This window comes from Pleuronectes platessa, chromosome 8 (assembly GCF_947347685.1).
Source record: "Pleuronectes platessa chromosome 8, fPlePla1.1, whole genome shotgun sequence".
In the NCBI taxonomy this organism is placed as follows: Eukaryota; Metazoa; Chordata; class Actinopteri; order Pleuronectiformes; family Pleuronectidae; genus Pleuronectes; species Pleuronectes platessa.
In genome coordinates this window covers 24,966,713-25,027,660 of record NC_070633.1, presented here as the reverse complement: position 1 = coordinate 25,027,660, position 60,948 = coordinate 24,966,713, and the positions used below count along the sequence as shown (strand labels likewise).

Here is a 60,948-nt window from a genome sequence, read left to right as displayed (position 1 = left end):
GTCCAATTCTGATCATCACCCATCAGAACCATGGAACCTCTGGACCTCTATCAGCTGATCTCCGCTGGCGTGCAGCCTCATAGGGAGCGAGTAAATCCTTGATATAAACAGGAGCCCGGCTGTGTAAAGCTGTAAAATGCTGGCTCCACTCTTTGTGCCACACCTGGAAGCACAATGTGTTTATCTCGACACACCTTGACACTCTCCCCCTCCAGTGCTCATCAGTTTTCTGGCCACGCCTGGATGATCATCTAGATCTTGGAGAGCTGTGCGACTGCAGATGCACTTTTTATATTTTCGGCTGACAAACTGCAGGCTGCGTGCGGCTCGCTCCACCGGGTCCAAGGTTGAGTTTAGTCTCTTTAGTGTCTCACAGCAAAAAAAAATCCCTTTCCCGTATTTTTACAGAGCTGAGAGTGTGTCCTCTCTTGTACTTGGTGGAAACAGATGTCAGTGTTATTGCAGCAAAATGAAACAAGAAAAGGTTATTTTCTTGGCGGTTGCTGGTGTCACATGGTGGCATATCAACAACTAAAAGTTTTTGTAGTTCAGACTGGGGCTCACAGGAAAGTTGAGGAAACAGCAACACGTGTTCAGTGCAAAGGAAGAAAGGTCAAACTTATATCTTTAAAATATATCAAACAGTGTAAAGTTGTAGCTCATGTGAATATAGAATATAGAAAAATACAAGATTGGGAAAAAAAGCTGACATGTATTGATCAGCAACTGTAAATAGAGATGAAGACTGAAGCCAAAATAATCTGGATTAGGGAGCTGCCATCTTGCGCTGGTGATATCATTTGGAGCCAGAGTCTCTCGTCCAATCACGAGTCAGCCTCAGTTGTCTAATTATAATGTTTCACCTCATTTCTAAAGCATCAAATAACAAATCAAAACCAAACTTCTCAGAACAAAAAGCACTTGAACAAATATCAGTGTGACACTGCAGTCAGCCAACAGGGGGCAGATTGTAGTCATTTCATTGCTTATAGGGAAAGTGAATACTTTAATATAATATGGTAAGTCTATGGTATGTGGTGAATGTATGTATACACCAATTCACAAACAAACACATGCAGAACTCTATTCCAGGGGCATTTGGGGGTTCAGTATGTTGCTCAAAGACACTTTGGAATGCAGACAGGTGGAGCCGGGATCAAACTACCGGCCTCGTGGTCAATGGACAACCCTTCTGAAGACACAGTGGGGATTCCCCTCAGCACACTTCACTAAAATCGACAACTCCGCACGACACTTTTTTGTCTTTTTATGACTATGAATCTGCTCTGATCTGATTTGAAGCAGCCTCCTCTACCGAACACACAGAATGTGGAGCATCTGAGCCCCATCAGGAGAAATGGGCTTATTCTCCTTTAATCTTTAATATGTCTCTTTGTGTGGAGCGAGCGAAACTCGGCAGACACACAGCAGGACACATTATTTTCCTTTTATCCCAGGATCCGGCAGGAGAGAGGGGGCACAATCACCTCACTTGGATTGAATTACATCACAATTCCATGGATGAGACCCACCTTCAAGTGTTCCACTTCCTCTGGGGCCAATGTGAGAGAGAGCGGCTTCAGATTTCAATAGACATTATTGCTGAGCGCTGCCTTTTTTTTTTTGAAGGAGGAGGAGGAGGAAGAGGGCACGGCTATACACTTGGCTGGAGAACATATAGTCAATCTATTTTTATCTGGGCCCACAGAAGGGTTTTCTGGATGGCAAAACTGCAGAGCAAACAAGTTGCTGCAATTACACAGGCAGACCATGCAGAAAATCTTGTGACAGTAATGAAAATTATAAATCCTTTGAATTCTATTATTTATTTATTCTTCTCGGCAATATGGGATTCTTGAAACAAACATCTGGCAGTTAAACTCTACATGGACAGAGTTTAGGAGACGTAAGACTTTCAGGAACTTTAACGCACCATGGCATTCTCAATGAAAGTCAAATATATCTATCTATCTATCTATCTATCTATCTATCTATCTATCTATCCATCTATCTATCTATCTGTCTATCTATCTATCTATCTATCTATTTATCTATCTATCTATCTATCTATCTATCTATCTATCTATCTATCTATCTATCTATCTATCCATCTATCTATCTATCTGTCTATCTATCTATCTATCTATCTATTTATCTATCTATCTATCTATCTATCTATCTATCTATCTATCTATCTATCTATCTATCTATCTATCTATCTATCTATCTATCTATCTATCTATCTATCTATCTATCTCTCAGTCTTAAGTATAGTGCTTTAGCGCCCTCAACTGGACAAATAACAGAACTACCTGTATCCACTTATTTCCTGCAGATTGTTGGCACTTGATGTTCTTAAAGATACTGGGTCATCAAACTTTAGCACCAACACTAACTAAATTACACTTTCGTATCATTTTGGACACTCACAAGAATAAAAAGGGAAAAAGAAGGAGAAGATTGACATGTAGCGGTTGATCTTTAACTTCTGTGACACAACATGCAAAAGTACATTGAAGGAAGAATTATGTACTATGATATTTGAAGTAGTACGTGAGAGGATATGATATTGAATAAAAACATCACCCTTGTTGAATTGGATCATCTTTTAGAATAAAGAGAAATCTGTTTTTGAGAATTGTGTTTGTTTCCTTTTTATAAATCACTGTTTCATATCCAATGAAACCACATTAACAGCAGCCATTGTTAGGAACTTGATTTGGTAAATAAGATTTAACACCTGGCATTGACAAATATTCAACATTTATCAAGAGCAACCGATCAAGAACTATTTATCATAAAGACATTTACCTGCATTAAAACAATTATAGAACAATCGTATATAGTCATCTTCAGGAAAATAGTATTTGAGCAAAGCGGTAATTTGATGGCTCTCGTTTAAAACTAAGATATGCTTTAGGAAAAGGCTGCATGATGATCAAAATCTAAAATCAAAACATGTCTTTAGAGGATATCATAGTTTGAATGAAACCTTTTCTCACAAAGATTATAGCAGCTTTTACATATCATTTGAGAATTGTAAGTTAAGCTTTGTCACAATGGAAATATAGAAGCTATTGAATAAGGGATTAAGGAAACTCTCTCTCATCTTATATAGGTTGGTCTCAACTGTCCCACTAAAACATAACTTTCAGAAGGCGAGGGCTATGACTATATATATGTTTCTTTATGGCTTTATAATGTCAGGTTTAATTGTAAATGTCCATGATAAGTGAAGTAGAAACTAGTAAATGATCAAAGGAATGAAAAAATGCATAGTTCTGTAGGAGTACATATACAGAGGGCACCTAAAATACAAATATAATATTAAAAACATTGCAATTTTCTTGTTTTCTGATATAACTTACGTGCCCACTGCTTTTAAAAACCTTTCAGAGTTCAAAACCGCCCATGCATTACATAAGTAAACTAAAGGGACACAAAGGAGAGAACCTAATTAGATTATTTCAGGAAAACGCTTGGGAGTGGGGCTGAGAAAAACTGTGGGAGTGTTTCCAGCTGAATGAAGACGTGTAGAGGCTGATGGGGTGAGGAGAGGTGGGACGCCCACTGTAATTCACAGTCCACTTGTATCACCACCGATTTAATCCACTCCAGAAACAGACGTCAGTGTCTCACAGACAATAGGAACATATCTCAGGGTGACATCACGAGGGAGAGGCGGAAGAACAACTGAGTCATTATCAACAAATTAATGCTGATGGGCCCCAAAGTGGAAAATCTGTTACAATCTCTTAGAACAGACAAATAGTGGCTGCGCATAGTGAAAGAAGAGGTGAAACAGAGGCGAGCGGGGATCTCAAGTCGGGATTCAGCTCCTGAGGACACACGGGGAATGCAAAGGAGCTGGGTCAGGGCCTTGAGGTGGAGCTGTTGATTATGTTATATGGGACCAGGCAGGCTGGAGGTTCAGCTGGGGGTTTCGTTTGGTGCCTGCCCATGTGGGGGTGGAGGGGAATGAGGCAGCAGAGACACAGATTGTGAGCGAGCTCATTGGGACAAATGAGAACAACTCCATTATCGGGAAACATAACAGCTGTGTGGCAGAAAGAATGGAGGAAATTAAGAGAAGGGATGAAACTTCTCCACCATGCGAAGGAGTGAAATATTATTATTATTATTTTGGAGGGGGAAGGAGGCAGATATCTCAGCAGACTGAGCATGAAGACGGACCATATGGAAGTTGCAGAAAACAACAACAAAAGCTGTATGGGGCTGTAGGCTATCACAGGGAGCATTATTGTTATTATTATAAAGGCCAAGGATTTTTAAATGAGAAATTGAAGTAATCTATTACACCCTTAAATAATCCCTCAAAACTGCAATCTAACCACAACCTGTAGGAGGCAGCAATGTAACATGTCGCTGTAATTTGAACACACTTAACTTTATGTCCCTATTATTAAAGGTATGATGACATTTAAAAGATCCCTTGAACCCAATAATTACATTATAAGTGGCCAAAGACGTGTTTGCAGTTAACCGCCCGGTCACACAACATTCACTTACAATCTAAATTCAAATTCCAAAAAACTTTATTTGTCCCCGGATGACAATTCTGAAAAGAGCTAGTACGTGATTAAAACCATGGCTTCTAGATATTCTTCTTTTTTAATGTTTTCACAGAACAATACTAAAACTACAAATTGTAAAATAAAACCTGCAAATTAACATATCACAATTTGCAGTCTCTTCAATACACCACACATTTGGAGAAATTGCTTAATCTGCTCTTTAAACACTGACACATTTTTACTATTATGCTACAAACTGTTTTATTTCTGATCAATGTTGAAAAAAAAAGTATTTTACGTGTTCCAATTTTAATTAACTTTTCTTGCTTTGTTGTCTTTGTAAACTCTTTGTTTTAAAAGTGCTACAAAATAAAGTGTATTATCTTTATTATTATTTTCCCCTGTTAATTTGTATTCTTTGTAGTTTTAAAACTTTGTTGAATTCTTTGAGACAAATTGTGATTTGTGAATATTATACAAATGAAATCTGATTCATTCTTTTATTTTGGGAACAAACCCGGAAATACACCGACCTGAACCGCACCGCGCATGCGCCACATTCAATTTCTTGGCGGGGAGTGTGGATCACAACACGCGCATTTATCTCGGGTTAAGTTTCCCTTCATTTCTAACTCGGGTTAAGTTTCTTAAACAGGAACCGGGAAGATGGTGGAAGGTCCCGGCTGCACTTTGAACGGAGAGAAGATCCGCTCCAAGGTCAAGAGAGGACAGAAAGTGAGAGAGTTCAGAGGAAGCCTGACGAAGACAGCAGCGGTGAGTTGTGTTGTGTTGAGTTGTGTTTGTTTACAACATGTCCTCCCTGACCAGTGGAGCTGTGAGTTGAGTTTGTGTGTTTGTTTCTCCACAGAGAAACAGCGGGGGACATGTCTTCCTCGGTTTCGTCGGCTGTGTGTTCTCCGGGGTTCAGACTCTGGGGAAGGAGCTGTTCATGCACTTTGGTCCGAGGGCGTTGAGGTAAACAAACACACACACTGTGAATTAAAGACTAAATCATCCTTCATTTATTTTATTTATTGGTCCCACAACAGATCTTCAGCAAAGAGCAAAGTCAAAAAAACATTTCAGTAAAGTTAAAAAATAAGAAAACATGCAATACTTAAAAAGTACATACAATATAAATGGCCCCAAATAATATATATAATCTAATAATTCAGTTTCTAAGAAGTCGTTCCCTCATGGATGTTATGTACTGTATATTATTATTTATATTATATTATATCTTATTCCCTCGATAAACGTTTCCTCTTGTGAGAGTAAGTAATGCTCCCCACAGCGCCCTCCTCCGGGCCTCCACTGCTCCTACACGTGGAGGGACGTTTACACAACACAACACAGCTCAGGTTTATTATATTATTCAATTCAATTTTATTTGTATAGCACCAAACTATCATATATATTATCTCAAGGCACTTTACATAGAAGGTCAAGACCTTAAAAAAATATATGTATAGAGAAACCAAACAGTTCCCACGATGAGCTGGCTACTGTGGAGAGAAAACACTCCCTCAATAGCTGGAAGAAGAAACCTGGAGGAGCAGACTGGATGTGGGCGGCCATCTGCCTCGCCCGGCCGAGCACAGGAACTTAGGGAGGAGAGGAAGAAGAAAGATAGAGAGAGAGAGAGATAGAGAGAGAGAGAGACCAGGAACAGTTGTGCAGCATCAGGTTTCAGCTCTGACTAGTTGTTATTAATGAGAAATCAGCAACTGTTTATATAACAATAATAGTTTTTGTCTGAATCCCGCAGCTCTGGGGTCAGAAATACCTGCAGAGAGAATATAATACATATAAAGTGAAGTACAATAACCAAGCGACACATTTCTGAATACAACAAAGGAATAACAAAGCATAGACCAGCATAAGATGAATAAGATGAGAATGCTATGATGTGTGTGTGTATGGATCGTTTTTTACTTGCAGCAAATTTCGTTGTATTATTTTGTTCGGTGACAATAAAGCCTTGATTCTTATAGACTGAGGGGAACAGCTTTTTGAAATAAGGCTCTGAAAACACCTTGGTCAGTAGTTTTCTATAAAATCAAAGCTCTTTTCACTGCACTGTATTCACAGATTAATACCAGTTATTATTGTAATGGGCGGTGTTGCTTTAGTTTTCAGTGTTCGGCCTGAATTCAGTAATTTATTCCTTCATTTGTAACATTGTCTGAAATGATCTTTCACAGCAAGAGATATTAAATAGAAAGGCACCATTATATGAACGGTTTTGGTATTTTACAGTGTTACAGTGGTTCTATAATCATCATGGTCAAATTCCAGTGGCTTGTATGTGAGTACTGAAGTATGTCTGTAGACACACTGCTGAGATGGAGTCTCCCACCGCCGGGGCCACCTCTTTGTCCTTCAGTTGACAAGTCTTATATGGATTGAGACCCGCTATCCTCAGAGTAAATTTGTCTTTTTCTTTTCCACCTCTCTTTCATGCTCACCTCCTTTAGAGTCCACTTCGGTATGAATGGATCAATGCGTATAAACCCCGCTGAGAGGAAGGAGAGGACGGGCTCTGCACCAGTGCTGGAAATACACCTGACTAACGACGTTGTGTGCTTCTTTGACAGCACTGTGGAAATAAGGTAATGGGGACACCAGCTTGCCGGGATAGATTGAGGTGACAGAAGTTCACCTTGGGGTATGAGTCTCATACGGGGAGACGCACACGGGGAGTATGTCCTACATTAGGCTGTGTCTGAACACGGCGGCTGTTGCATGACAAACGCAGCCGGCGTGGCTCAACATTTGTCCTGTTCATCGACTCCACGCTCCCGGTGCAGCCAGACACACATTTAATTCTACTGTCTGGAAATTTCACCTACGCTGCTCCGTCTCATAACAAACAAACTGAGGCAGAGTATATACGAAAGAAACCATTTTAGAAATGTGTAGCCTCCACAGTGCACCCGTGACCCGGTGGCACGCTTTGCAGTAACAGCGGCCATATATTCTCCCGAGTTGCTCCTGCACTTTGAAATTGTGTGCTCGCAGGTTGACGGAGGACTGCGAGCAAAGGGTGAGAACTATGGAGAGTCTGGATGTGTGCTCCTCCAAGTTCAGCTTCTCCCAATCCGAGAAGGCGTTGAGGAGCCAGAGCAGCAGGAGGCTCTGCGACGTTCTCATGGACCAGGCCGTCATGCCGGGCGTCGGGAACATCATTAAAAACGAAGCCCTGTTTGACTCGGGCCTCCACCCGGGCGTGAAGGTATGGAAAACATGATAGATTGTGTTCATCTGAGGAACAGGAAGAAAAAAAGAAGTTAAATCCGTTGTGTTGTTCGTGGAGCGCATCGCAATGAGGAGGGGTGAAATGGGGAAAAGACAAAAATATGCTTGGTGGCGTAGACGTGCTTATTCATCGGTGCAATGGAAATGGAAATGTTCTGTCTATGAAGGAATGTTGGGAGTCAAATATGTTTACAGTCTTTTTTATTTACATAAAACGGTTTGAGGTTTTGAGGGGTTGCTGGGGGGGGGGGGGGGGGGGGGGGCATTGGGAGAGAGGGGGGATCATAGACCCTGGACAGATCCCATTAGATGGTCCTTCCTGCACATTCCCAGCTCTGCTTGTTTCTGGATACAAACCTCCTCTGTGGTCGTAATAAGAAGCAACTCATCTCTATCTCATCTCTCTTGAGTTGTGAACGATCCACTGCCTTCTCTTTGCTCTTGAGGAATATTTTTATCAAGGAAACTAGAGTAAAAATCTGACTTACAGATTCACCTCACCGCTGGAAGTAAGACCCCCTTTGCAGGATGAGCACTGCTACCGCTTCCGGGGGCTCTGTTCCCTTTAGAAAACATCAGATTGGGGACATGAATAAAGCACCGGAGACCGAGACATTAATTCAGGACTTTTGACCCCTTCTTCTTCTTCTGGGACCATTGAATCTTTATGAACTTCCATTATCCAGCACACTAGGGTCCTGACAGAGCTATAAGTGGTTTTTCCTCTCTAGTCAAATCCTCGCTCTCCGATATGTAATTTTCCTCCGTTGCATCACTTTCGATCCAGGTTTTCATGTCCGGTTGTCTTATTGGTTATATGCTTGTATTATTGATTTGTGCGTTTTCGTCTCTCTGTTGAAACGAGGCTGCAGACAAATGAGATCTCCTTCCCTCTCTGGTTGTGAGCTGTAACTGAGTTCTGCTTCCTCCTCAGGTGCAGCAGCTGGCGGACGAACAGATCCACCACTTGGTGAAAATGACTCGTGATTTTACTCTCCTGTTTTATAAGGTCAGACACATTTTATTTATTTATTATAGATCTGTTTGTGTACAATATGTATCATATTTACATTTTGGTTCATAACTTCAAAAATAGATTCAATTTCAATGTTTTGCTGAGGATGAGGAGCAGGAGTCAAAAAACAAATGTTCCTTCTTCTTCAATGCATAACAGACGAATAAGGAGAGTGGAATGTTCCTCTTGTTATCTTTTGACCTCATCTTTCTATTCGCTCTCTTCTGCCCTTTCTTGTCTCCTATCAGTGTCGCAAATCCGGCTCTGCCCTCAACAAACATTACAAAGTCTACAAGCGTCCCCAGTGCGGCCAGTGCTTCCACGTTATCACCGTCTGTCGTCTTGGAGACAACGGGAGGATGACTTACTTCTGCGAGCGCTGTCAGAAGGGAAATCCCAGCGGGGTGGACATCAGGTAGAGATTCTCACAGACCATCGGCAATTTGACTGCAGAGGTATTGTCTTGAGCTCTAGTAAAGATGCTTTCAATGAAGGCTGGCGTACACTGCCTCAGCAGCTTCAATGCATCTTTTCTATCACATGTTTGTCGAGCAAATTGTTTTCTCGCCGCCTTTTTATCCAGGGTTTTATGAACAATACAATATACTGGTTTTCTTTTTTCCTTTTGTAGAAATGTGATAAAACCTGGAATCGTCTTGTAACAGTAGAGTTTCTTTATCATGTTTTCTTGCCTAAAAGGCGACACCACTACAGTACAGTAAAAACAAGGTGTCGTTTTTCAAACGTCTTTGGAGAAAGTTCTAAAGCCTTTTTAGATAAAAGGTTCAATTTTAGAGGGGCCATGCTTGCAGGCAGATGGGCTTGGCAGGGAGTGAGAAGTGTGATGGCGCCGGTGGGCGGGGGGGTATTAATGCACATGTAAGGCTATGTTTGCCAGACAGGGCACAGGCTCAACACCTCCTGGGTTGTGTTTGAGCAAAGCTTTGCAAGGGGTTAGAGCCCAAAGCCCTTACAACACATTACTCAGCTGATAAATGCAATCTGTGAGGGACGTTTCCTGAAAGCCACCGCTCCTTCCTCCTGCTCTATGACTGTTGGCAGAGCAGATTTGACTTCTTGTCAAACATAGTCGAGCCTCATGTCGGAGCACTAACATGTATGCCGGGAGCAAACATTGCCTTCTCACATATCTTCATCCTCTGCTTAAACTGCAAATGTTAGCCCAGTGCAAGTTTCCTCTTTGCCTGTAACACAGTTTGACTTGCGTGAACCACTAAGAGTATGGGGCCACCCAGTTTGTCCTACGATGGATACATGTATAATTCATGTTGCACTTCCACTACCGAGGACAACTTGCTTTTTGTATAAGTAATCAAAGAAATGTATGTTCACGTGCGACTCTGTGGGTACTCGCCCAAAGACAAGAAACAAAAAGCCAGCAAAACATTTTCCTTCTCTTTTAAAACCATTAACAGGAATATTTTTATTCCATTAAAAAAAAGCTGTGCGACCTATGACCTTTGCAAAAATAACACATAATGAATAAAGCGTGACTGTTGGTTGTCGGTTGGAGGATATTTAAATGTAAATTTCACAGAATAAATGAAGCAGAAAACATTTTACGATTTAAAAAAATTATATATATATTTGTACATATAATTTCCACTGAGATAACACTGATACAACTGTCCTCGAACTCAACCTTCACAGTGCTTATGATGCTCGTCTTTTGTTAAAGCTGCTTCAAAGGGTTGTTGAATAAAGTTCACAGCCGTTTTTTTTTATGCTTTTACTCTGAAGCTTTTCATCTTCTCTCACAGATCAAAAACCATATCAGAAAAATAACAGTAAATGGACTGAATTTATATCGAGCTCATCTGGTGGCATCGACCACTCAGAGTGCCTCACAGTGCATGTTGCCTTCACCCATTCACACAGGGCTTTCTCTATCATACATCATTCACACACTGCCAGGCGGGCAATTAAGAGTTCAGAGTCAAAGGACCCTTCAGCATGCATGTGGGTATCAAACCACTGACCTTCTGGTTAGTGGACGACCCGTTCTACCTCCTGAGTCACAGCTGTAGAATGAATATCGAGTTATTCATTTTGTCTGTACTGTTCTCAGTCAGTGGAGTGATTTCAGCTTCAGTGCACGTCTCCTTCATTAGTAAGCCTGTGTTTTAGTCCCAAAGATTTATTTTTTGTCGCCCCTGCTTTTCTTTATCTAGCAAGCTCCCAGTCAGAAACAGCCTGATTGAATGGGCGTACAATCAGAGAGCCGGCGATAATGTGGCGAAGAAGGAGGAGGAAGACTGGGCCTGTCAGCTCTGCACGCTCATCAACCAGCCGGCAGCGAAAGCCTGTGACGCCTGCCTCACTCCGAGACCCGAGGGTGAGTAAAACATTGTGAATTGGAATTTAATGGGGCGACAATGTCCTTGTAAGCACGAGATAAAATACTAGTAGCTCCGGTTTTGCGGGTTCGAGTCGAATGATCCCACGTGTCCGCCCGCCATCGAGGCTCAAGTGCTTCTGGAGCGAGTCACCGAGCTGCTGCAGTGACTCTGCAGACGAGCAAACTGAAATCTCCATGTGTGGTTGAGTCTGTGTACAAATAACGGTCATGTCTGTCAACTGGCCGTTTGACTAAGACTATCTGGTGTGTGAAAAAATTTCTTCTGAAATCCGTCTGTTGCATCTGCCAAACCTCAGTCCAATGGTATTTTAAATATTTTGTGTTTTTTTGGGGGGGGGAATCGTGCTGCCACTCTTCAAATATATATTTTTTTATTCACATCACAGCTGACTGAACAAGCGAATAGCTGCAGCATGAGTATCACTGACTCCAGACTACAGTTTCCCCATGGTTCATTTGGTTATGCTGAGCTTTTCAGGCACGGGTAAATTGCCGACTATCGTATGTCAGCCTTTCCTCTTTTGGCTCGGATTCCTGCAGTTGCATCAGATGTTCTCATTCTCCTGCCGCCGCACTTTGGACAGAACGGAAAACCTCCAGTTCCCAGCATCTGGCTGCATTTATAGTGCTTATAAAAAGTATTTTACATTTGAAATAAATTTAAATCACTGGTAGGGATCTAAAAATAGGTATTCCTCCATTGATTGGTGTTAAAAAGCCACAAAATCTTATTTGAGCCTGTGCTGTAAAACATTTAATCTTCAAAGGGGGATGAAAACCTGGATGGAAACTAGATCTACAAATGAAAAGACACATGTGCAAAGTCCAAGACAATGTTCGCAGATGAACTGTTCCTTTTTTTTAAATGTACAAATGAATAATAACAACTTATTTCCAGAGGGAAGGTTGTGTTTTGCTTTTCGGTAATACTCTGATTAGCATTTCTCCAAGTTATAAATCAGTTGACCACAACGCTGCACCACTAAAAACAGTTGGGGGCTAAGTACCTTGCTCAAGGGTAAATTAATGGCAGTAGTCCAGGGAATGCAGTTTACCACAACAGCAAACATTTACTTGGCTTCAAAGTTTTATAAATGTTACATTAGCATGTGGATATTATCAGCACAGCGGATTGTGAGACTTTCTGTGATTCCACACTAGCAGCAGCAGCCAGTGCACCGTGATCAGCTGCAGCTTGAGAAGATGAAATGATTTCTCACTGTGGCTTCGTCTTCACAGTTCACAAAGACCACATCGGCACCGAGGCCACCCCCTTCGCCACCGACCTGATTAAGTACCCCTGCAATGCCTTCAAGAAACCACAGGAGGAGCTCAAAATCAACTGGAGGTCCGGGCTCGGGACTTCCACCCTTGTTTTCTCCGACTTGAGCGAGAAGCCAAAGCCCGTAAACTCCCCGCTCTCCCCTGCCGCCAGTCATTCGAATTCCTTGGCGGCCGAGCGAGGTTTAAATAAATACAGAGTCTGCCAAGGGACAACAAGCCCCAATTATGCCTCTGGTGGCTGGCAGAAGCAAAATGCAGAGCTCTCCAATGGGGAGGCGCTGGCCTCCTACAGTCAGCCATCCAAGAAAATGAGAATTGATCACAGTCCCTTTCCCAGTAACAATGCTCAAAATGGAACCCCCCACTCCGGGTGAGTGAGTCCCTCGCTTGGCTATTCGTGAATAAGTTTATAATAAGAGAAGTTTTTTGCAGCTTCAGTAAGATAAGTAGGATAAAAAACTGTCTGAATTTTTAATGCAGCATTGTTAAAAATGAAACACAGATTGATGAGTAGCTGTAGAGTTTCCATGCAAATACAATTATTAGCCACACGTAGCATCACACGCTTGAGGAGTGGTTGTTTGCTCTCTAATGAGCGTTGACGTGACAGGTGTTCCCCGTGTGTTATTTTTGAATTTATTTCATGCTAATAAGAGCGCTTCTTCACTTCTGTCAGTTCGCGCAAAGCAGGACCAGCCAGCAGCGGCTCCTCGGTTTCCTCCAGTCCCAGTGTCCCCTGTTGTGCATCCCATGGTCGTCCAGCTGTCCTCCGAGTGGTCCACAAGGACGGGGAGAATAAGGGACGGCAGTTCTACGGCTGCTCGCTTCCCAGGGAGACCAAGTGCAACTTCTTTGAGGTGAAACTGGAAAGCAAGAACTCAGCTCTATAAAACATAGTGAAGCCTGGAAAATATAAAAAATAAAGCGTCTTCAGTTTTAGCCAAAACACAAAAAAGTGGCATTTATTTGCATAGCATTTAAACTGACTATAATAACACTTTACAACTTACTAATGAGAAGCGTGTTTTTCTGTGTTGCAGTGGGCAGACCAGCACTTCCCTTCTTGTCACCATGGCAAACGCTGCTTAATGAGAACTGTTCTGAAACTAGGACCCAACAACGGTCGGAATTTCTACACCTGCAGCTTTCAAAAGGGTAAACAGTGTGAGTTCTTCCAGTGGGCAGAGAGCGGACCGGGGCTAGCCATCCTCCCTGGCTGCTAATGTGTTCTACTAGCAGGTTATATAAACGATGTGCTGACCCCACATATAAGGTCATATAAATAAATGGAAATATAAGTGGGACATGATAGTTCATCGTGAAATTGGTGGAATATGCAGATGTTTGTCCTGAAATGTACATTGAGCAGAGAATACCTATCAAATGAATGATCTTCAGCCCAGAAGTGTTTGCATTTAAATTCTCTCTTTTAAAGACATAAATAACAAAGTTGTTACGAAGAAACTGAGATAAATCAATTGTGCGTTTGTTTCCTTTTTTTATTTATTTCCTTTTTGAATAAAACCAACATCATCAGTTTTACAATTCAGCGTGAAGTCTGTCAATTAATTTTAAATACAAAAGAGAGGCATGAGAATAAGAGCTGTTCAGAAGCAGTCCACGGATTTGAGAAGCGGAGCGTCTGACTCGGAGTTTGACACCATGAAGTGAAACTGAGAGAATCCAGGGCTTTTGTTGCAGGCTGCACCTGAAGGAGATCAGAGAGGAAACCAGAGATGTCACAGAAGAAGAACAACTTTCATCCCTTCTAAAGGATTTACTCCTTTAACTTTCGCGTCAGCTGCTTCCAGCTGTCAATGCAGATGTTTGTGAAGATTCTCACTCCAAGTCTGATTGTACAACAAAGTAGAAATGGAGGGAAGCTCGCAGATGTTTCTGGTTCGCTCTGTTCCGACTTGGTGGAGACACCCACGTGTTTAACCTCTTCAGGCTCGTTCTAAAGGTCGTCGGCTGTCTCTTGGTTCGCCGGTGCTTCTGGCTGAGATATAATGAGACACTGAAAACATCTGCCTACAAGGATGTTGTAATAAAAGTCTTCGGAATCACCTGAGGCCGAGTGTGAACTTTGTCTTTTTTTTTTTTTTTTAAGGATTCACGCGAGGCCAAATGTGAGCGGCTGTTAAATCCTTCACACTTACCCCCTCGCTCGACTGCAGCCGCTGTGGTTACAGCCTCCTTGGATGTTTTCAATGTCATTACCCTCATGTCTCATTATTCATACCTATGTTTACAGCGTGTGCGTGATCAGGTGGCAGAAAGACAATGTGGAGAGAACGGTAAATGGAGAGAATCCTGGACTAAGTGTCATTTTTATATGAGAAAGAAAAGGTTCTCTAATGATTCTTCTGATGGAGGGAAGAGAAACTGCATGTGGCCTTAGCCGCTGTGATTATTTTTAAACTTAGTCTGTGTTGTCATGAGAACAAAGCAGTCACAGGGAAAGGGGGGGGGGGGGGGGGGGGTGCTGGGGAGTGTGAGTGGATGACACACTGTCAGGAGAAGGTTTAATATAAGTTTTGAAGCAACTGCCTGCTTCAAAACTTTGCACAAAAATGATAAGGATTACAATTTCCCTCAAATCTTCGTCTCTATTTAAGAAACTGTGAGATCTTTTTAATGATCAGTATCCATAAAGTGGTAGATAAAAGCACAACGTATTAATGTGTATGATTTTCTACATTTTGTTTGTCTTTTTAAGCCTTTTAAATACATTTTTGAATATGGGTGAAGACTATTTTCACAGACGTTAAATGTATTTTTGAATCTTTTTAATGAATTATCATGAAATAGTCACATGCTGTTTGTAACTGGTTAGAATCAGAGGATATTTTCAATCAAACGATATAAAAAGACGTTTGTGTGCGTGTGCGTGTCAGGTGTTTGCATCAGCTCCATTTGGCAGCGAGCGGCACAGTCTGTGTGTGTGAACCCAAACACTCACCATAATGGCCTGTTGTGTTAGCGCAGATGATGGCTCCAAAGAACTCTGAGTAATGCCTCTTGATTCTGGTGATGGCCATCTTGCAGGCTGCTGAGGGATCTGCCCCGGTCCTCATCAGCTCCACGGCCAAGTAACTGTTGGCAGGATCACACACACGGTGCACATGAGGCAAATTTAAAGAGCGCTGTCGAGGCCACCGACCACGGAGAGGACGACGTCGGGGATGATACTGATCTTTTTTTTTTTAATGGTTACATTCCCAGCCTCCCTTCATATGAATGAGACATTTGTGAAACATCTTTTCAGGGGTTCACGAGTACAAAATAAGGAAATGTGGAGAACCAGATTTTCTGTGCTGCACAGACACTACAGGTGCTGTTTACTCCCTTATCTTGAGGGTGCATTTTATAACGAGAGAGACATCTGTTCTTTGCAAAAGCGTATCAGAAGCTTGTTCCTCTCTGAATACTGACGATGGTTGAACACCACGCTGTGTCTTTCTTCCACACGTTCGCAAATGAGCGCGAGTTAAACTCCTCTGTGCTCCCCCAAGGAGGTCAACTTTTTCTATTCCTGTTTGTTCGCAGTATTACACAAAAACTACTCGACCGATTTCGTAAATGTCTCAGATCAATTCACGGACCTTGATGAAGATAATCAGACATCTTCAAGGGACTGATATTTCTATGTGTGTGTAATCTGGTGCACATCCAGGTCTCGTGAATTTAAATGTGGTTTCAGAGGGGGACTGTTGAGCCTTCCACTGGGTGCCCTTCTAGTTGACATTTGAATATTCCTCATGGCCGACTTTAAAAGGGAAGGATTCAGAACTTTGGACTTGTAGTTGTTAACTTTTTCGTGTGGTTTAAAAAGAGAAAAAAGTATTTCTGGTGGTGGTGGGGGGGTTGTGCTCTTTCCGATGTCCTTTTGATAGTCCTGGTGTAGCCTTGTAACACACGTATCAATTAAAATCTGTAGCCTGCTGTGAAACAGTTGGGCACTGAGAATGAATGAAAAAAGCACACACACACACACACACACACACAGTCTTTGAAAAACTCAGCCCCCAATAGTACTAGGATGTGACTCGGAAGAAAAACACCACCATGACTGAAACAGGATCCCTTCAGGTGTGGGTGTGAATGTAAAGCGGAGTGAAACTTAAAAGAGCAGCATGTGGGCTCGCCAAACTATCCTGGATAAATAAAGCTACAAAAAAAAACAAAAAATAAAATCTTCGGAGACTGCTACATTCACACAGCCTGAAAAACAAACAGCAGCTTTAAGTGAAATCTGGCCTCTTGTGGAATGTACAAATGACAGTTTTGGGGCAACATAGTCCACTCGCGTCTTTCTAATGCTGTTTGAGGCACATGCACCGAGAGGCTCACACCAGGAAGTGGCTGCTTAAAATCTGCACGTGTCACGGATGTCCATATTCTTGGAAACATCGTGCTTTTGTCAAGAGAAGCTAGAGAAATGAAAACCCTGGTTCAGGAGCATGGAGGTGTTCAGATTGATGATAAACTATTTTCCAGCACAATTCATGACGCAAATGCAAATCTCAATATCCTCCATTCGACAGAGTTTGCACATTTGTTGTATTCAGGACATTTCCTACACGAGAGGACATTTAAAACCGTGTCCCAAACTCAGGGGTCCTCTCCTTCTGGAGGATGAGCTACACACAGCCCAGCAGCCTCTCTCTGAAACATAATGAATTCTGGGATAGGTCGGCCCAAGAAGGATCCACCCATTGGAGCCTGTGTTGCTCGGGGAGGGAAGGAGGCGTTTGTCGGCTGCATTTGAAGGAGCCTTCGTGGGACAGCCTCGCTGTGCCACTGTGACCAGATCGGTCTTCACATGCAGCCTGAATTGGGACACAGCTACATTCTCACTTACATATGTGTTTCCATGTGTTTTATAGAGGCTTTAAAAGCTGAGAAATGAGTCCACATTGAATTCACATTAATAACATTCCAATCACAACCGCAATCCTTTTCTCTGAGATGAATAAGAACATCTTAATCTGAAGGGGCCCTTGAGTCCTGACCTTCCCTTTTTATATATACCTTATGTGAGACATCGATTTTCCCTCCGTGCATCTGGGCACAAAGTCACAGCGAGGTACCAACACAGTTATGACCTCGATCACAGCAGAACAATTGATGAGGTACCTGGGGAGAAAGCGCATCATGATGTCTCCATCTCCAGTCGCCGAGGCACCGCCGGCTGAGCTGTCTGCGTAGGCCCCGGCTCCGACTATGGGAGAGTCCCCAACACGACTGCACGGCAAGGAGCAACCACAGGGTTCATACACAGAGCAGAAAAAAGGGCTAATCATATTTCTGAATATACACTTTTTTTCTAGATGCACTAAATGCTTATAAACACACTGGAAAAAGTAGATTTACAGCATCAACTCCAAACAACACTGATTCTTTAGAGAATCTTTCGAAAGCTGGACAAACTCAAACTCCAAAATTTGAATCTCAAACAGTAAAATTCTCTCCAAACCTATAAGTTATGGTAAGAATGAGATTATAACTGAAAGACTGGATGATTTCATCCAAGAACAAATATCCCTAGGCCTCGTCAAAATCACTAATACATATTCTGCCCATTTCTGACACTAATAACATCATCTACGTACCCTGGAACCTTGTGATTCATTCCATTGGTGGAGGTACCTGCAGCCACGTGACCGTCTCCATCAACAGCCACCATCCCTGGTGCGAACAAAGAAAGAACACTTTGAGGAAATCTGTGAAAATGTCTGAGAGATCCAAGCCAATAGGTTCCTTCTTGGCCTGTGTCCCGTCCAGCAGTAGTTTTTTACGTCATGTTACTAAAGAACAGGATTGAAAACGTTCAATGTTGATTATTCTTATTATCCTAACAAACTCAGGTAATTCGTACAAACACTAAGTGAAAATCAGGTTTGATCCCGACAGTGACACAAATTCAATGCCTCAACATTTAAGTGTTTCCCTGATAATCTCTTCTTCCAGTGGAAATGTTATGCTGCTAAAAAAAACCCTCCTCTTATCACTGGCTCGTTTCAATTAAGTGCTTAAATACTAAACTGTTAAGTGTCCGGGGAAAAGCCGGCTTCCCCTTCGCTGTGAACTGATAAAACTCACCTATGGTGTCGTGGGAGTGCACATTAGCATGCCGGGCCCTCTCCCTCTCCTCCAGCATCGCCCTGGGCTTGTAGGGTCCGCAGTGCTGGGAGGGATCTGGAAATACATTCTTTTGACAGGAGAGAAAACATCAGCAGACAGAATAGCACAATCTGCAGGCATTTACTTTTGCGGAACTATCAGCACTATTGTCCTGGATTAGTTTGGTACTTCATAATAAATGGTTGGCAGTCTTGTTTGGCTTCAGAATCTGACAAAACCACGCTCCCAGTGGTCTTGTACATTACGAGGACAAAACCTCCCAGTACGAATTCCTCCACCTCCTCCTCCTCCTCCTCCTCCTCCTCCTGCTGCTGCAAAAATGTGTCCTTCGGCACTCAAAAGCCATTTTTTATTGAGACACACAGGCGGCCCACTGTACCAGCTCATTCATTCAAAGTTGACTCGGAGAGGGAGGGGGGGGGGGGGGGGGGGGGGGGGTCAGCCAGCACAGAGCACAAGATGTGAATATCTGTCGGAGTGCAGTGTGGTTTGACAAAAGCTTTTCTCTCTCTCTCTCTCTCTCTCTCTCTCCACCTCAAGGCGTCCTGTGAATGGCTGAGTGTTCCCAGTTGACCCGCGGGGGCCGGTGTGAAAAGTTTAGTCAGTGTCTTCTGCTGCTTTGATCTCACAGGTAAGTGGGATGCAGCTCAAAGTAAAAAAATAAAAGTGTCAAATGTGGAGTTTTTAAGTGACCGGAGACAAAAAATAAATAAGACTGGGAGCCATAAGAACCTAAATATTAAAAACAAAGATCCCTTTTATGTAGAATGTGTGCGTTCATCATGCCATCAAGTAAAGCAAAGCTGGGCTCAACCGGCCTGTTGTATGGGAAGTGCCCGTGCATTATTCATAGAGCCAAGTCTGTTACATTCCATTTCATGCAGGCGAAGGTAAAACCCTTGAAAACAGTCTCTTAAGTTATAAATAATAAAAGGTACAGTTGTTCTCCCGTGACCTCAGCAACAATCTGGAACTTTTCAGAAAGGCCTGTCAACGGAATAATTCAAGTCGAGGTAAAAGGGAAATAATGACATATTTCTTCAGATTCATGCTGGTACAGCTGTGAATTCTCCACCGAACCACCAACGAGGCTTTTACCTGGAGATGGTGCAGCAGATTTATTTACTGTCTATAACTAATAACTCCAGAAACCTCTTTCTGTGTGTGTGTGTGTGGCTCAAACAACCGATTCTGCAGCTGCGGTTTTTGTGAGTCGAGCTTCAGCGAACTTTGAATAAACGTGTGAACATCTCTTAGTGCAGCAGCAGAAGAGGTGGAGCAGCTTCAAGCTTCCTGCAGGTGTTGCTGCAGGACTCAATTCCTGCAGCAACACAAAAAAAGCTGCATCTAGCTTTACTACAGAACCAGCAAACAGCTCAAAACACACATAATACAATCTACAGCTGCACTAAGCACATGCAGTACATGCAGGGTAACCAATACTGTGTGTTCTTTCCTCTGGCTCTCTATTTGCCAGTATTTACTGATGGAAGTTTACTCTGCACCAAGTGTATATTATTCATTTTGATAAGGGTATTGTGTACTTTGCTACACCAAATGATTAATTGGCTGGAATTGGTCTAGAACGCTTTGGGAGAAAAACTCCAATTGTGGAATTGATCAGCTTTTTCCCTCCCTCAACGGCTCGGGGCTCTTATCTCTCAAGTCTCGTAGTGAAGCCGCTCAGGGAACATCAATAGAGGATTGTATTTGTGTACCGGGGATCCACAAGTGTAAATATAGTAAATTTCACTAATAGGACCCTTAATCTCTGTGGCACAGCTGACTTGAAATGAAAAACCACGGTTCTATCTGGTGATTCGGGCTCATTATAGGGACGGTGAAGAGGAGAGGTTGTTTTTATTTTAGTTTCTGGATTGCAGCGATCCACCGCTGAAGGGCATCACCTTTACCACCAATGCTGACTTTTTATGAACTACTTTAGAATGCCTGTCAAATTCCCAGCCGGATATCAATCTTTTAAAAGTAGCGCGCGCCTGTAGCCCCCCCCCCCCCTCCCCCCCTCCCCGAACAGGTGAGGAAAAAACACACACTCCGGTAGACACACACACACACACACCTTTCGATAATTAGGTTGGCAGTTGCTCCCCAGCCACTGGGAGAAAATATTCACAGATTTGTTGGTAGTCAGGTCCTCGGCAGGGAAGCCCATGTTTTCAGCAAACAAGGAGGCTGTGGAGAGAGAGAGAGAAGTGATAGTTTCAGAGAGGGGGGGGGGGGGGGGGCTACACACTCTGGACCTCGCTGACCTTGGGTGATAAGAAGAACAAAAAGGTCACAAACAAAAGGACGGAATCTGATCTCAATTTGTCTCGTCGCTTCAGCCTCATGAGGGAGGACGTGTTCCACCGCTTCCTGTTTTCTGAACAGTGGTGACCTTTCCCATTTCCGCGGAAATCCCGGCTCAATTTTGATGAATAGGCCGTAATGAATTGAATCTTCACGGGGGTATAAAATAAAATAAGCCGATCTTGTGATATTTTGACATATGAGCCAGACGATTTGATTTAGAAGACACTTGTCGTATGGAAATAATAGACTTCAGTTATTGACCTTCAGTTAAACTGAATCGCAGAGAGTTGTGCTCCTTGTCGTTCTTCACTCGTTTTTTATTCATTTACCCGTGAAAAGTCTTTGTATTCAGAGTGTTATACTTTTTTTTTCTTGTTAGCTTCACTTTTAGAAAGTGACAAATACCAGCTTTCATTTGAATTGGGTTTACAGCACGTCAACACTGAAAGAACTCTGCGGGGGGGATTTAGCTCTTTCAACACATCGTGCAAGAATTACGAGGGTTCAGAAGAGACAGATCTGTAAGTAAGAATGAAATCATCACACTTGATAATGATCTGTGGAAACAACAGGGACATTGTAGCTTCTCTAGTTATGGTCCCTCGTGCTGCTTTCAGACGTGCACTGAACTCCAGACATTCTCCTGAAGTTAATCGGTCCACGTCGGTATGTGACACACAAATGTCAGAGTCAGTTGCAACGGGCAAAAGGAATTTCCCCCCTAAAATGTCTGAAGAATGTCCGAGAGAGGATGGAGTGGGAAACGTCCAGGGAATTCACAGCGGAGAGCGAGAGGGCAACACTTGACATTTCTAACACTTGGCGGACGCACAACGGTGAAAAACAAAAAGAACACACATGTCGTACACATAGAAAACACAGAAGAAGACGTCAACTTGGGAAGACAACGAGATTCAAGAGCTTTTGGTGACAAGAGCCGATGTTTTCTGTCCTGCAGACGAAAACCTTTTCATTTCTACACAGGAAACGACTTGGCAGGTCCGTCCTCTTGCTCACCTGAATGTTCCAGACATTCTCCGGCTGCTTTCTTTATACGTGAAAGGCAAATAAAGACAAGAACCCAACTGTCTGGACATTAATGGCTCAAGATTTTGAGTGCAACCCAGTTCAGTTCCTGCTCGTTGTGCGGGTTTCTGCCTTTTGTGTGGTCTTCACCAAGTTGTGCTGCTCAGTCACTGTGATTGACTCCCTCCTGTGTTCCTGTGCATTTATCCCATTGCTTCCATCAGTAGTGAAATTGTGGCGGCTTTGAGTCGTGAGCTGTTCTCTTTCTCTTCACACTCTCCTCTTTCCATAATTTTGAAGGAGGCCGATTTTGGTTTTCATCACTTCAATACAACTCTGTTCCAGAACTCTACCCGATTCCTTTTGTGTGTTTCTTGTGAAGTGAAAACCTGGGCACATTTCCCCTCTATTGCTGACAAGAAAACGTCCTGCAGAGTGCTTCTGACTTGCTGTGCAGAAATGAAAGGGTTTTTATTCCTCACCATGGAAATCATTTTCCGGTCATCCACAAGACTCATGTCTACCAGCTTGTTTCCCTGCATGCACCTCCTTCTTTAGAATGTACCCAGCTTGAACTCTTGTGATTTGGACATTGTGCATTAAAAAAGGTTCTAAATAAAAATCTATAACTTTCTATATACTTACAGCTGGGACTGTATGTTTCCTCTCTGGCTGTTATACAATCGTTCTATTTATGCTCAGAGCATCATACTGCAGCTATGACGCATGCATTCATCACCGACTGCTTATGGTGGTGATCGAGGGGATTAAAGCTAATTCAAGTGACCCATTAGACATCAGGCACCATATAAGTGCCTAAAAGGGGTTTGGCCCTGATGTGACACCTGCTTAATGAAGATGACTAATGTAAATCCAGCTGCCGCATTAAACACTTTTAATTCCTTTTCAAACTGGCTCAAGACAAATGTATTTAGAACAAACTTGGACAGTGTTGGATCTCTAATGCCAGGGTTTCTAAGATCGGCCCTTCAACCATTGAACAGATTTTTATTTTTAAAGGTATAAGACCTCATATACCTGACTCCCCCACCAGCAGTGTGTGATCGGTGCGCTCCATCACCGCCCTCGCTACTCCGATGGCGTTCTTGATTCTTCTCAGGTCCGCGACTGCACCGACCTCCATCGTATCCCTGCGCGGAGACAATACACTGTGAATGAGCTGTCCCTCTGCAGGGTGAGTGGACAAGAGTCGTGGCAGATTCGAGAGTCAGCAGGTGACCCGTCTATCAGCTCTATAAACCAGTACCGGTGAAGAATACAAACCACAACAGCAGCACAGTTCAGATGTCGTGTCCCTGCCCCCCCCCCCCCCTTCATAAAAGGCAAGCTGGTGATTAACTCTCAATCATTTACATATCACAGGTAATAAAGCAAATTAGAACTAACGTGTGTGAAAACACTGACACCTTTCTGGATATTATTTCACAAATTAATTGTGTTTGTAGAGATAAGTAAATGAATCAAGCCCATGAAATGCTACTAAGGTTAATATTGCTTATCACCCTATTCGTGATATTTATGTAATAGCTAATAATACTAATAAAAGTATTATAACAACACTACACCAAAGACTGTATATAAAGATGGACAGGAAGATTAAGTTTAAAATATCCTGCGCTTTTGCTTTGGACGTCATTTGAAGCCACAGTCTGCAGCACAGCCGTGGTCGTGGTGTGAAGTGTGAAAAGGAAGTGAAATTAAGAAGATTTTAATGTGAAATTTGAGTCTGGGTCCCATCCACTGACATGGAGGAGGCAGGATGTTTGAGCTTTCATGCAGATGATTGAGCTCAACTTTTGAGGGAGTTTCCACATCCTCCATCTTTCTACACAGACTCTGTACTACACCTGTTAGTCTTAGTATAATGTTTATTCTTGATAATGTGTGAAGAGTGAAGTGGACTCTTTTCATAACGGCAGTAGGTTGCAGTGGCAGTGCCATGGATTGCATTGTATTGATTCATGCTTCTAATATTTTAATCCATCATAACAAAGTTTTGCTTGAAGAATTGCCACAGGGTTGAATCATCTCCCCTTTAAACCCAATATCAAAAATTGAATGTTGTTTTCTCAAGTTCACAACTGTCTTTTTCATGGATGTTCTCTTGGATTGGGTGAAACTGTACAGGTGTTTGGATTCTCTCGCTCCGAGTCTCTATCTAAAATATGTCTGCCAGTGATAACTACTGCATTTCTTATGCAGCTTTATTGGATCGTGTGTGGGAGACGATCCGCTCCCTGGAAAACACTCATGACTATGCAACCAGAAAAAAAGTCAATTTCCCTGCAAAATGGAGGAGGGAACATTTCACAGAGTAATAACAAACAGCTTGCTGCGTGCATTCATCTTCCATTGTGAGATGATACTTGCCTCCGATGATGACTTGCGAGGGTGTAAATGTTTGTGTTTAAGGACCTAATGATTGGAAACCCTTCAGATCCTAATGAGACTGATAATTAGAGGTTTATTAAAGAAAGGCTCGCTGGAAAGGTCAGTCAGTTAATCCTGTAAATGTTAAAGATGCACTGACAGCAGCAGAGCAAGCTGTCATTTGCACAATACATTGGAGATCTGCAGGTGCCTTATTAGAGTGAGACATTTTCAATTATACATAGGTCATTTATTATTAAAAAAAAAGGGAAAACCATTTATCTGTTCATTAAGAGCAATTTCAGGCTCAGAGCACTGCTGGAGATTCAGGCTTTTACCAAAAGAGCTATTTTACAAAATACATCTGGATCCTCATCAACCTTTACCGCCTCATTAGGTTGCATTATGAATTTCCTATTTTTGGAAAAACACCAGTTTATGCCATGATTTACCCATTCATGATCAGGGCGTCCAGTGTGGTCTCTCCAGACTCATCGGGGCTCCCGCCGTAGCCCACGGTCCCATCGCACTGCTCCACCTCACAGCGTGCACAGCCCTCCTGCACCGCGTCCAGCACCGAGCCGCCGGACTGCAGCACGCTCCACGCTACAACACATCAAACAGTGAGTCACCCGGTGTACAGTACACAAAACATATGCATGATGGGAAATGCAACCACTGCCAATGAAGTTATTAAAGCAAAGAGGGAGTTTTGGGGCCTGAAATCGGGGCTTCCAGATATTTATGCATGTCGATGTTTCCTGTGGACGTGGAGAAGCAAGTTTCTATTGAACAAAATAACGCTAACAAGAAGTCTGCTTATCTTTGAGTTTCGTGTGTGGGCAAATCCCAGGGGCCATTGGGTAAGAAGGGATAGAGAGGCAGGGAAAACCCACACGGACACGGAGAGAACACACAAACGCACACTGACCAAGCCAGGATTCGAACCAGGAACCTTTTTGCTGTGACGCAAACCTCTTGAGAAACATTTTTTTGCAACTTTGATATTGCATGACTTTATGTAATATTCGTTAAGTTGCATGTTAACTATTCAGATTAAAACTTTGTATGATGCACACGAGATGTCCACTTGCTAATAAACAGCGAGTGTGAGCTGACAAGCATTTGGTCACTGATCCCCCGCTGATCCCCCCCGAGTGCCCACAGGGGATCAAAATACCAACTGGTAGCGCTGTCACCAGCTTGCCACTAAATTCTCAGACCAGTAATCTGTGTTCAGCGGGATACAACCACAGATTCCTCCTCCTATCAGTTATGATTTCTATAATATCTATAAATTCTGTTCATCCGCCATCTTTGGTGAGTGCTCTTGACTGGAGGATATCATTATTAATATTTTTTTTAATATCCAACTGCACATTGCAAATCTGTAGAAAATACCACAGAATGGAAAAAGAGAGTAGGCTCCTATTGTCAGCTGCTTTCCTAAGCCCCCCAAAAGCATCAAAGATCTGCATGTGGGGGGGGCAATAAAGGTAGCTCAAAGACTACACCTTTAAATATCCAGCCGCAGAACAGATCGCTGGGCACATTTTTCATTTTCATCGCTGCCTCGGGGATGAGATGTGACGTACATCTGATAAATTAAAGGCTATCCATCTCGAATGGTGAGATTTTTAAGTTCCCTTTAATCACCCGCCGGTTTGATCTGCTGCTTGAGATGTTTCGAGCACCAGTTCCTGTCATTTCTTCTTCCCCGTGTCGGGGCCTGTGCATCCGCTGGAAAACCACTTGACTGCTAAGTGAAAAGCAATGCTGAAATATTTTCAGTTTCAATTTGAACGTGTCCAATGTATCATCCTGAAGGAAATCAAATAGAGTGAGGCGGAGCTGGCACTGGCAGTTACGATGCCTCGCGGGTTTGGCCCATTTCCTATCGGCATCTGAGACGCTGATGGGCTTACATACCTGTGCGCTTAAAGCTTCTGGTGCTGCAAGAAGAATATTTCATAACAATGTGGGGAAGGAGATCTGGAAAATTGTGGTTATGTAGCCAGAACAGTGTTTGCAATTCATTATGCATACAAAACACACCAATCCCTGTATCTCCTTTTATATAATAGAATTGGTCTTTTGCTGATCGATAGATTTGTTTGTTTCATCTTTAAGGCGTCAGAAAATGTCGAACTGGCCTTCACCATCTCCTGCAGCCTGAGGTGACGTCTTTAAAATGTACCAAAAGTGGAAATCCAAAAAAAGACTGAGGAGATGAGAACATTCTGAGAGCGCCACAAGTCGAGGATGTCACATGAAGCCACCTTGATGAGTCACGTCTAGTCAGGGCCCAGTGAAACAAGCTTCCCGAATCAATTTGTGAAACTACAACTCCTGTCTGCAGCTAAAACACGACTGTTAGACACGTAGTCGCTGTTTAAATAGCAGATTGATTTCACACACACACAAAAAAAAAAAACACATATAGGGGACAGTGCTGCTGCAAAATGAGTCACATCAGACTGTCAACACGAAGCCCGGTTCAGCCGACCTCTGCCTCTCTCTCAAATGTCAGTGCTCAATTTGAAAAAAGGCTTCGTCTGCCAACTTGAATAATTGTGCCGTGGCTGGATTTATGGCATTGTCATAAAATGTTCAATGCATGAAAATGTAAAAAAGAGAGAAGCAGGTGAAGTGGCCAAGCTGCTGCTTTTCAGTACAGTGGAAACAAGTGTTGTGCACAATATGTTAAACAATATGAAACATACATTTATTTATATATATTGTTTTGGGTGGTTAAGTGGGTGCATTGTTTTTGCATGCGTTTAGATTCCTGCAGAACGAGCTCTCTAATGAAGAGAACTCGAGATCACGTGGGTTGTAATCAAAGACTGTAAATAGGTTCTTACCTGCAGCCGTCGCGTTCTTGAACGCCCACGTGTTGATGACGAGCGGGAGAGACGCGTGACCGAGTGGGAACAGTAACGTGAACGTGCACAGGAGGGATGTAAACATTGTCCTGTGGAAATAACGTCCCACGGACTTTAAAAGCATATTCAATATATTAACGAGTTGTGTTTGTGTTTCCTCGCGTCACAGGAGGAGTCGAGTCCCCGCTGAACGAGAAACAACCAAGTTTCAGCTTCTTACGAACGAGCTGCAGGATTTTAAAATCAAAACACACGTAACACAGACTTTGATTGAAAAGTTACATTTCTACTTCCTTGTTGTGTCACATGATGAGTGGGCGGGGTCCTCCTTAAAGGTGCAGTACGCATGCGTTGGAGCAGGAAGAACTCAGGCTTGTACTTTGTGGTATAAGGATTTTTTATACTAGCTATAGACCTAATACTACTATTAATACTACTACTACTTCTTCTAATACTACTAATACTACTACGACTACTACTACTACTACTATTACTACTACTACTATTACAATTACTCCTACTACTGCTATTACTCCTTATACTACTACTACTCCCACTATTATTACTCCTGCTACTACTACGACTACTACTATTACTCCTACTACTACTATTACTCCTTATACTACTACTGCTACTCCCACTATTACCACTATAACTACTACTACTAAAAATACCACTACTATTACTCCTACTACTCCTACTACTCCTAATATTATTACTCCTACTACTACTATTACTCCTTCTACTACTACTACTCCCACTAATACTACAATGACTACTACTAATAATAAAACCACTACTATTACTCCTACTACTACTACTACTACTACTATTAATACTACTTATAATAATAATAATCATCATCACCATACTAATAATCAAAGAAGGTAATAATGCCAGTAAATATAATCAAAGAAAGTCAATGTAATAGTTATTTAGTATTGAATTTAACCACTGTAGCAGTACCCCTTCAGAAGTACAAATATAAAATGTTCTATAAGCACCATGGGGAGGGATTGTGCAATACATGGTTAGTAAACACTGGAGATTGGATTGTGCAAAGTACAGTCAGTCCCTGGATTTGTGCAGAAACCGTTCCAGGACTTCTTTATATCTGGAGAAAAGCAATTGTGAAAATATTACTGCACAAGAAAGGAATTCTGAACTATTTCAAAGATAGTTTCTATGATTGTAAATAATATAACACATTGCATTGTTAGAAATACTAGTTTTTGAAGTTGTCAGGAATGTAATTATCATTATTGTATTCTATACACGCGATACTGGGCAAAAACTGTGTCCTGCATCGTTTTAAGAAGCAGCAGCCGAGCTTGTTTATTTGCTCTTTGCTTGGTTCACACTGTCTCGCAGTTGGTATCAGAGGTGAAGTATGAGAAGTCATATTCAATTATACTTATGGACAAAGTTATTTTGGGGGGATTTTTATTATCTTGTGTTGTTGTTATTTTGCCTTTTGACTCTTAGCAAACCATGAAGAGGGCAGAACTGTATATTAGTCCAGGAAGGTAAATAACAATCTTGCTTTATTCCTCTGTACTAGTGGCTTCATTTTAAGGAGGGTTTATTCTCACATTGACATTGGTGTAATGTCATTTCTGGCTTTACATTTCTTAATCGTATCTATAGAACTAATTGATAATTTGGTGAGTTTTAGACAAAAATAACACGCTTGCATTTAAAAACATTTTGATTTAGTTGAAACCCAGTATCCTTGCATCAGGACACTCTCCTGCAGCCCTCTCATCTGAGATGAGTCAGAATATTGCTGCGCTGCATCTTAAAGTTTCCAGTCCTTGGATTGTGTAACATTCCCTCTTGGAGAGAAAATCATGGCAGTTCCTTGACTTGTCTGACTGAACCGATGTTAACAAGAAACAGCAACGGCTGATGAAAGCTGAGCAGGTCCGAACAGCTCCGTCCAAACTCAGAGGCCGGATCTTTCAAAGGAGGCGCTCCACAAAGATTGGATTTCAGAAGATGAGAGATCTCGGCTGAGCCTGCAACGCCTTCCAAAAATGAGATGGTCTGGCCAGAGACCAAAACAAATCGTACATTCAGGTGGTCCACATCGACTCATGAAGTCGTACATTTTCAAGGTTAGAGCCGGGCAGCAGCGCTCACATGTATAAGAGTGTAGCAGTGGAATAGTGTGCTGTGATGTTTTATTTTTATTTTACTTCCCTGTAAAAAACTCACTAAATACTCACAGAAAACAATGACAAGTTGACAAGAACAACAACAAAAAACAATCTATCACTTCACCATCAAACTTTTAGCGCTCGACGCCTTTTCCTGTCACAGCTTAAGATTTTTGCTTGAATATAATAAATCATCTTCTGGCGGAAATGTCACTACTGAAAAAGGAGTGTAGCTAAAGGTTTTTGTTTTCTGTTAAGTAATGGAGGAAATGGAATATGCCTGGTATACTGTGGTCCAAATGTTTCACCATTGATTACTTTATGTCTGTATATTTTAAACAAGGAGCAGATGATCAATAACAAAGCCCAGAAGAGTCAGACTCACCGATTATTTTTCTTTTTCCTGTATCACACGCTGGCAGCTCACTATTTATCTGATGCAAAAAGTATGTTCCCCTTCTTTGCATGTCCGTCCAACACAGTCTGGTCGTATCTGCTGCTCAATGGAAAGGATGATTCATTTTATCAAATGTGGAGCAAGTGATGAATGTAAACCTTTGGATTTTATGGTCTGTATTTTCATTAGGAGTCACCCATCAAAGTAAGATTCCCTTGGAGAGCGCTATTTGGCACGGAGCCATCAGTTAAGTGTCATCTTTAATCATTTCAGCACATAAATCTGTCCCCGGTGTTCCATCAGTCCTTTCCCTCATCTCCTGCAATCTACCCCCTGGTGGGAAAGCAGCTGATTATGGCCTCGACGGAAGCTGGTTGTGGTGAAAAGTTCTGGTGCATTTTCCCCCAAGTCGCACCATACGGCACATGACACACGCTGGGTCCTGGAAAGTCTCTTTCAAGTCCCTGGAAACCTCGTATCATGCACGAGGAGGCAGAGTGTCCCTCAGAGCGAGACACTCGATAGAATTGGATCCTCTCATTTTGTACCAAAACAAGAACAAAGCTCGGGCTCGGTGTGGAAACTCACAATATAGTCTAACCTTGAGACGTGGACACCAACAGCGTGCCCTCTTTTACATTATTCATATGAAAAATACAATTTCCACTTATATTTTATTCATTGGGTTTGTCCTTAAACAATGGGACGTCCTGGTGTGATTTTGACAGGGCGATCTGACGCAGAGAAAAATGGATGAGAGAGTTGGAGAGAGAGAGGGAGTATCATTACTTCCACCTGTGTTATTGATCGATATTAAAGAAGAGCAGCTAAAAGAATAGATTTTTAATAATAACTTCATCAATCACCAACATCCTTTCATGTTGTTTCATAAAGTCCTTCATAACAGTCTCAGAGGGCATCTTGGAAACATGTGTATGGATATCTAAACCAGTCCTCTGCTGGATATAATCCCACTGGGACCATATATGGTTGCTACCTGACAGCTGCTGTCAAAATGTCTTACAGGAAGCATACAGTATGGTGATTCAAACTATTTTATTATTTCTATATTTACATTTCGCACCGTATATGTTTTTAATAAATGCATATCAAACAGAAATGGCTCAATTTATTCGGCAAAATCGTTCTTGGACATATTTAAAAAATAACGTTGATTAGCTGTGGTTACGCAACACTACACAGAAGAGAAGCTGCTCACAGACACTGTTCTAACTGGGATGTTGCTCCAAAAATGATCAAATATCAAAAGCTAGAAAAGCAAATGCATTGTTTTTTAAGTCCGAATTAGCATCGTGGGAAAAGCAGTTAAAACTTTGGCGTTTTAGTTTTGCAATGGTAACGTTAATTGCTTGTGTAGGACGTAGAGTGTCACTGCAGCCGCTGTAGAATCGTTTAAAAAACAGTTTGCAGTGGTAAACGATGGAGTAAAATAATCGTCTAACCAAACCGACCTTGAGTGGTTCTGGTTGCCTGCAGCTTTACCTCAATCAAACTGTGAGTAACGAGGAAATATTCATAATAATCTTGTGTTTCTGCAGAATGATCCAAAACCTATATTTGTTCCCGGTTGTTCGTAGCCGAGTGAGATGAAGACATGAAATGAGAAAGCAACAATTAGCTCCGTCGGGACGTGTTACAGCCCAGAGGGATGCAGCAGCACTATTATTGAAGTTTGGCTGATTATGAATAAACTGTAAATGATGGGAAACGGCTTCCTTTGTAGGAGCTGAAATAAAACAATGTCATCCTCCACTAGCTCTCACTCTTTCACTGGGAACAGATTGGCACGAGACGTCTGCATTAGAGACTTTGAAATGGAGCAATTTTGTTTTGTTTTAAGTGCTTAGAACAAAACAAAAATCCACATTCATTAAGTTTATTATTCATTTTGATTCTGAACCGGGAACTGTTTCTTTGCTCAGAAAGAACAATGAACGTGTTTGTGTTTATTTGATGGAACTCCGTTATTTGTGAGATTTCTTTACAGAGCTTATCGTGTCAGCATTTCTTTAGTTCACCGCTAACAAGGGACATGAAAGTACAAGGATTAATTCCACTGAAATGAATGAATGAATGCCAGCTATGTCAATTAGCTCCTTCCTCCAGAAGTATCTAAAACAGATGGTAGGAAAGTTTGTCCAGAGACCTTCCTTTGTACCATAGCTGCAAATTGGGGAGTTCAGGTGGTGGCATTAACAGGTTCGTTAAAAGACAAGTCGACTTTCAAAGGCAATAAACGGGGTAAAATGCCAGGTAGGTAAATTGCGATACCAGCTGTCGGACACGAGAAGAAGCAGAAGTCTCTCAGTGGATGGCTGGCACGGGACAAAGTACTCAGCCGATCAGATCTGTCTTCAGAGGAAACTTAAATCTATCAGGAAACATCCGTAAGTGAGGAACTCCACCGCAGAAAAAAAAGTTTTCTTTTTTCATGAAGTTACAACAAAAAAAAACTCAGGAGGACCAGAGGATCACCCCCCCCAACGCCGTCTCTAAGGCGCAGCCAAGGAATCCCAATTACCGAGCTAATCGCTGATGTTAGTCACACACCTCCTCTCTCAGGTCTTGACAGCAACTGGGTTTTCACTCCTCATGCATTTAACGATTGTTGGAGTCCAAGTTACGTATTTGCTCTGGACTTTTTGTGCAAGTGACTCAAGTTTTAACGCGTTAACACACAACGTTGTAGCTGTAATATATACAAACATTTCTTTATGAATTGATTGTGATTTATGGTTTTAATTTCGAGTCATTGTCATCGTGAAAAATAGCAAAAATAAAAACCAAATATTGACTTTACGATGGAAGAACTTAGCATATATTTGTATGGTCTTTGCTCATGTTATTTATTGTTGCATATTGTTAAGTGAACCCAGTAAATCTTATACTAACTAACCAACTAGCTTGAGTCTGCTGATGATATAAATCAGTTTTGAGTTCAAACAAGAAAATAGCCAAGGCTGGAGAATCCTCCTATTTTCTAGTTTATATAGCAGAAATATAAAAGGAAGTAGTCTGGTAAACTACATGATTTATTTGTCATAAATTTTGTTTTTTTCCCTTTAATCCGGATCTGCACCAAAATGTAATGGTTTCCTTCGATGATTGAACCCTCCACCATGTGAAAATGACTTCTGTTATTTTTTGTATAACAGATAAACAAACAAACAGATGCTGGTGGGATCGTAACCTCTTCGGTGGAGGTAATAAAAGGCTCATGCTTTCAGGCAGCTGGGAAATAAGTCTCACAAAATGCTACATTGCATTTTACTCTATGTAAAGTCCCTCTGGATATACCATTTTATACAGAGTTTCACATTCTATGGACATATATTAAACGTCATTCTACACCAACACCTCGTTTTGCTGAACCATTTGTAAATACATTTCTCTTTTCTTTCTCTGTCTTTTTTTAATTATGTTTTTACCATCCATTCACGTCAGCTCTTGAGATCATGTTAGCAAATCTGCATAGTCACTCAGCCATCTACAGAGGCTCCAGGAGCTTAGCTGCGGCTGCATTATCCGTGATTGAATGTTTGAGTCTCCTGCAAACTAGGATCTGAGCCCGTTCAGTGTTTGCCTTTTCATCCAGTTGAAGCCCGCAGTACAGACTGTCAGACACGGCGGATTACAGACAGATCCGTGCGGGCGCTTCCTAACTAACAGTCAGACTTCCAGCGAGCAGGAGGAGGACGCTGCCCAGTTAGGTGTCATGTACACCGTGCTGCCGCTGCAGGGGGGGAAGGAAGATAAGTTTGTTTCTTAGCGGAGAATTCCTGCAGAGTGTGGAGCGCTTAATGGTTTGTTGTCAGGATGAGCCGCCGCTGTCTGTAGGTGGATGATTGCTCAGGAGAAACTTTAAACTGCTCATTCCGTCTTTTACAGTAACTAGACAGGTGCACCTACACACAATGAGGAGCCTTGCATCCACTGCATCTACTTTACAGTTCCATCAAATATTCGAATGCTTTCCTAAACTGTGTTTAGTGCTATTTCAGCATCTTTCCAAATCTGAAATCTTTGAACCTCTTCCTCTTTTTTTCTATTTGTTATTTTACAGTTTTTTGAGGTTTATTTTTCTTGGCATTGTGTCTGCAAATAATTGGCAGTAACGCTGCGTTAATGTCATACAGTCCAGACGTGTTATTCCCGGACGTTTATTTGTGTTGAAGTGAGGATTTATTTTTCCATGATATGAGAAACATCTCTCTGACAATACGAGAAGAATGTGTATCATTACCCGTTGAGTGCAAACTCCCGTCCGACACTGGAATAATGTCGACCGTCTTGTTTGTTTTCTGACAAATGATTCAATGCACTGAAGTTTATTTGGTGAACAAATGCAAAACCTGCTGCAGGAAACAAACATTTACTCGTATTTATTTTCCATTCAGCTCAAAGCAGACGCATCTCTCCGGAATCAATTTGAATTAAGTTGGACAAAGACACCCCCAAAGACTTAGGGATAAAAGCAATTCATTAGAAAAATCTGTTGCAAAGTTACATCTGGGAAGAGGCTCCTTAATTCTATTAGGTTCATCTCAGTGCTGCACTTTTTGTTAGTCACAAGTGATGAATGTAAACATCTCTGTGAAGGATTTGGATGCACTCCACATACCGAGGGTCTGTTAGAGCCACTCTGCTCAGAGGGGAGGTGGGGGTGGGGGGGGGTGATGTTTAGACAAAGGGAAGCGACAGGAGTGTGTGTATCAGTAGCTCCAGTGATCCAGCTAAGTCAATCACAATGTAATTGTGCCTCTGATCCAGAGGATGGGGCTGAAGCATTAACCACACGGTGTTGTTCTGCCTTTCTGTTTTATGACGCAGCGTGTCTAACGATGGAGTCAGGGGCTGGCATGACCACGCTGATTGCAAATTGAACTGCAGCTCACACCACAAACCTTAAATCAGATTATACCGAGCGGCCGAGGGTCTGGCTCCCTGCCTGCTGATGTGTCCCAATGGTTCGGGTGTAATAGTGGAGCCACATGTGAGAGTGGAAGTGAGGTGGATGTTCAAATCTATTCTCCTAAAAAAAAAAATACACAGTTTCCAGATGGAGAACTCCTGCATTGTTCCACCACACTGGAACCAAGTGCTGCTGAAACCGGATCCTCAAACATCTTCAGAAGGTGTTTTAAGGGGGTGTCTCTGTAAATGTATCACAAAAACCACAGGTATTACTCTGGAGATTTCAATTCCTCTTCACGCATAAGAGAGCAAGGAGAGGCACTTTTCTTTTTTTTTCCCAGCTTTGGCAGGGGCACGTCTGTCTTTTCCTTTTTCTCTCTGTATTCCCTGCTGCCTGAGAAGTCCTGATAAGACGCACACTCACACACACACTACCACAGACACACACACACACACATATATCTGGGGAGGAGTAACCTCATGGTGAGGAGGGATTGGAGTTGTTTGATGGAGAGACTGATTACCTGTTTTTATTATTATTTTTTCAGACTCTGTGGTGCTGCTATCGAACACCTTTTAGGCTTTGAGGTGGGAACAGTGGTGCCGTTCCCGGGCTTTTCATCCTGCACATCCCAGTGTACGATGGTGGGGATTAAACTATTTCTGTCATTGTGTTACTGGCAGACACACAATCTGTGTCACTGGTAGAGCTAATTTTGAGGACGTATTTCTGTTGCACTAAATCTGCGAAATTTTTATTCATTTTTTTAAACCCGGTGTGAAAATTGCAGTCTGAAACACATTAATTAGAAACTTTCCTCGACACTCACTTGTAACGGCCCCATTATGAATCAGCAGCACACAAAACCATCGCTTCGCAGCTTCGCCTTAACCACTGTAATTGTCGTATGCTGGAGAAGTGGCTTTTAAACACTTTTCAATGAGATTGAATTAAAGAATTATTGAAGATTACGTGACCACAGCGTGAGGCGGCGAGTTAAAGTTAAGACTTGATAAAGTAACTTTTTATTCTTTTTTATGTAAGAGACTTTTCAGTCAACATTTAAGAAACCCTCTGGCACTAGTCTATATTTTCTTATTGTCTGAAAAAGCTCACGAAAAAAGACAGAATCCAACAAAGTGTCAGTCTCCTCATGTGTTTTCTGACTTCTCACCCGTGCACAGCCCCGAAGCCCTTCACTTCCACTCGGTTTCCATTGATCACAAACATTCAATCTGTATAAACGAGTCGCAATTTAGAAAAAACCTGGGGACTGTAGTTATTTAACAATGATCACTCAAACAGTTCACAGTTAATAGTGCACTTGCAATGGAATTATTTCTAGTCAGTCATTGTGTGAAGGAACATGTCAGCCGGTGCAGCACTGTGGCTTCACTGATGTATTTTTCATAGTTGTTGGGCAACAATGGAGGTCAGAGGAACACGTTACATAAGGGTTTGTGCTACACAGACACAGTCTGAACACTGAAGATGACAGCTGGAGAATTCCTAATGAGTTGAAGTCTAAACTTTTTGGTTGCCGGAGTGAGAAGTATGAAATCCTCCATCCTTGGATATGAAGCTGTTTTCAGAAAATGAACTGTGGAATATTGGAAAGGAAATGTGGGTTGAAATCTTATTTGGTGTTTTCCACATATGACATTTCTTTTTCTTCCTGAGATATTTATCTTCTTCCAAATTTGTGCCCATGGCGTTTTAGAAACATCCTCAACACACTCACACGCTAGTTAATTGTTAATTGTTAATCAGTTCTGGAGCATTGCACTCTGACATTCGTGTTCTCTCATAAAACTCCTCTGGAAAATGTTCAGATAAATTTGAAATACTTTTCTCAGAAGCAGCTTTAATGTTTATTACCCAATTTGATATTCAGACATTAAGCTGTTACCTGGCGGTCGCCCTCCATGTTTTTATTTTCATTTGCATTCAAAGGCTTCACGCGCGAAGAGTTTTGGGGTCAAGGGCCTTTGTCAGTGACTTTGTATCAGTGTTGTTCTGTTAAAAAACAAAAAGGAAAAAACACTTGGAAGCCCTCAGTCGCCGGCTCGCGGAGGGAATACAGCCTCCCCGTCAGGGACCGAGCCAACTACCTTATTAATTAGCCTCCACAGCTTTAGGCCAACCTGCTAACCCATTTAATGAGTAAATAATTGCTTCGCAGGTCTTATGTCATCATGTCTTTTATTAATATGGGAAGTTATCTCAAAATTACTCTTGAACCCTCGCAGTGCCAAAACAAATTTGGAGCAGTCGGGGGGAAATTTGGCCCAAAGATCCAACTTTAGGCTTTAAATCTTGGAGGCTTTGTTCCAAAAATAAGAACTCCTGATTTTGATTCCTGAAGGACTTTTTTTTAAATTGTCAAAAGTCTTTTTGACAAGGGATTGTTATCAAATAATTGGAAGAGTACATCCAATTTAAATATCTTTCTAGTGCTTGTTCAGATAAATGTATCCGGCTCCTTCGCAGTTTTTCTCTGTTTTTCCTGCTACCTTGTTTATTCACGTATTCCTTACACAGATAATACTGATCATACAAATTACAGAACCTCAGTGTCACAGTGATAAATAGATATTTCAGGATCACACTATCAGGAGGAGCAGACGTAAATCCAGTAACTGATATCGTTTTACATGTCGACTCAACAGTGAACGATTCTCCGAGGCCTCAGTGGCTCCGTGCAAAGTGAGGAGCAGCCATTCCTCTTTCCGCTGGAGAATCATTAACCTGTCTTCCTCGGTCAATAGCCTGTTTGTGATTGATGTCTAACAAACGAATCGACGGAGACTTTTATGAAGTTGATGTCTTGGTTGCGTTTGTAGCAATGTTATGTTTCTCAAATCGTTAAATGGATCTGCAGTGGTCGTCTTTATATGTTACTGCATGAGATGGTTTGTGATCTGGGGCCCTTTTTTCTTTGTGTATAAATATAAAATATAAAAGGACAGACGATAGGAAGGCTTCCTCAAAGTATAGGTCATAAATCCTGCCTCCTCCCTGTTAGTGGATGGGACATCGGCGAAGCTAAAAAAGTACACCTGGAATACATTTTTCTCAAAGATGGTTTCTGCCATTTTAGGTATTAGTTATTTGAACTTACAAAATGTCGTGATTTAAAGCTGAGACTCGATACCACAGCTCCATCCCCTGTTTACTACTGCAACGACCCCCAAGATGGTGTCGCTTTTATCTGGGATATTTTGGCTTCATTTCTGGATAGTGGGAACAGGTGGAGACGCATCGTCCGTCTTCATATACAGTCTATGGTGTGAAAGCTTTTCATTGGTATAAATAGGGTCTTAATGTTACCTGTCATGTTTTTTCATACCGCACTGGACAGGATAACCTTTTAATTCAAGGTGATATGTTTATAAAACTCAACACCTGAGATTACACAACGTTCCCGCTCTTGACAGAAAAAGGTGTAAAGAAGCCGAAGGTTATTGGAAATCCATCTGTTTCCATCACGAGAGCCTATTGAGATGTGAACTTCACGTAGCTGGTAAACTAATGACCGTCAGTGGGTTTGTAAATAATCTACATGGAGGAAATGAATGCTGAAAAAAATGTGTTAATTAACAAGAACAATGCTTGTTCCTGGAGTCTTAAACCATCTAATCCTTGTCCTCTATAGCTTAATGCTTTTTTATCTACTTCAAGGTCCATTCACATACACTGTAAACGTCTGGGAAGTATTTCTTTACTGTATGTACCCGACTACTAAAAAACGATACGCCTGTGTTCAGGCTGCACAGCGTTTCAGATGAATGTGTTCAATATTAAATATAGAAGTCCAAATAAAATGAAGATTGCTGCTCATACCATGCATCACCAGAGAGTGGCACGGCTAATACATCCGCTCAACTTTGTTTTCCCTCCTTCTGGCTGTAATTCAACTGTAGAAAAGATGGAGGAACGGAACAAAAAAACACATCACTTGGAGTGATAGGACCTTTATTTTGACAAGCCGTGATCTGGAAGTGAGTGCTGTACATGCAACTCAGTGAGTTTAGATGAGGAAAAAAGATTTTGAAATGGAAATTATTATCCAGCCTGACAGAGTTTTGTATTCTGACCCCTCTGAACACATGACAGCGAGCAGTTAGTGATAATAATTCAACGGGAAGGCTGCTGGCACGCCGCAGTGTGTGTGTGTGTGGACAGTTGCGAACAGTAGAAGAAGCTCTCTCTCTCCATTTTCCTCTCTCTCTCTCTCTCTCTCTCTCTCTCTCTCTCTCTCTCTCTCTCTCTCTCTCTCTCTCTCTCTCTCTCTCTCTCTCTCTGCAGTTCAGGCTGAGGTCTACCAGCTATGACAACAGCTGCTTCTTTGACTGGCTGGTTATGAAGCAATTTGTCAGGACTCTTGACAACTTAGACTCGAAATTCCACAATAGAGGAATGCATGTGTCAACGCGGGCTTGGTAACGCAGATCGACGGAGAAGAGAGCAGACGAGGTTATGGAGACTCGGGTTCTGTGAAGGAGTGAGTTCCTGACCCGTCCTGAAGGGCCGGACCTGCGGGGGGGAAGCTGTTTGGGTTCGTATCGTTTCTCTTTTGGGAGAGAAATCGCTCGAGTGTCAGAAGCATTCAACCCTCTGGAGTCGGCAATCACGGCAGAATGATCAAATCATTCATCCTGTGTGTGTTTTGGTACAATTTAAATACTCTGTCAAAGAAATTAATAGTCTGAACACATAACAAACGTTTTTAATGTCATTAAAACAAAATTAAAACCATGTGAAAGCAGCCAAAACAACGGAGGACTCTTTAGAGTTACACTAGGTTTGGTGTCAAATCAAATATCAGATAATTAGAGTCAATTCTTTGGAATAAATTCAATGTTTTCAGTTTCTACTCATTTGATGGTTATACAACTAACACTACATTTGACTTTCTCCAAAATGAGGACTGTAGCTTTTCTCACTTTTTTATATAATAAATGTTAAATTTATGAAAGAACTCATAAAACATGGATCGTTTGTTACCTTGAATCAGCAGAAACCTCAGGAAGTTATTGTTCCTGACTAAAGAGTTAAGTTACAGAAGTTTGTCAGGTAACATCCGCAAATACGTGTTTTTCTCAAAAATGTCAAAACTCTACTTTAAATACGTCACCTCGGTCCTGGTTGGTTGACAGGTATGAAATTGTCTTTAACACACTGTAGAGAAAACAAGTGATTGGTTACTAATTACTACCAGCCTATATATATTTATAGATATCTTTATATATATAGTATTAGTTTTTACTGTACACCAAAAATCTGAATCGGGGTCTATGGCCAAGTAGGTTTAAACATTCAAGGAATTTGCAGTGTAAATGTTGAATATAAAAAAATATAAGAATAGGAAACAAAATTAGATATAAAATGTATAAGCACCAGTAAATATACTTGTTAATGTGGCCAGATTTTTATTTCCTGGATGTTTTTCAGAGTTCAACCAGATTTCAATATTGATTCGATGTGTGGACTTAACATTTCACATGTTATAAAGTAGTTATTTGTTGATATCCGTCAAATCCCATTTATTCCTCAAGAATAAAAACAAAGCTTTAGCTGTGTTCAACAAACACCAACCTCTTGAACGAAGCCTCATTGAGATATTTTAACAGGAATAAGATTCTGGCTCGAATGTCACGTCTTAAAAGTACATTTTCTCTCTGCGGCGGGTTTTAAAACCACAACACTCCGGATGGTGAATGGAATACAATCGGCCTCGGGATCTGCTGAGCACTGACCACTGTTACCACTGCTTCCTAGAACACAAGCGGTTCAATTGAAGGTAATTAGAATCAATGTGGGAGGAATTATTCGGACTATTGAGACAAACAGCTAATCTGAGCTGCACAATTGAATTGTTTTGTTGGCCACGGAGCTTCCAATCAGCGGCGGACACCTCTCCTCTCCCCGCTGACTCCAGGTACCTCCAGACAATGGATGCTCATTTGCTTAGTAAAGATTTTTTTTTTTTTTTTTTTTTTTCTAAACCTTGTTGATTTTCAAATTGAATTTAAGGCCAATTTCTTTCCCCGGGAAAAAGAAAAGGTCTCCTGGAGTGCCGAGAGTATTGCAGTCCCTGTTTTGATTGTTGTTTTCTTTCAGGTCGGTGAGAGAATTATTGATTCACATTCAAATGAAGCTGTTGTGAAGGCGAGAGGTCCATTTGTCGAGACTCGCCTGGCGTGCATCACTCCAGATAATGAGGAGGCATAATGAAGCGTGTTAACTCGACGCTCCGTCATCATCAGAGTCGTCATCGGTGGCATTTTGATTGGCACATGTCGCAGAATCAATGGAATGGACTCACATTGATGACTCCCCATCGCTTTTTGCATTGTCGTGCAGTATGGGGCTTTTTGAATGGGAGGGGAAGAAGCTGTGATAATTCTCCACCTCTGACTTTCTCTAATAGCTCCTGAGCCAATGAAACATGTATAATGTCGTGCTGTGGCTGGAAATTCATACATGTTTGAATCACCGTGTGAGCTTTATTCTCAATTTTCACATTGTGTCCTTCCCTTCAACCTGCCACCTATACAAAGTCTCCCTGGTCACAGCACAGTGAAGTCTGTTACACAATAGAACTTAAGCATACGTGGGTATAGGTAAGAAAAGAGAGGAGGCGTGCCGCTGTTGCCTGAACTGTGGTGACGTGGCGAACAGATGAAACAGCCGAGTTGGTCCTCCCATGAGGGGCTATCCCTTAGATCTTTAATTAGGGCAAGAGAAGACAGGAAAATGTAATCAATGCTCTTACCTCTGAGGTTTCTGTACTGGGAATATGCAATAATATATACTCCCAGGGGGCAGTATTTTCATCAATATTCTCTTTAATAAAGCCTTTTTGTCGTCATAAATATATGAGCGGCAAGTTTTCGCAACTCTGCACATCAACCGAAAATTGAAATTCTCTCAAAGGAATTTTTTTGGGAAAAAGTATCTGTGTGCATCTTCTTTCAGGGCGACACGTAATTATTGTTAATTGTGAGCTGAACGACGGCGATAGTAAACAACAACGGGTGGTGCCGTGAAACGTAGCCGCTTTTTAACAACTGACCCAGAACCAGCAGAGCGGCTCCTGTTGCCACGCGTTCTTTTAAAGATCAACCGAGGCTGACACTCTTTTGAGGGGAAAGGACACTTGCTGTTTATGAGGAGACGTCAAGGTTGTGTTATGGTCCTAATTAATGCGTGCAGAGGATTGAAGCCTCCATTTATGCCACAAGACATTTGGGATAACTTTAATTTATGGAGAACAGAGAGAGCTGGTGCTCTGACACAGGCAGCAGGGGGTCTTTGAAAGCGGGCGGCATTTTTGCTGTGGAAGAGCTTTGAACATCTCTCCCTAAAGCAGGACCGGAATCAAAAGGCTAATGCGCCTCGTGCACCACAGTGTTCCAAATCTAAAATTGTCTCCAACTATCATTATCCATAACAAATCCTCGTTAGGTAAGACGCACGTCTGACTTGGCAACAGGCTGCTGGTTTTCCTCCTGTTAGGTGCATGTAGATTAATCACTAACGTGGCACCATTCAACTAGAGTCCTCGCTAGATTTGCACGGATTTAGCGGTAAAGTTAAATTTAGCCGTTAAGCCTGCGAGTGTTCCTGTTGTCTTGCCTCCAGCTCGGCGCTGGTTGACCCCCCGCTCCCCCCCGCAGTGCAACAAAGATGTTGTTGTTCTTGTCAGATGCTCACAGCAGCTAATTAGAGACTAAATTGGTGAGAACCACTACCATGGCCATAGGTAGTTACACAGGGGGGGGGGGGAGGGGGGCTGTTCCTGTTTTCACTTGACATGTAAACAATATGCGCTTCAAACGATTTCCACATATATAAACAAAAGAAAGTCAAAGTGTAGAAGGTAAAGTTATTTGATGGAGATCAAGGACTCGGATGCTGAGCTACTTCTACTGATGAGAACATCCTCCTATAGAAGGAGCAACATCTCAGAGGGTGAATGTTTTTTTTGGTTTACTCGTGTAAACACTTCATCTACCAGGGACCAGATCTCCAGTAATCGCACGTGGAACCAGATGTAAAGTAGAAGCACACGAATCCCCTCACCTCGAGATCGCCCAATGTTTAATTACGACACTGCAGGATGCACAGCAGCTCTTATTAGCAGCGGTCAGCGCCGCTCGAGGCCCAGGGAACCGTTCATTCACGAGGTAATTACGTGAACTTTGAGAAGAAACGTGCGATGCTCTGTCGGTACATCCACACTACAGACAAAATGACTGCTGATGGCGTCAGCGACACTTATCTCCGTGCTTTTGTAATGAAGAGAAACAAATTGAGTGGCTGTGTAAATGAAACTGCAAGCAAACCTTATGATCTGTGAAATTCCAAATGTTGCCTTGTGGGGAGCAGCTGGCAACTGGTTTTTATCTTGATAAGCCCGAGGAGTTAAATACATTTCATTAAGCCTTTTTTTACATCGACTCCAGCTGAACACGGCCGAATGTTTCTCTCTCTCCGTCATAAAGTCTGTGCCTTGGTTGAAATAAAACAACCGGATTCTTTATTAAAATGGGTTTTGCCCTCGGCCCATTTCTCTTCCTTTTGTACCGGCTTGAGAAAACGTTTGGATGAACTGGGAGTAAACCCGCCTCCCTCTGAATTTCCAGGGTTTGGCACCGTGTCCATCGGCCACAGTCTTCTGTTGTTTTACCTTCTGTTGAGCTTTGTATTGTTTTAGGAAAACAAAAAGTAAAATCTGATAATGAACTTTAGATTATACACAGAGCAGAGAAGTCATCTACCAATCATTTGTTTAACTTATCTTTGTTTTATATCTGTTAGATTAAATAATGAGATCTCCACAAACTAAACCAACCAATGCCACCAAGATCCGATTTATTATATAATTTCTATAATAGTATTTGATTATTAAAGACTAACATGGACTAATTTGCCTTAACATTTATTTAAAAAAGTAAATTAACCCTTTGTAATTATCTGTGTTCATTATTGGATGTGTCTCAATGGTGTGTCATACTTTATTCTAAATTACAATTATGAACAGAATCTATTCTAACTCACAGATCACTGTATTGTTCCCGTCCATAATTAAAGCTGTTATTCACAGTGCAGGTGGGAGAAAGTATGTGAGCCCCTCGGCTAATGACATCCACGTAACCTAATTGGAGACAGGAATTAGCAAAACCTGGAGTCCAATCAACGGAGCGAGATGGAGAGAGAAGGTTCGAGCTTCAAACTGACTTCTGAAAAACACTCAGTCTCACGTTCATCAGGGATCTGACAGGATAACAAGGGGCTCACTGTCCACCAGCTGAAGCAGAGGTTGAGTTATGTTGCATGGAAATAACCAGAGACATTGAGGTGATTGTAAAAAAGAATGGATTCAAATCAGTCAAAGCACAAAGCTTAAACTAGTTGTGATGCAGTTTAATGATCTTTTAGATGAGGATGTTAAAAAAGGTTAGTTAGTGAAAACAGTGAACTTATATCTTACACGAAAATACTAATATTAGGGACTAAATCATATTTGTTAGCAATATATTGGCCAATAAAAAAAATGGCATTGATGTTATCCTAAGCTGTTGTTAGGTAAGACTTGATATTTTATAGTTAAACCATAACATTTATAATAATGAATAAAAATAAAATAAATATATATATGTATATATATAGAGCTTGAAAGAAAATAATATGATTTATTTTATTTTATTGAAATTTTTTATTGCATTTATTCTACATAAAAGTGTTCAACAAACATAAATGCAGAGACCAATGTGTCCATTAAAGCCTCATATCAGCTTTTCTTTATCAGCCAACAGATAAATCAGCTGCGCTTGAGAGTTTACTTCCGATTGTTTTTTCAGAAATGGGTTTGATGGTTTCACCGTCGGCAGAGTGTCGTGCAAACCACAGAACAATCGTGATTCCTCGCAAGGAAGTGAGTTCATCTCAAGTTGTTTACTTCTCTCCGACCTGCAGTCACACACTCACGCCGAGGCTCCTTGTTAGGCACGCTGCAGTGACAGTGTCTACCTTTGGGCTAAAGTGTTTCATGTTTACAGAAATAACTCCTACTTCTCTCCTGCCTGTGGAAAGCAGTGACGTGTGTTCCTCAATGAAGCAGTGTGCACTCTTTTAAGAGAAAGATTTCTCTCCTTACCTCCTCGCCTAGCTTATTGTGCATGTGCCGGCACCACCCCCCCCCCCCCCCTCGCCATCTATGAGTTGTTTGAGTATTTTTATCCGTGGTTCACGATGGGAGTGAGGCGGCTCAACGCCCACGCAGCCTCGCTGACAGCCTTCAAACTAGGCTAAGGCACTGAAGCCCAGATGCACTACCTCAGTTTGTGTCATTGCAACGCACCTTCTTTGACAGTGTTGTAGCAAATGGAAGGCTGACCGACACACACACAAACACACAAACAGACACACACACAAACACACAAACAGACACATACACACACGCTTCATGGCATCAAGTGCTGATGGTGCGCCTGCAACCGGAAAACTGCTGAAAAGTGACCCCGGCTGTGCCCTTGTCGCCGACTTGGGGGTAACAAGTGAATGGAAATTGGTTTTACCTGAGTCAGGTAATCATTACTAAATGAATTTGCTCCCGAGCCAAGGGTATAAGTGGGATAAATATATATCTCTGAGATGAATACAAATTTCACTTATGTAATGAAAGGCAGGCTGGTTATTGATTTTGGAGGTTACACTCTGCATGCCTTTCATCACCGGCCTGTTCTACATTAGAATGATGGCTTTTCAATTTGGCAGGTGTTTACATGAGGCTGTCAACAATTACATCCGCCATGGTTTTAATGTTTTGTTATTTTTCTGCCCGTCCTCCAGGTCCTTCAGTCCAGTGCCGATATGCAAATCATTTTTGCTTCCTGCATGCATAATGAACATAAATGTGAATATTGTCACCATGTTGATTTTCTTCCATCCTGTGGCTTTGTGCGCCGTCATCATCATGGCAGACACACATCATCTTCATTATCATCATCATCATCATCATCATCATCATCATCATCATCATCTCCACTGCCGTCGCTTGCCTCCTAATCATCATTATAATCAGAAAATGTCATAATTATTACCGTTGCCCCTGTATGGATGGCACAATTATTGCTATTTTTCCTGCGCTAATAATGTGGCAGTGATTCATTCCTCCGCGGGTTCTGACTGTGTTCATTATGCCTCAATAACAGATGGACCCCGTTAACTGCACACGTCTGACGACTGCTGAAGTGTCGGCTTCAGCACACGGAGCAGCTGGGAGGACATGGCCCGTGTTTCGGAGCTGGTCTGTGCTCTTCAATAATTCAACCCTTCCAGCTGTCTCATATCAGGCCCGACGCTCTGCGGCCTCCCAGCGCACATCACAGCTACACCCAGGCACTGCAGTGGTCCAACTATAAATGGACCACTGCACCAGGGTTGTTACTTTGAAAGAAAACAATGGGTTAAACTCAAGAGGGCTCTTACACAAGGCCTTATGCAAAGCGTAACACTGACCTTTACTTAAAAGAGCCGTTCCCACATTCCCTGTTCGGTTTTAACCAATTTCCCTTCAGAGTGGAAGATATTAGTCCTTTTCTCTTTCTCCGTTTTTTAACTCAAGGACTTTTTTGTTACAAACGATATCTTTAATTATTGACTGGTGCCCTAAAGGCAAGTGGTTAAAGACCCTTGGATTTATTTTCCTCCTATAAGCTTCCTGGAAGAAGAGAATGGATCTATGGATGTGGCATCCTGGTGAGATGAAAGTCTAATTATCTCTCAAGAAAACGAGTGGAAAGGCTTTTTAATTAGGACCCGACCGAATCCGTGCGCTGAGAATTTGTACATTGTGATGGATGGTGTGTGCATCTCCTTAGTGACTGCAGACAGAATAATAATCTGACAAAGAGGGGTGGACTGTGTAAAGCAGGGTGGCTGGTGAATAAGAAACCAGGGGGGAGGAAAGAGTTTGTCGGAGCAGGGAGGGAAAAACCCGAGGTGGGGTTGACAGGGGGAATCGGAAGGGGTGTGCTCGGGGGTGCAGGGGTTGGAGTGGGATTAAAAGAGGTGTGTGTGTGCGCGAGGCCTGATCACATGATTCATGAGGCCGACAGCGGCGATAAGGACGGGCTGAGAGTTAGCGAGAGGGAAAGCGATTAAGAACAGAGAAGTAAATAAGACAGAGATGTAACGAAAAAGGGAAATTTTCAGCGAGAGAGGAAGCAACAGAGCCCCGAGCCGTCGCCATGATTGGTCCTATTCCCAGCACACAGCCGATTGGTTGGCCTTCTCCACACTCCCCTCTCCTTGGCTCTTACCTCCCCTCTCATCTCGGCAGGGGGTCCCACAGTCGCCAAGCCCCTTAATGCTCCCCTCCTCTCATCTGCTATGTGGTTGGCATGCAGAATGCACAAAAAATACACTATACAATGATAATCAATGCGTGAGCATGTGTAGGAGGAGGGAGTGGATTGAAGAGGTTTTCATGTTACGCTTTTCTTTTTTTTGTTCAGTAAGAAATAGGAAGCGCATACTGTATAAGATACGCACCTATGCAACAGCAGCCTGGCCTGTGAATTTACCATTTGAAAGGGAACACACGTGATAATGTGATTAACTCCGTGCGAACTCGATTATGGGCTTGAAAGAGTGAGATGTGAGCTGAGGCTACATTAAGGTGTCCCTCAGAATTTGAATGCTTTTGGAAAACAGCCCATCTTTTATGTATTCACTGCAGCTCAGGGTGAAAAAAAATAAAACAGGTGATTCTCATTGATTTTGTAAATAATGTTTTGTTGTAGGTTCACTGTCAAAACCAGCAGATTATTGATTCCACATCTCAGAGACTCTAACTTCTCTTTTCCTCCTCGTCTCGCTCATTAAAATGTTTTAAAAAACAACCTCGAGACAACCCCTCACCTGTGAAGCAGCAGAGCAGCATCGTGTTTGATCCAACACACAGTAATGGTACTTTCTAATTCACATGTAGAAAAACCAATAATAACTAGAAGGGCACTCAGTAGAGAGCAAACCTCCGCCAAGGCAACACAGCCCACATCTCTAACCACATTTAAACTCCAGATCCAGATTTTGATTTGCACCATACTGCTCATGAATATCAGCTTTCATCCAGATTCTATGAGTTATTCTGTGAGAAATCAATGAAAAATGTTGAAAAACAAAACTCCTGGATCCGCCACAAGATCCTGATCCTCAACAAATATGATTGGATTCTTTCCTGACCTGTATAGCATCATTCTACCGTGTTTCGTGGTAATCCCTTCGGCATATTTTAGGTAGATATGCACAGCAAAGCCCTAAATATTCCAAAAATAAATTCCAGGATGTTGTTTGGACTGGAATCTGTTTCCTCTTCCCTTATTTGTTTCTATGCATCAAAATGTACTGGTGGTTCCAGCACTGCCTCGAGCTCTGGGCAGAATGTGAGTAGCTGTGTCATTGAGGGGTCGGGACTCTTGAGGGGACCGGAGGATGACTGGGTCCTCGGGATGCGAGGACGATTAACACGACATGAAACCTCCCGTAATCTAATCAAACGATATTTTATCACGTCTAATTGTTCCGCGGATCCCTTCCTTATTTTTGAACTAATGATAATTGTTCAGCCTCTAGGCTTCCTTTGATAAGTAATGAATCGAAACAGCCTGAAAATGACACGTTGCTTTAGTGCGAGGTTTTCAGGAAATCATGAAGAATCGCAGATTGATCTGAGTCTGAAGTCTGAAGCTATACCTTGGGTTCCAGTCTTGCCATGGAAACCGAGAAGGAGGCTGTTACTTCCATTGTTTCCTTTCCATCCTAATCATCACACATTCACTCTGCTCCTCAATTCCCTGGTGAGGACACAGTGACTTGCATGTGGCTGCACAACCCTTTGAACTCCTCAGGATAGATCTGTGGGATTCGGTGCAGAAGAAAATGCTGTTATTCCGCCTCTGGTCATTATTAGCACAATGCAACCATGATAGAGGTTATTTAATGGGCACTTCAACGCTTAATATAACCTTTTAAAGTGTTTATTCATTCAGACTTGGTTTCCGTGAACAAGGTGTTCGACCATATCTCATGTCCTGAGCCCCTTTTATTTTTAAATATCCTTTTCCAAGGAGTTTATGTTTTCACCTGTGTCTGTTTCTTAGTTTGAGGATTATGGAAAAACGTAGCCGATATCTGCTTTAAGGTCACGGTGCATGAACACGTTATGTGTAAGAGATTCAGTGAAAGAGATGGAACCAGGTCTTTTTCACTGCGTTCCTTAAAGGACACCTATTATGCCTCTGTCAGGGTTTCTTTCACAGCGTGTTGTATAGGTTTTATGTGTTTGTAAAAGGTCTGCAAAGTTAAGAGCTCCATTGAACTCGCTGCTCCTGGATTCTCCTCAGACGCCTTGTCAGTGGCTCGGCCGATACTCCTGCATCATTGGGATGTGATACCCAAACGTTGGCATCATGCATGGCTACTGACTAAACCAGGAAAAGCAACAGGCCGACTTTTCACAGATGGGGCTTTATCACGAGGAGTCTTAAAGAGACCAAGCGTTTCCGTAAGTGGCTGAAAAGAGGAGCTGCAGCAATCTACAGTACATAGGAGAATTTTAACCTTTTCAAGTAATAACACAAATTAAATGTAAACTCTTAAACATGGGCATTATATTTCCCCTTTTAGATTCCGATGGCATTTCCCTGAGTGTGTATCCTTTAGTGCAGATTATAAAACTACCTTTTTGCTTTTAACTCTGCAAGAACTACTCAGGGATGTCGGCATGTTGGGCCTTGAGAGGAGGTTTGCACTTAATTGAATTCCATTCTAGTTTTATTTCATTGTATGTTTGACATTATTACAGCAAGTCCATTCACTATGGTATGACCCATTGCATATCTGACATTTTGGTGTCATTGTCATCCGTCTGTTTAAAACGGAGAAAACAACTCAAGAAGTATGAAGGAAGTCTGAAAGTTTAACCAAGGTAATGGCACTTGAGTTTTCCGGACTTTGTTTCCAGTGTGGTGAGGAGGTTTTTTTCTATATCTACCCATAAAGGCCTGGAGACCAGGGTCCGTTTCTCCAACACAGTTCTCTCAAAAGCTGTTCCGTATCCGGACAGCAGTGTGGACCAAGCCCTCGTGTGCTCTTACGTTGGAAGTGGAGGTAGAGCGGTCTGATATGGCGAACCGGTGCAAACACCTGACATATGGTGGCGGGGGCATGGGGCAGCGGCAGGAGGGCAGCTTGTACAAGACGGCAGCAACCTGATGTCTGTGGCTGCAGCTGGGGGTGGTTAATTGAGTGCAAGCAGGAGACCTGGTCCACTTCAGTAATTTACAAAAGCCTATTTCTGGCCAAGATGAGTAGGTTGAGCACTCATCCATCTCGGTGAAGTGAACCCCATGACACCGCCATCCTCAGCTTCATGGATCGTGAATAGTCTCTTGATGTCCGATGTATTTATTTTTCCTTCGTGGCCTTTGCCTCGTGGTTTGTCTAGTGGAACTGAAACAAGCCGATGTAACAATCACACCATTTAAACCAGTTCACTCTTCCCGCCTGCTCAAAATGCTATTTGCCTGTAAAAGGGTCACTGGTAACAAACAGCTCATCAGGTACAAGGAACGTTATGAAGTAGGTGAAGTCCGCTTCTGGTTGCCAAGTAACTAAATAAAAAAGTTAAAAAAAAAGAAGAAGAAAAGAGCCAAGGGAAAGTACAGTTATTTTCTCGTACTTTTCTCGAAGTGGAGAGTGTGATTATACAAACTTAGTCTCCAGGAGTTCTCTGCAGCTCATTTCACTGCCTCACAGGTAAGAGACAAATCCATTGACGCTGATTGAAACCTACATGAATAGGCTCAACTAATGACATCATTAATTAAGAGCACAGGTCATGTTTGAACCCATTAGCATAGATGCTCGTGGTCAATGTATCATGATGATTATTGCAGTCGAGTTAATGAAGCTCAAGCACCTTTGACCGTGCAGGGGAGGCAATGCTACATATGTTTATCTGTATGAATTTATTAAGATAGAAACAAGTCGTTTGAAAAGGTCAGAGTGCTGAATTATGAAGTGATTATAAATGCATAAGTAGTTCCAGCTCGTCATCCCCAGTCATACATCAATATTTCCAAATATTTGGCTGCAGTTGTGATGTTGATATCAGTAAATAATGTTCGAGGAAGTATTCACATTATTCATCATCCATCAAAAATGATCTAAGCAGAGGTATCAATAACACTGTGTGGCGTCTAAGGGCTGCATTAAAAATCACTTGTGTAAAAGCCATAAATTAAAGATGGTCAACTTGTCTCCACTAATTACGAATGTCCAAAATACCCAGGATACGAGCGCTACCATTCAGTATGATAAGAAGTACTTGAAATGTATTTAACGTGTACTAGTCTGATCTATGTCCCATCCACTAACATGGAGGAGAGATTGATGACCTGTAGCTGTGGCTTCACTTTTGGATCAATTTTAATATATAGTCTACGGCAAAAGCAGAGAATCATAAGTAGAAAACTGAAGTTCAGCAGAGAAAGACAGTAAATTCAACTGGATTCAACTAATTCAGATAAAAATCATGTAAAATATCTGTCATACGTATATCCGGTTTATTTTCTGGGGTAAAAAGGACAATATTTGGAAACTTGCAAAGCTGCACAATAGATAAACATCCAGCTAATCTTGCAGGTGTCTCAGAATTATATGTTATATAAGTAAACATACGAACAGTTAGTAACTTCCTTCATTCTCAGTGCTGTTTTAAATTTGTCAAACTGTAGCCTCTGAACACTCGTTCTCCTGCTGCTACACACACGGTGTCACACACAAACCCGAAATGACCGGTCATCGATCAGAGGACATCGACAATGAGCTTCAGCCTATAAAGTAGATTTAGATGAGCCTGAACTCCCGCTGTTCAAGACATGGCTAAGTGAGCACCGCATATCTCCGGTATCATGCGTCCTAAAGAATCAGTCACTTCACGGCCTATTTCTCTCTCTCTCTCTCTCTCTCTCTCTCTCTCTCTCTCTCTCTCTCTCTCTCCCACAACGGAGGGGTGACATTCTGCTCTGTCATTGTGTCACCACTCATAGCTCCGTTGGCCTCCTGACAAATTAACCCATGCCCTGAGAGTCACTCAGCCTTGTCACCGCCATGAATTTATCATGAGAAATGTCAGTCAGTGGAGCGACAGACTCAGCAGCATAGTTGGCACTTTTGTTTCCTCTGTTTGATCGTCTCTTTGGCTGCTCTGTGTTCGACATCACACGGAGCAAAACCTTTAAACATCTGCAAAAAGTCTTTAATCCCCGAAGTCTGTGGTTGAAGGTTTCGTGTCAAATCAGGGAACAAACCTCTTTTATTCTCAAGATTTCCCAATCTTTCTTAGATTAACTTTTTGGGGGGTTTTGGGGCCACTAGGGGGCAGCACAAGAAGCTGGATACACGACGGATGTATTTTTTATAAACACCATTTGGCAAACAAGTAACTTTGCCTTTTTAACAATGGCGGTTGTAGTTGCATCCCCCTGAGAATGTCTTGTATAAAAAGTTAAACGTTGACTCCTTTTAACTCTGCTTTGTTCACCACCACCCTCCGAGGGAGTTGCTAATCGCTCCTCAAAGTTCACCAGTTTATCGCTAACTTTGTAAATCTGTTGAACATTGGGTCTTTACAAAACTTCTGCCTTCTGCCGCTGAGAATAACACTAATAAGAACTGTGAGAGTGAATCACAACATCAACAGTTAAAGGTGCTAGAATTCTAACCTTGGGTTTCTATACATTAAAATATACTTTCAAATTACACATTTGATTCATTGTTAGTGTTCAATGTTGATAGAAAAAATATTGTGTTTGGTCAATCACCTCGTTCGACGCTTGTCTCCTCCATTGTGAGTGGGAAAATGTTATTAGAGCAGCTTTAAACAAGACTCTATAGATTATCATCAAGTAACAAGAATATAAATTGGGTTTGCCACATTGTGCCAGAGCCAAAAAGGATTCTTATTGTCGGGCAGACATTTGTTGAAGAAAAGATTTTACCACCACTGTGAGAAGAAACAAAATAGACTGCAAAGTCTGACAATAACTTCTTATTGGTTCATAACAACTCTTTTCCCAATCAAATGATAATTTGATCCATTGTTAGTGTGTAAATGGATTATGTCTGTAAAGAAGAACACACAGAATTTATTTTAATTTAACTTGTTTGAGATCAAGTGCAACTGTGGCTATGCACATGCTTCCAGCTGTCATACAAATTCCTCTTCTTCAGATAGAGTCGATTAATAAAGGAGAAATTAATGAGCGCAGGTCAAGTGGTGTTCAAGCTGACGTGTGCATCAGCTGAACCCTGAACTGACCCCAGCTGTCAGAGTGTGAGTAGAGTCAATGTGTTTGTGTGTCTGTGTGAGAATGAGTGAATGTGACCTGTAGTGTTTGTTAAGACTCAGAGAGCCCTACACAAACACAGTTCGTTTAACATATGTCAATGCCTTGAAGAAATGTTTCTGTTTGGGTAATTCACCGGGTTTATTGACTTTTGCATCGACATAACTTCCTCTGAAACTTATTACCTTCAAACTGTGATGATCTAAACACACATACCTTGTACATGTGTATCAGGACATGTCATTGTGTATTAGTACTTGTTATTGCACAGGCATATTAGTTTAATGGGTTGATTATCAAGCCTTTAAATACAGATTATAAAATTTAAATCTCTGTTTTGCTTTGACACTATTACATGTGGGACTTTGACAACATTTAACTTTATTACATCAGCTGAAAAAAGCTCTTGGAATTTGCTCAAGTGTAAATTGTATTGGATGCAGTTATACTGGTATTTTCACTATTGATGAAAACCTGAGTATGAAAGGTTGCAGAGGATCTTATTTGAGGGTTTACCAGTCACGTTTGTTAGCCGAACCTATGCTGCCTACTTGAATACAAAAGAACAGAAGGAGATGCAGACCTTTATTTAGCTGCTTCATCTCCGCTCTCTTTGAAAGGCTGCTCTGTATCTTTGGAGACTCCGGAGGAACCCCTGCAAGCTCCACTTCCTGCTCTCCCACATGTTCATATTGATCCAAAAAGAGATGCATGAGAAATCGATTATTCTATTCAAACCCAGGTTCAGGTCAGAAGATATAAACAAGTTTGATTTTCCGCTTCACATAAGAACATTAGGCTTTCGTCAACGTTGCACACATGTGGAAACTACAGAGCAGGAATTAGGTTTTTAGCTATGCATGTATCTTAAACCCACTAAATGCATTTGGACTAAACGTTCATAGTGCTCTGCCCATGAATATGTAAAGAATTGTTGTAGACATGACCATATCAGATAATATTCAAAGCATTAATGACTGTGTATGGGCGATAAAAACATCTTGTTATCCCTTCAGGCGAGAATTAAGTCTCCTATCAAAGATTTGATGGTAGGCAACCTAATAGACGGGGCCTCTTTTCAACCTCTCTCCAAGAGAAGGAATAAGAGAGCCGCTCGTCCAATCACCGCGGAGCGTTAGATTGAACAAAGTGTCTTTGCCATGGGAGACCAATTTCAGCTCAATTATATCCACTCCCCGCTGCTCATGCCCTCTGTAGTGCTCAGCCAAGCTGCTGCGAAAGTTCTTCTCATCTTTGAAAGATGTTGAGATAATTATTTTTCTTAATAGTAAACTTAAGTTCCAGTTGCACTGCAATTTTTTTAATTGGAATGTCGATGCGTCATCGGCTCGTAAAATGGCCCCTGCACTGTCTGACCACCATTTCCCCTGAAAGAAGAAAAAAAAACACAGAAAACGCTTCTGTCACGATACAGAATCAGTTGTTGGCTCAACCTTCCCGAGACAATCGTATTGACAGTTTGTCTTGAGATTTGCAGAGACGAGTCAATACCATGTCAGTCAGGCGTCGGTGTGAATGCTTGAACCTTGGAGGGGAGAACACACAACTACACACGCTGCATACTCGATCACTGCAAATACCATAGAAGAAAAAAAGGGGCTTGTATAGGGATGAGGACCACTCAGGCGTGTTAGGGCATGAAGTCTTTCAGGTTTGTAGGAGAATGCAAGGTAGACCGCTGCAGTGTAAGCTCTTGTTATGATGAATTACACTTAATCAAAGAGAGAATATCATAAGAGAAAATGGCTTCACAGTTTGGAGAAGACGTAGAGAAGCAGAGGCACTGGAAGTAATGAAGTTCCAATGCTGCATTCCTTTCAAATCCTAGTTTGAGTCTGCTTGAACCCTGACTGCTCGGGTGAGGGGAAAAAAAGAAAAGTACAAGAGAAGTGGGTTTTATGTAAGTGCATAGCGACGGGCTGCAGGAGAGAATAGACGGTGGGTCACGTAACAGTCTACCAAAGCTGGAAAAAAGAATAATTTCACTGAACTGAAGTCAGCCAGCCTGTTATTTTTTCATGCCGTATGCGGACTCTGATGTGGAGTTGCATTTTCAGGAGGTGCAGGGCCTGTGATCCGTGCTCGTAATGCTGCACAACAAATCAGCAACTGTTTTTCAGTTAATCATTTATATCTCAGGGATTTTTCTTCTTTTCTATTTCGGGCAAAACATGTCAAACATTTCTCAGTTTCACTTGTGAAGGATTTGTTGCTTTTCTTTGTCTTGCATGGGAGTGAACTCTTGTCAGTGAACTCAGCGTTGGCTGAAACAAGACATTTCAAGATGGCACCGTGGGCGTCGGGAAATGTATCGGTCATTTCTCAAAGTTTTTTTTGACGTCTTATAGATCAGGCAGGCGAGAATAATCCATTGTGAAAATAAATGTACACGCCTCAGGCTGTGCGATAAGACTGGAATTAATAATTAAGCCATCTTTCAGATATCAATAATAGAAAGCAGCTGATAAATCAGCTCTGAGTTTTTAAATCAGCAAATATGAGTTTGTCAGAAATGGCATTCGGTAAATCTTAACTGACAAGTAACAAGATGTGGAAGCAGAGAAATCATACGGTTATTCAAAAACTGTTTCCATTATATAATTTGTCCCATTGTACATAATTTCATCTTTTAGTTATTTAATCAACTAGAACAGGACACACCTCCGCTGATGCCGAAACCTGAGCTAAATTCATCAGAATCCAGATTTCTATTTGGATCTACACCAAATTGCACATGCTCATAAATATCAATCTGAAAGTTTTATCAACCCCTCTAAATTATTCCCTGGGAAATTTGAAATTTGAAATCCCATAAAATGATCTGTCTCGCGAGAATATTTCCTGTATTCGACCCTTTCCACGGCAAAAATTCAAAGGGCTTGTTCTTGGTCCATGTCCCATCATTCCACCGATGTTTGGTGGAAATGTGTCCAGTCGTTTTTTTAGTTATCTTTTTGACAAACAAAACAACGCACAGGAGTGAAAACATAACGTCCTTGGGTGAGGTAACAGATTTAACCAACTATCTGCAGTTTAAAGTCCCAGAAAATAATATCTCTATATCTTGTGTGCACAAAATAATAAAAACATCTTTAATAACTACTTTGTATCACTCAAATATCCACGGCAAACAAAATAATCCAGTGTTGTTTGGGCTTTAACTATTCTCTGCCTCAATAAGGCAAAAAACATAAGCTAATACCGTTTATTATGTGATTTGTAAAATGGCACAACACTGAATTATCCTCCAGCCCTTTCTTTGTTAACGCTGCACATCAGAGTCCAACCTGTTGCTATGAGATCTTTAACCACCTGTGGGAACCTGCAGGGAAAACACTGACCAACCAGGAGGAGCCGATGCAGGAGAATCACTCACTGTGGCTTCCTCTCATCAACATTCACCCGTACAACTCTGCTCCAGTCACGAGAAATGGAAGTGAAATGAGCCAGATGTTTACATCCCACAGAAGATCAATTAATCTCAGATTAAGTCTCTGATTTCAATTAGGTTTTCTCATAATGTGCAAATGAATGTAACCAGATTATTCTGCTCCGCTGAAATCATTTCACCGGGGTCGGCCTCGGTGGTTTCCACTTGATTGTGGCTCAGACAGGCTCAATACAAACTAACATCATCGGTGTTGAGTTCATTATTTATGCCTGCAGCCTCGTCCTGCCTCTGAATGGAAGCACAGCCTCACTGCTATTGGCAGCTTGAATTACTGCAGCAACTTTGTCAGCGGAAAGAGGGCGTTGAGCCACAATGTGATAATAATACATTCAGGAGTGTTTTCCTAAATGAGAGCCTCGGAGCGGAGAGGTGGAGGAAAGTTGGCTGAATGTGTCATCGGAGTGTCGAACTGAAATGATCTTTTCAGAATTTGCCCGACCGTGGGCGAGCGCCTCCCTGAATGGAGTTGTTTCCCCGTCAAGGTGCTTTTTACACACGTCCACGTCCATTTCAAACAATCTCTGGGGCCCGGGAAATTAAACGCGAATGACTGCGTCTGTAATTGAATCGCAGCGCTCGCTCACACGGCCACCGTCTGCCAATAGTGGCGAATAATTGTCAAAGAGGAAACTATGCCATTAATGAGTGGAGAGAGTGCAGGAGCGAGAGAGGGGGGGGGGGGGGGGGGGGGGGGCAGAAACAAAAAAAAAAGGAGACAGGAGACGCGGTGATGATGAATCTTGATGTGTTCCTGAGAGCCAGGAAGCAGTGATCGGTCTCCCCCCCACCACCCGTCCAACCCCCCCCGTGGGTTCAGAAAAACGGTGCTAGAGCCGAACTGTAATGGCCTCATGTTCGCCTGTCAGGGAGGGGGGGGGGGGGGGGGGGGGGGGAGGAAGTTGAATGAGTGGAATTAGATTGCGTTTTCCCATCCCCTTCATTGTTATTTTTGGTCAAATAACACATTGCTCTTCCACTCACAAGCAGGAGCAAAATGCAGTCGGTGTGTAATCAATCCTTCTGGAGAGGGGTGGGGTGGGGTGGGGTAGGAGGGTAGGGAGGGGGGGGGGGGGCGCGCGCTGCTCTGCGCCTGCCGCTGTGCACAAAATGGAATAAATGTGACATTAGGGACGCGGGTATCATTACCTTGATGAATTACGGAAGGTATAACGATTATGGAAATTGTCATCGACTGATCATTCGTCTCAATTTATTGCAGCTCAGTGCCACCGTGGCCGGCAGACTGAAATGTTATCATGTCAATAGTGCTACGGGCTGTTATCAATGCTTGCCCTGCTCTCACAATGGCCGAGCACTCTAGGTCTGTTGTTCGCCATCCATCGCGATCCAGAACTCGAGCACGGACCCCCCCCCCCCCCCTACTCAGGTGTAAGGGGAGACTATTGAAAAATTGCCTGGTCACACTTTTAGGGTGGTCATAGACTGGGAGGAGGACGTAGAGCTGTCAATCATTAAGGTTTCTGTTGACTTCAAGCCTGAGAGCTTCTCTCTCAATCTCCCCGCTGTCAATCCTGAATTAAAAAACTCCTCCGATAACTCACAGAGGAAAAGTACTCGGGTCTAAAAATAGATTTTTGAGGTGGTAGAAAGAAAAAAAAAAAACGTGCCATAAAAAGACAGGCTCACCGCTTTTTCCTCTGATTACTCCTCTGTGTCGAGCAGTTAATAACACGAGCCGCTCTACCTACAGCACATGCAAGAATTAAAAAATCAATCACCAAATTACGGTGTCAATACTATACTACAAATTACCCGCATAACATTAACAACGTCATTATGGTAATTATGCCTTTGAAGACAGAGCAGTGGTAATATAGCGGCACGCAGCAGCGCGTCCCAAAGAGATCCCTGCAAAAGATATTGCTCTGTGCTCGCCGACAACAATATCACGCCACCTCAGGGAGCTTGTTAATGCTCTGCATGTTTTGCAAGTATTATCACAACGCACCTACAATAAAAAGGGAGTGACATTTGGGCCTCTTCCACTCACGTGACGCATCACATTCCCCTTGTTGGGGATACGTATGAATATGATTAAACCCTTGACATTCATAATTTGCAGTGCAGTGGTGAAATTGGTAAGCCTCTGAGACAATAAATCATGGTTATGTCAACCGTGCTCATTAGACTTCAATTTATGAAAATTGTGCCGGATATGAAGATTTGCAAAGGTCCAGACTCAATGAAAGCCTGTGATGGAGCCCCTCTGGAGGCTTTTCTAATCGCTGCAGCAGGAATATGGCCCCGTAATGGAGGACATATCTCTTCATTAGCCCTGTGTTGGAGTACAGTAGCGTTCACTCAGGCTTTGATAAACGCAGTGCTGTTTTCTTACCGCGGCACTTTTAGCACACAAAAGTTGCCTACGTTTAACCAAGTCCTCTCTGAGTGGATGTTATTGCTTATTGCTCTAAGTGCAATAACCAGCTAGGGAGCGCATAATGGCGTACTTAGCTAACATTAGATCGGAATCACTTCGACTCGCACGGCTCAAGGAATTTTTGCCGGTGCAGCTGCTGTTTATAGGTAAAGCCGGATTTTTATGACAAGGTGGGTTTCGACTCCATTTAAATTCACATTTATATTGTCCAAATCCCAGCTTCATTTTCTCGTACAGTTTGGGGATCTTGTGCTGGGCAGGATGTGGAATACTTCAATCCACTGCCGCTGGGGGTTATGATGGATGCCGGAGTGAACGGCACAGAGCAGGCAGCCGTGTAGAGCCGGCACCGCCACATCTCAAGTACACGGAGGCCGGACACATTACAGCAGAGACGCCGCGGTTCGGCCATACGTCAAACCGGTGAAATAGCGGGTTGTTGTACGGCGCCGCTGATCACCTGTGTTGTCTCACCGGCACGCTTGTTCTCCACTGACAGTTACAGGCTAATCTCCCTGAGGCCCGACTCAAGCTCATTAAGGAACTATACGGGAATTATTAGGGCAGAGGGAGGTTCAGGAAAGACAGAGGATTATGTTGTGTCTTTAACTGAAGGGGAGGTAGTGTGAATTTCTTGGAGGGGCGGGGTGGGGGGTGGGGGTGGGGGGGATCGGGGGAATGATCTCTGGTGATTGACTGTATCTCTCCAGAGAGGCTGTCATTTCTCACTGACCTTTATTCTGCCTCTTAAAAAAAAAATAGGATAGGAGGTGTCACTGAATGTATTTCATACTGTGGCAGCTCCATGCTCAAAGACTGGCTCCAGTATTTCCCAAAATTGGTAAAGTTAAAACTAGACAACAAACTAGTAGTTACGGGAACTTATAATATATGAAGAGAGGTCCATCAACATGTCCGGCTTTAAGGTTTAAGTTACGCAAATAAAGAATAAATAAAGACGGCCACTAGAGGGCGGCGCAGAATTGAGAGAATGGTGACAGTGAAGGAGATTATATGATAATGTACGAGATGAAAGAAACTGTAGAAGTAACATCATGTAGAGGCTTGATGATTCTTGCCAACTTGCAAAGTCTCTCCTCAATAAGTTCCGCCATTGTTTAAAGTTCTTCTTCATGGCCAGTGGTTGTCTTGCTTAAAACCAATGGCTACACTGCCTCCTCATGATGTCCTGTGGTACTGCATCTGTACGTCTTTTGTGAAGCACTCAGTTTCTGTTTACATATTGAATATTGAGTATAAATGAGCCTTTAATTATTTTAACAAGTTAAAGTGATTGTGCACTTATGATAACATCTGTAAAAATGTTTTTTACCCATAGGCCGTATGTAACGATGGACGACAGCTAAGTGAAGCCAAAACATTTGGATTGCCCCCTGGTGGTTGACTGCAGCACAGGTTATAACCCCACTACTCCATGTGATTGGATGGGACATGGACCTATCTTAAACGTCATTATTCTCTTTAAATACATGTTTGTCTTTGCGGGTATCTCTCATTTCACATAGTTCTTTTCACACTAATGCACGCTCAAATGTAACATTTTCAGATTTTGCAGGTTTATTCAAACCTATAAAAACTTTGTGATTGACAGGACCTTTATTCCGCTGCTTCACGACGCGATCACTGCTCCAAATGACGTCAGAGGTGCAAGATGGCAGCACCTACATCTGGGACACTTTCGTTTTTGTGCTAAGGGAAGAGGCAGAGATGCGTCGTCCATCTTTATATACTCTCCACATTTGCATTAAAGAGAATATGAATACTGCTGGGTAGGAGTTTTTCACACGTCCAGCCGCCCGGCAGATGCACCCAAATAATTCTCTCACCGAGTCTCAAATGACTGTGACAGATTGCGACTCCTGTGTTCTCCGACTAACGCGGCGGATCACGAGGTGAGAGTGTG

At 42.2% G+C, this 60,948-nt stretch overlaps 2 protein-coding genes across 2 annotated transcripts; one reads left to right on the top strand and one right to left on the bottom strand.

Annotated features, from left to right (window-relative positions):
• The first annotated feature begins 5,101 nt into the window (after positions 1-5,101).
• On the top strand, positions 5,102-14,010 carry neil3 (nei-like DNA glycosylase 3). The gene is made up of 10 exons (XM_053429498.1): positions 5,102-5,309; positions 5,404-5,510; positions 7,013-7,147; positions 7,557-7,770; positions 8,728-8,802; positions 9,057-9,223; positions 11,001-11,164; positions 12,428-12,842; positions 13,149-13,329; positions 13,513-14,010. Exons 1-10 carry the CDS (start codon positions 5,202-5,204, stop codon positions 13,693-13,695), a joined length of 1,749 nt encoding a protein of 582 aa, XP_053285473.1. The 5' UTR covers positions 5,102-5,201; the 3' UTR covers positions 13,696-14,010.
• Positions 13,402-27,548, bottom strand: aga (aspartylglucosaminidase). The gene is made up of 9 exons (XM_053429499.1): positions 27,214-27,548; positions 24,802-24,955; positions 22,997-23,109; positions 20,700-20,812; positions 18,578-18,686; positions 18,088-18,163; positions 17,612-17,719; positions 15,435-15,568; positions 13,402-14,180 (listed from the first exon to the last, which is right to left on the bottom strand). Exons 1-9 carry the CDS (start codon positions 27,356-27,358, stop codon positions 14,080-14,082), a joined length of 1,053 nt encoding a protein of 350 aa, XP_053285474.1. The 5' UTR covers positions 27,359-27,548; the 3' UTR covers positions 13,402-14,079.
• Positions 27,549-60,948: the final 33,400 nt, after the last annotated feature.

Coding starts and splice junctions, on each gene's coding strand:
- neil3 (XM_053429498.1), top strand. CDS start 5,202: ATGGTGGAAGGTCCCGGCTGCACTTTGAACGGAGAGAAGATCCGCTCC. Junction 5,310..5,403: donor GCCTGACGAAGACAGCAGCG/GTGAGTTGTGTT, acceptor GTTTCTCCACAG/AGAAACAGCGGGGGACATGT. Junction 11,165..12,427: donor CCTCACTCCGAGACCCGAGG/GTGAGTAAAACA, acceptor TCGTCTTCACAG/TTCACAAAGACCACATCGGC.
- aga (XM_053429499.1), bottom strand. CDS start 27,358: ATGCTTTTAAAGTCCGTGGGACGTTATTTCCACAGGACAATGTTTACA. Junction 20,813..22,996: donor ACTGCTGGTGGGGGAGTCAG/GTATATGAGGTC, acceptor CTCTCTCCACAG/CCTCCTTGTTTGCTGAAAAC. Junction 17,720..18,087: donor ATGAATCACAAGGTTCCAGG/GTACGTAGATGA, acceptor CTTGCCGTGCAG/TCGTGTTGGGGACTCTCCCA.